Genomic DNA, 70957 nt, shown 5'->3' with positions numbered 1-70957 from the left:
TCCCGTTTTGCCAGCATAATCAGGGCCTTACTTCGAGGCTAGTGCTCACATTGACTTTCACGTTTGGTATAGAGCAGAGCAGGGTGAGGTTCCAAGTAGGAACTGGAAGCACAAGGTTTCTTTCGAGAAAACTCATTTTCTTCTATGTGCCATGCCGGCTGTAAGGAAAAGCACGGTAACAACCGTGCTTTGCAGGTAGCTTCGAGGCCGCATGAATGGAGCTTTCAAAACGGGAAAACAAGCTTTGTGCCTTCAGTCTCCCATTTCCAGGTGGACACGCAGCATAAGTACATGTTGATGCTACCACGTCAAAAGAGATTCACGATCCCCACTGGGGCTTCCCCTGAATCAACTTTGTTCTACGACCGGTTTTCTGCGTGCAGCAAAGTGCCTAAACAGAGGATGCGCGAGGGAGACTTAGAGACCTGTGCCTCTTCAAAAGACCTGCTGTGTTACACCAAGAACGGTGCTTAAATTGTACTTGGAATGCAAGCCCACCACCCCCTTGAGGATGCGTGACTCGAAGTGTAAAACGTGAAACGGGATTAGAAGCAGAGTGTTTTTCTCAATAGAGTTCAGCTAGGGGAATGAGGTTACATCCACTGCATGGAGGACAGTCGAGAAGTGTGGTCGTGAATCCTGTGTGGAGCTGAGGTAATCTGGCTCTGCCAAGGAAGAGTGCAGTGTGTTGCCTTTCTCTAGCCAACACTGGGGTGTTCCAAAAGGCCTACGGGGCTGGAAGTGGCTTAACAGGACTAGAGGTTCCTGGGTCTACTCAATATTCTGGTACTGAAACGGGTGCTGAAGCAAGGTCCCTAGGAGTCTTGAAAGGCTTACTACCGTGAAACTCAAGCAGAACAGTGAGGAAGGCCTCATGGAGCTGCTGCACGCCTCCCCATTGGCAAGGCAAATCAGGGCCTTACTTCGAGGCTAGGGTTCACGTTGGCTTTCACTTTTGGTATAGAGCAGAGCAGCGTGAGCTTCCAAAAAGGAACTGGAAGCACAAGGTTTCTTCCATGAAAACTCAGTTTCTTCTCAGAACCATGTCGGCAGTGACGAAAACCCAGGCAACAACAATGCTTTTCAGGTAGCTTCGAGGCCGCATGAACGGAGCTTTCCTAATGGGAAAACAAGCCTTGTGCCATCAGTCTCTCATTTCTAGGTTGACACGCAGCATACACGCAGGACCAGAGCTTCCTGGCTCTCCGCAGTGTTCTGGTACCGAAACGGGGGCTGAAGCAAGGTCCCTAGGAGTCTTGAAAGGCTTACTACCGTGAAACTAAAGCAGAACAACGATGAAGGCCTCATGGAGCTGCTGCACGCCTCCCGTTTTGCAAGGATAATCAAGGCCTTACTTCGAAGCAAGTCTCACGTTGACTTTCACTTTAGGTATAGAGCAGAGCAGGGTGAGCTTCCAACAAGGAACTGGAAGCACAAGGTTTCTTACGAAAAAACTCATTTTCTTCTCATAACCATGCCGGCAGTGACGAAAACCCCGCCAACAACAATGCTTTTCCGGTAGCTTCGAGGCCGCATGAACGGAGCTTTCCTAATGGGAAAACAAGCCTTGTGCCATCAGTCTCTACTTTCTAGGTAGACACGCAGCATACACGCAGGACCAAAGCTTCCTGGCTCTACGCAGTGTTCTGGTACCGAAACGGTTGCTTAAGCAAAGTCCCTAGGAGTCTTGGAGAGCTTCCTACCGTTCAACTAAAGCAGAACAGCGATGAAGGCCTCATGGAGCTGCTGCACGCCTCCCGTTTTGCCAGCATAATCAGGGCCTTACTTCGAGGCTAGTGCTCACATTGACTTTCACGTTTGGTATAGAGCAGAGCAGGGTGAGGTTCCAAGTAGGAACAGGAAGCACAAGGTTTCTTTCGAGAAAACTCATTTTCTTCTATGTGCCATGCCGGCTGTAAGGAAAAGCACGGTAACAACCGTGCTTTGCAGGTAGCTTCGAGGCCGCATGAATGGAGCTTTCAAAACGGGAAAACAAGCTTTGTGCCTTCAGTCTCCCATTTCCAGGTTGACACGCAGCATAAGTACATGTTGATGCTACCACGTCAAAAGAGATTCACGATCCCCACTGGGGCTTCCCCTGAATCAACTTTGTTCTACGACCGGTTTTCTGCGTGCAGCAAAGTGCCTAAACAGAGGATGCGCGAGGGAGACTTAGAGACCTGTGCCTCTTCAAAAGACCTGCTGTGTTACACCAAGAACGGTGCTTAAATTGTACTTGGAACGCTAGCCGACCACCCCCTTGAGGATGCGTGACTCGAAGTGTAAAACGTGAAATGGGATTAGAAGCAGAGTGTTTTTCTCAATAGAGTTCAGCTAGGGGAATGAGGTTACATCCACTGCATGGAGGACAGTCGAGAAGTGTGGTCGTGAATCCTGTGTGGAGCTGAGGTAATCTGGCTCTGCCAAGGAAGAGTGCAGTGTGTTGCCTTTCTCTAGCCAACACTGGGGTGTTCCAAAAGGCCTACGGGGCTGGAAGTGGCTTAACAGGACTAGAGCTTCCTGTGTCTACTCAATATTCTGGTACTGAAACGGGTGCTGAAGCAAGGTCCCTAGGAGTCTTGAAAGGCTTACTACCGTGAAACTCAAGCAGAACAGTGAGGAAGGCCTCATGGAGCTGCTGCACGCCTCCCCATTGGCAAGGCAAATCAGGGCCTTACTTCGAGGCTAGGGCTCACGTTGGCTTTCACTTTTGGTATAGAGCAGAGCAGGGTGAGCTTCCAAAAAGGAACTGGAAGCACAAGGTTTCTTCCATGAAAACTCAGTTTCTTCTCAGAACCATGTCGGCAGTGACGAAAACCCAGGCAACAACAATGCTTTTCAAGGCGCTTCGAGGCCGCATGAACGGAGCTTTCCTAATGGGAAAACAAGCCTTGTGCCATCAGTCTCTCATTTCTAGGTTGACACGCAGCATACACGCAGGACCAGAGCTTCCTGGCTCTCCGCAGTGTTCTGGTACCGAAACGGGGGCTGAAGCAAGGTCCCTAGGAGTCTTGAAAGGCTTACTACCGTGAAACTAAAGCAGAACAACGATGAAGGCCTCATGGAGCTGCTGCACGCCTCCCGTTTTGCAAGGATAATCAAGGCCTTACTTCGAAGCAAGTCTCACGTTGACTTTCACTTTAGGTATAGAGCAGAGCAGGGTGAGCCTCCTACAAGGAACTGGAAGCACAAGGTTTCTTACGAAAAAACTCAGTTTCTTCTCAGAACCATGCCGGCAGTGACTAAAACCCCGCCAACAACAATGCTTTTCCGGTAGCTTCGAGGCCGCATGAACGGAGCTTTCCTAATGGGAAAACAAGCCTTGTGCCATCAGTCTCTAATTTCTAGGTAGACACGCAGCATACACGCAGGACCAAAGCTTCCTGGCTCTACGCAATGTTCTGGTACCGAAACGGTTGCTTAAGCAAAGTCCCTAGGAGTCTTGGAGAGCTTACTACCGTTCAACTAAAGCAGAACAGCGATGAAGGCCTCATGGAGCTGCTGCACGCCTCCCGTTTTGCCAGCATAATCAGGGCCTTACTTCGAGGCTAGTGCTCACATTGACTTTCACGTTTGGTATAGAGCAGAGCAGGGTGAGGTTCCAAGTAGGAACTGGAAGCACAAGGTTTCTTTCGAGAAAACTCATTTGCTTCTATGTGCCATGCCGGCTGTAAGGAAAAGCACGGTAACAACCGTGCTTTGCAGGTAGCTTCGAGGCCGCATGAATGGAGCTTTCAAAATGGGAAAACAAGCTTTGTGCCTTCAGTCTCCCATTTCCAGGTTGACACGCAGCATAAGTACATGTTGATGCTACCACGTCAAAAGAGATTCACGATCCCCACTGGGGCTTCCCCTGAATCAACTTTGTTCTACGACCGGTTTTCTGCGTGCAGCAAAGTGCCTAAACAGAGGATGCGCGAGGGAGACTTACAGACCTGTGCCTCTTCAAAAGACCTGCTGTGTTACACCAAGAACGGTGCTTAAATTGTACTTGGAATCCAAGCCGACCACCCCCTTGAGGATACGTGACTCGAAGTGTAAAAAGTGAAACGGGATTAGAAGCAGAGTGTTTTTCTCAATAGAGTTCAGCTAGGGGAATGAGGTTACATCCACTGCATGGAGGACAGTCGAGAAGTGTGGTCGTGAATCCTGTGTGGAGCTGAGGTAATCTGGCTCTGCCAAGGAAGAGTGCAGTGTGTTGCCTTTCTCTAGCCAACACTGGGGTGTTCCAAAAGGCCTACGGGGCTGGAAGTGGCTTAACAGGACTAGAGCTTCCTGTGTCTACTCAATATTCTGGTACTGAAACGGGTGCTGAAGCAAGGTCCCTAGGAGTCTTGAAAGGCTTACTACCGTGAAACTCAAGCAGAACAGTGAGGAAGGCCTCATGGAGCTGCTGCACGCCTCCCCATTGGCAAGGCAAATCAGGGCCTTACTTCGAGGCTAGGGCTCACGTTGGCTTTCACTTTTGGTATAGAGCAGAGCAGGGTGAGCTTCCAAAAAGGAACTGGAAGCACAAGGTTTCTTCCATGAAAACTCAGTTTCTTCTCAGAACCATGTCGGCAGTGACGAAAACCCAGGCAACAACAACGCTTTTCAAGGCGCTTCGAGGCCGCATGAACGGAGCTTTCCTAATGGGAAAACAAGCCTTGTGCCATCAGTCTCTCATTTCTAGGTTGACACGCAGCATACACGCAGGACCAGAGCTTCCTGGCTCTCCGCAGTGTTCTGGTACCGAAACGGGGGCTGAAGCAAGGTCCCTAGGAGTCTTGAAAGGCTTACTACCGTGAAACTAAAGCAGAACAACGATGAAGGCCTCATGGAGCTACTGCACGCCTCCCGTTTTGCAAGGATAATCAAGGCCTTACTTCGAAGCAAGTCTCACGTTGACTTTCACTTTAGGTATAGAGCAGAGCAGGGTGAGCTTCCTACAAGGAACTGGAAGCACAAGGTTTCTTACGAAAAAACTCAGTTTCTTCTCAGAACCATGCCGGCAGTGACGAAAACCCCGCCAACAACAATGCTTTTCCGGTAGCTTCGAGGCCGCATGAACGGAGCTTTCCTAATGGGACAACAAGCCTTGTGCCATCAGTCTCTACTTTCTAGGTAGACACGCAGCATACACGCAGGACCAAAGCTTCCTGGCTCTACGCAATGTTCTGGTACCGAAACGGTTGCTTAAGCAAAGTCCCTAGGAGTCTTGGAGAGCTTACTACCGTTCAACTAAAGCAGAACAGCGATGAAGGCCTCATGGAGCTGCTGCACGCCTCCCGTTTTGCCAGCATAATCAGGGCCTTACTTCGAGGCTAGTGCTCACATTGACTTTCACGTTTGGTATAGAGCAGAGCAGGGTGAGGTTCCAAGTAGGAACTGGAAGCACAAGGTTTCTTTCGAGAAAACTCATTTTCTTCTATGTGCCATGCCGGCTGTAAGGAAAAGCACGGTAACAACCGTGCTTTGCAGGTAGCTTCGAGGCCGCATGAATGGAGCTTTCAAAACGGGAAAACAAGCTTTGTGCCTTCAGTCTCCCATTTCCAGGTGGACACGCAGCATAAGTAAATGTTGATGCTACCACGTCAAAAGAGATTCACGATCCCCACTGGGGCTTCCCCTGAATCAACTTTGTTCTACGACCGGTTTTCTGCGTGCAGCAAAGTGCCTAAACAGAGGATGCGCGAGGGAGACTTAGAGACCTGTGCCTCTTCAAAAGACCTGCTGTGTTACACCAAGAACGGTGCTTAAATTGTACTTGGAATGCAAGCCGACCACCCCCTTGAGGATGCGGGACTCGAAGTGTAAAAAGTGAAACGGGATTAGAAGCAGAGTGTTTTTCTCAATAGAGTTCAGCTAGGGGAATGAGGTTACATCCACTGCATGGAGGACAGTCGAGAAGTGTGGTCGTGAATCCTGTGTGGAGCTGAGGTAATCTGGCTCTGCCAAGGAAGAGTGCAGTGTGTTGCCTTTCTCTAGCCAACACTGGGGTGTTCCAAAAGGCCGACGGGGCTGGAAGTGGCTTAACAGGACTAGAGCTTCCTGTGTCTCCTCAATATTCTGGTACTGAAACGGGTGCTGAAGCAAGGTCCCTAGGAGTCTTGAAAGGCTTACTACCGTGAAACTCAAGCAGAACAGTGAGGAAGGCCTCATGGAGCTGCTGCACGCCTCCCCATTGGCAAGGCAAATCAGGGCCTTACTTCGAGGCTAGGGCTCACGTTGGCTTTCACTTTTGGTATAGAGCAGAGCAGGGTGAGCTTCCAAAAAGGAACTGGAAGCACAAGGTTTCTTCCATGAAATCTCAGTTTCTTCTCAGAACCATGTCGGCAGTGACGAAAACCCAGGCAACAACAATGCTTTTCAAGGCGCTTCGAGGCCGCATGAACGGAGCTTTCCTAATGGGAAAACAAGCCTTGTGCCATCAGTCTCTACTTTCTAGGTAGACACGCAGCATACACGCAGGACCAAAGCTTCCTGGCTCTACGCAATGTTCTGGTACCGAAACGGTTGCTTAAGCAAAGTCCCTAGGAGTCTTGGAGAGCTTACTACCGTTCAACTAAAGCAGAACAGCGATGAAGGCCTCATGGAGCTGCTGCACGCCTCCCGTTTTGCCAGCATAATCAGGGCCTTACTTCGAGGCTAGTGCTCACATTGACTTTCACGTTTGGTATAGAGCAGAGCAGGGTGAGGTTCCAAGTAGGAACTGGAAGCACAAGGTTTCTTTCGAGAAAACTCATTTTCTTCTATGTGCCATGCCGGCTGTAAGGAAAAGCACGGTAACAACCGTGCTTTGCAGGTAGCTTCGAGGCCGCATGAATGGAGCTTTCAAAACGGGAAAACAAGCTTTGTGCCTTCAGTCTCCCATTTCCAGGTTGACACGCAGCATAAGTACATGTTGATGCTACCACGTCAAAAGAGATTCACGATCCCCACTGGGGCTTCCCCTGAATCAACTTTGTTCTACGACCGGTTTTCTGCGTGCAGCAAAGTGCCTAAACAGAGGATGCGCGAGGGAGACTTAGAGACCTGTGCCTCTTCAAAAGACCTGCTGTGTTACACCAAGAACTGTGCTTAAATTGTACTTGGAATGCAAGCCGACCACCCCCTTGAGGATGCATGACTCGAAGTGTAAAAAGTGAAACGGGATTAGAAGCAGAGTGTTTTTCTCAATAGAGTTCAGCTAGGGGAATGAGGTTACATCCACTGCATGGAGGACAGTCGAGAAGTGTGGTCGTGAATCCTGTGTGGAGCTGAGGTAATCTGGCTCTGCCAAGGAAGAGTGCAGTGTGTTGCCTTTCTCTAGCCAACACTGGGGTGTTCCAAAAGGCCTACGGGGCTGGAAGTGGCTTAACAGGACTAGAGCTTCCTGTGTCTACTCAATATTCTGGTACTGAAACGGGTGCTGAATCAAGGTCCCTAGGAGTCTTGAAAGGCTTACTACCGTGAAACTCAAGCAGAACAGTGAGGAAGGCCTCATGGAGCTGCTGCACGCCTCCCCATTGGCAAGGCAAATCAGGGCCTTACTTCGAGGCTAGGGCTCACGTTGGCTTTCACTTTTGGTATAGAGCAGAGCAGGGTGAGCTTCCAAAAAGGAACTGGAAGCACAAGGTTTCTTCCATGAAAACTCAGTTTCTTCTCAGAACCATGTCGGCAGTGACGAAAACCCAGGCAACAACAATGCTTTTCAGGTAGCTTCGAGGCCGCATGAACGGAGCTTTCCTAATGGGAAAACAAGCCTTGTGCCATCAGTCTCTCATTTCTAGGTTGACACGCAGCATACACGCAGGACCAGAGCTTCCTGGCTCTCCGCAGTGTTCTGGTACCGAAACGGGGGCTGAAGCAAGGTCCCTAGGAGTCTTGAAAGGCTTACTACCGTGAAACTAAAGCAGAACAACGATGAAGGCCTCATGGAGCTGCTGCACGCCTCCCGTTTTGCAAGGATAATCAAGGCCTTACTTCGAAGCAAGTCTCACGTTGACTTTCACTTTAGGTATAGAGCAGAGCAGGGTGAGCTTCCTACAAGGAACTGGAAGCACAAGGTTTCTTACGAAAAAACTCAGTTTCTTCTCAGAACCATGCCGGCAGTGACGAAAACCCCGCCAACAACAATGCTTTTCCGGTAGCTTCGAGGCCGCATGAACGGAGCTTTCCTAATGGGAAAACAAGCCTTGTGCCATCAGTCTCTAATTTCTAGGTAGACACGCAGCATACACGCAGGACCAAAGCTTCCTGGCTCTACGCAATGTTCTGGTACCGAAACGGTTGCTTAAGCAAAGTCCCTAGGAGTCTTGGAGAGCTTACTACCGTTCAACTAAAGCAGAACAGCGATGAAGGCCTCATGGAGCTGCTGCACGCCTCCCGTTTTGCCAGCATAATCAGGGCCTTACTTCGAGGCTAGTGCTCACATTGACTTTCACGTTTGGTATAGAGCAGAGCAGGGTGAGGTTCCAAGTAGGAACTGGAAGCACAAGGTTTCTTTCGAGAAAACTCATTTTCTTCTATGTGCCATGCCGGCTGTAAGGAAAAGCACGGTAACAACCGTGCTTTGCAGGTAGCTTCGAGGCCGCATGAATGGAGCTTTCAAAACGGGAAAACAAGCTTTGTGCCTTCAGTCTCCCATTTCCAGGTTGACACGCAGCATAAGTACATGTTGATGCTACCACGTCAAAAGAGATTCACGATCCCCACTGGGGCTTCCCCTGAATCAACTTTGTTCTACGACCGGTTTTCTGCGTGCAGCAAAGTGCCTAAACAGAGCATGCGCGAGGGAGACTTAGAGACCTGTGCCTCTTCAAAAGACCTGCTGTGTTACACCAAGAACGGTGCTTAAATTGTACTTGGAATGCAAGCCGACCACCCCCTTGAGGATGCGTGACTCGAAGTGTAAAAAGTGAAACGGGATTAGAAGCAGAGTGTTTTTCTCAATAGAGTTCAGCTAGGGGAATGAGGTTACATCCACTGCATGGAGGACAGTCGAGAAGTGTGGTCGTGAATCCTGTGTGGAGCTGAGGTAATCTGGCTCTGCCAAGGAAGAGTGCAGTGTGTTGCCTTTCTCTAGCCAACACTGGGGTGTTCCAAAAGGCCTACGGGGCTGGAAGTGGCTTAACAGGACTAGAGCTTCCTGTGTCTCCTCAATATTCTGGTACTGAAACGGGTGCTGAAGCAAGGTCCCTAGGAGTCTTGAAAGGCTTACTACCGTGAAACTCAAGCAGAACAGTGAGGAAGGCCTCATGGAGCTGCTGCACGCCTCCCCATTGGCAAGGCAAATCAGGGCCTTACTTCGAGGCTAGGGCTCACGTTGGCTTTCACTTTTGGTATAGAGCAGAGCAGGGTGAGCTTCCAAAAAGGAACTGGAAGCACAAGGTTTCTTCCATGAAAACTCAGTTTCTTCTCAGAACCATGTCGGCAGTGACGAAAACCCAGGCAACAACAATGCTTTTCAGGTAGCTTCGAGGCCGCATGAACGGAGCTTTCCTAATGGGAAAACAAGCCTTGTGCCATCAGTCTCTCATTTCTAGGTTGACACGCAGCATACACGCAGGACCAGAGCTTCCTGGCTCTCCGCAGTGTTCTGGTACCGAAACGGGGGCTGAAGCAAGGTCCCTAGGAGTCTTGAAAGGCTTACTACCGTGAAACTAAAGCAGAACAACGATGAAGGCCTCATGGAGCTGCTGCACGCCTCCCGTTTTGCAAGGATAATCAAGGCCTTACTTCGAAGCAAGTCTCACGTTGACTTTCACTTTAGGTATAGAGCAGAGCAGGGTGAGCTTCCTACAAGGAACTGGAAGCACAAGGTTTCTTACGAAAAAACTCAGTTTCTTCTCAGAACCATGCCGGCAGTGACGAAAACCCCGCCAACAACAATGCTTTTCCGGTAGCTTCGAGGCCGCATGAATGGAGCTTTCCTAATGGGAAAACAAGCCTTGTGCCATCAGTCTCTAATTTCTAGGTAGACACGCAGCATACACGCAGGACCAAAGCTTCCTGGCTCTACGCAATGTTCTGGTACCGAAACGGTTGCTTAAGCAAAGTCCCTAGGAGTCTTGGAGAGCTTACTACCGTTCAACTAAAGCAGAACAGCGATGAAGGCCTCATGGAGCTGCTGCACGCCTCCCGTTTTGCCAGCATAATCAGGGCCTTACTTCGAGGCTAGTGCTCACATTGACTTTCACGTTTGGTATAGAGCAGAGCAGGGTGAGGTTCCAAGTAGGAACTGGAAGCACAAGGTTTCTTTCGAGAAAACTCATTTTCTTCTATGTGCCATGCCGGCTGTAAGGAAAAGCACGGTAACAACCGTGCTTTGCAGGTAGCTTCGAGGCCGCATGAATGGAGCTTTCAAAACGGGAAAACAAGCTTTGTGCCTTCAGTCTCCCATTTCCAGGTTGACACGCAGCATAAGTACATGTTGATGCTACCACGTCAAAAGAGATTCACGATCCCCACTGGGGCTTCCCCTGAATCAACTTTGTTCTACGACCGGTTTTCTGCGTGCAGCAAAGTGCCTAAACAGAGCATGCGCGAGGGAGACTTAGAGACCTGTGCCTCTTCAAAAGACCTGCTGTGTTACACCAAGAACGGTGCTTAAATTGTACTTGGAATGCAAGCCGACCACCCCCTTGAGGATGCGTGACTCGAAGTGTAAAAAGTGAAACGGGATTAGAAGCAGAGTGTTTTTCTCAATAGAGTTCAGCTAGGGGAATGAGGTTACATCCACTGCATGGAGGACAGTCGAGAAGTGTGGTCGTGAATCCTGTGTGGAGCTGAGGTAATCTGGCTCTGCCAAGGAAGAGTGCAGTGTGTTGCCTTTCTCTAGCCAACACTGGGGTGTTCCAAAAGGCCTACGGGGCTGGAAGTTGCTTAACAGGACTAGAGCTTCCTGTGTCTACTCAATATTCTGGTACTGAAACGGGTGCTGAAGCAAGGTCCCTAGGAGTGTTGAAAGGCTTACTACCGTGAAACTCAAGCAGAACAGTGAGGAAGGCCTCATGGAGCTGCTGCACGCCTCCCCATTGGCAAGGCAAATCAGGGCCTTACTTCGAGGCTAGGGCTCACGTTGGCTTTCACTTTTGGTATAGAGCAGAGCAGGGTGAGCTTCCAAAAAGGAACTGGAAGCACAAGGTTTCTTCCATAAAAACTCAGTTTCTTCTCAGAACCATGTCGGCAGTGACGAAAACCCAGGCAACAACAATGCTTTTCAAGGCGCTTCGAGGCCGCATGAACGGAGCTTTCCTAATGGGAAAACAAGCCTTGTGCCATCAGTCTCTCATTTCTAGGTTGACACGCAGCACACACGCAGGACCAGAGCTTCCTGGCTCTCCGCAGTGTTCTGGTACCGAAACGGGGGCTGAAGCAAGGTCCCTAGGAGTCTTGAAAGGCTTACTACCGTGAAACTAAAGCAGAACAACGATGAAGGCCTCATGGAGCTGCTGCACGCCTCCCGTTTTGCAAGGATAATCAAGGCCTTACTTCGAAGCAAGTCTCACGTTGACTTTCACTTTAGGTATAGAGCAGAGCAGGGTGAGCTTCCTACAAGGAACTGGAAGCACAAGGTTTCTTACGAAAAAACTCAGTTTCTTCTCAGAACCATGCCGGCAGTGACGAAAACCCCGCCAACAACAATGCTTTTCCGGTAGCTTCGAGGCCGCATGAACGGAGCTTTCCTAATGGGACAACAAGCCTTGTGCCATCAGTGTCTACTTTCTAGATAGACACGCAGCATACACGCAGGACCAAAGCTTCCTGGCTCTACGCAGTGTTCTGGTACCCAAACGGTTGCTTAAGCAAAGTCCCAAGGAGTCTTGGAGAGCTTACTACCGTTCAACTAAAGCAGAACAGCGATGAAGGCCTCATGGAGCTGCTGCACGCCTCCCGTTTTGCCAGCATAATCAGGGCCTTACTTCGAGGCTAGTGCTCACATTGACTTTCACGTTTGGTATAGAGCAGAGCAGGGTGAGGTTCCAAGTAGGAACAGGAAGCACAAGGTTTCTTTCGAGAAAACTCATTTTCTTCTATGTGCCATGCCGGCTGTAAGGAAAAGCACGGTAACAACCGTGCTTTGCAGGTAGCTTCGAGGCCGCATGAATGGAGCTTTCAAAACGGGAAAACAAGCTTTGTGCCTTCAGTCTCCCATTTCCAGGTTGACACGCAGCATAAGTACATGTTGATGCTACCACGTCAAAAGAGATTCACGATCCCCACTGGGGCTTCCCCTGAATCAACTTTGTTCTACGACCGGTTTTCTGCGTGCAGCAAAGTGCCTAAACAGAGGATGCGCGAGGGAGACTTAGAGACCTGTGCCTCTTCAAAAGACCTGCTGTGTTACACCAAGAACGGTGCTTAAATTGTACTTGGAATGCAAGCCGACCACCCCCTTGAGGATGCGTGACTCGAAGTGTAAAACGTGAAACGGGATTAGAAGCAGAGTGTTTTTCTCAATAGAGTTCAGCTAGGGGAATGAGGTTACATCCACTGCATGGAGGACAGTCGAGAAGTGTGGTCGTGAATCCTGTGTGGAGCTGAGGTAATCTGGCTCTGCCAAGGAAGAGTGCAGTGTGTTGCCTTTCTCTAGCCAACACTGGGGTGTTCCAAAAGGCCTACGGGGCTGGAAGTGGCTTAACAGGACTAGAGCTTCCTGTGTCTACTCAATATTCTGGTACGGAAACGGGTGCTGAAGCAAGGTCCCTAGGAGTCTTGAAAGGCTTACTACCGTGAAACTCAAGCAGAACAGTGAGGAAGGCCTCATGGAGCTGCTGCACGCCTCCCCATTGGCAAGGCAAATCAGGGCCTTACTTCGAGGCTAGGGCTCACGTTGGCTTTCACTTTTGGTATAGAGCAGAGCAGGGTGAGCTTCCAAAAAGGAACTGGAAGCACAAGGTTTCTTCCATGAAACTCAGTTTCTTCTCAGAACCATGTCGGCAGTGACGAAAACCCAGGCAACAACAATGCTTTTCAGGTAGCTTCGAGGCCGCATGAACGGAGCTTTCCTAATGGGAAAACAAGCCTTGTGCCATCAGTCTCTCATTTCTAGGTTGACACGCAGCATACACGCAGGACCAGAGCTTCCTGGCTCTCCGCAGTGTTCTGGTACCGAAACGGGGGCTGAAGCAAGGTCCCTAGGAGTCTTGAAAGGCTTACTACCGTGAAACTAAAGCAGAACAACGATGAAGGCCTCATGGAGCTGCTGCACGCCTCCCGTTTTGCAAGGATAATCAAGGCCTTACTTCGAAGCAAGTCTCACGTTGACTTTCACTTTAGGTATAGAGCAGAGCAGGGTGAGCTTCCAACAAGGAACTGGAAGCACAAGGTTTCTTACGAAAAAACTCAGTTTCTTCTCAGAACCATGCCGGCAGTGACGAAAACCCCGCCAACAACAATGCTCTTCCAGTAGCTTCGAGGCCGCATGAACGGACCTTTCCTAATGGGACAACAAGCCTTGTGCCATCAGTCTCTACTTTCTAGGTAGACACGCAGCATACACGCAGGACCAAAGCTTCCTGGCTCTACGCAGTGTTCTGGTACCGAAACGGTTGCTTAAGCAAAGTCCCTAGGAGTCTTGGAGAGCTTACTACCGTTCAACTAAAGCAGAACAGCGATGAAGGCCTCATGGAGCTGCTGCACGCCTCCCGTTTTGCCAGCATAATCAGGGCCTTACTTCGAGGCTAGTGCTCACATTGACTTTCACGTTTGGTATAGAGCAGAGCAGGGTGAGGTTCCAAGTAGGAACAGGAAGCACAAGGTTTCTTTCGAGAAAACTCATTTTCTTCTATGTGCCATGCCGGCTGTAAGGAAAAGCACGGTAACAACCGTGCTTTGCAGGTAGCTTCGAGGCCGCATGAATGGAGCTTTCAAAACGGGAAAACAAGCTTTGTGCCTTCAGTCTCCCATTTCCAGGTTGACACGCAGCATAAGTACATGTTGATGCTACCACGTCAAAAGAGATTCACGATCCCCACTGGGGCTTCCCCTGAATCAACTTTGTTCTACGACCGGTTTTCTGCGTGCAGCAAAGTGCCTAAACAGAGCATGCGCGAGGGAGACTTAGAGACCTGTGCCTCTTCAAAAGACCTGCTGTGTTACACCAAGAACGGTGCTTAAATTGTACTTGGAATGCAAGCCGACCACCCCCTTGAGGATGCGTGACTCGAAGTGTAAAAGTGAAACGGGATTAGAAGCAGAGTGTTTTTCTCAATAGAGTTCAGCTAGGGGAATGAGGTTACATCCACTGCATGGAGGACAGTCGAGAAGTGTGGTCGTGAATCCTGTGTGGAGCTGAGGTAATCTGGCTCTGCCAAGGAAGAGTGCAGTGTGTTGCCTTTCTCTAGCCAACACTGGGGTGTTCCAAAAGGCCTACGGGGCTGGAAGTTGCTTAACAGGACTAGAGCTTCCTGTGTCTACTCAATATTCTGGTACGGAAATGGGTGCTGAAGCAAGGTCCCTAGGAGTCTTGAAAGGCTAACTACCGTTCAACTAAAGCAGAACAGCGATGAAGGCCTCATGGAGCTGCTGCACGCCTCCCGTTTTGCCAGCATAATCAGGGCCTTACTTCGAGGCTAGTGCTCACATTGACTTTCACGTTTGGTATAGAGCAGAGCAGGGTGAGGTTCCAAGTTGAAACAGGAAGCACAAGGTTTCTTTCGAGAAAACTCATTTTCTTCTATGTGCCATGCCGGCTGTAAGGAAAAGCACGGTAACAACCGTGCTTTGCAGGTAGCTTCGAGGCCGCATGAATGGAGCTTTCAAAACGGGAAAACAAGCTTTGTGCCTTCAGTCTCCCATTTCCAGGTTGACACGCAGCATAAGTACATGTTGATGCTACCACGTCAAAAGAGATTCACGATCCCCACTGGGGCTTCCCCTGAATCAACTTTGTTCTACGACCGGTTTTCTGCGTGCAGCAAAGTGCCTAAACAGAGGATGCGCGAGGGAGACTTAGAGACCTGTGCCTCTTCAAAAGACCTGCTGTGTTACACCAAGAACGGTGCTTAAATTGTACTTGGAATGCAAGCCGACCACCCCCTTGAGGATGCGTGACTCGAAGTGTAAAAAGTGAAACGGGATTAGAAGCAGAGTGTTTTTCTCAATAGAGTTCAGCTAGGGGAATGAGGTTACATCCACTGCATGGAGGACAGTCGAGAAGTGTGGTCGTGAATCCTGTGTGGAGCTGAGGTAATCTGGCTCTGCCAAGGAAGAGTGCAGTGTGTTGCCTTTCTCTAGCCAACACTGGGGTGTTCCAAAAGGCCTACGGGGCTGGAAGTTGCTTAACAGGACTAGAGCTTCCTGTGTCTACTCAATATTCTGGTACTGAAACGGGTGCTGAAGCAAGGTCCCTAGGAGTGTTGAAAGGCTTACTACCGTGAAACTCAAGCAGAACAGTGAGGAAGGCCTCATGGAGCTGCTGCACGCCTCCCCATTGGCAAGGCAAATCAGGGCCTTACTTCGAGGCTAGGGCTCACGTTGGCTTTCACTTTTGGTATAGAGCAGAGCAGGGTGAGCTTCCAAAAAGGAACTGGAAGCACAAGGTTTCTTCCATAAAAACTCAGTTTCTTCTCAGAACCATGTCGGCAGTGACGAAAACCCAGGCAACAACAATGCTTTTCAAGGCGCTTCGAGGCCGCATGAACGGAGCTTTCCTAATGGGAAAACAAGCCTTGTGCCATCAGTCTCTCATTTCTAGGTTGACACGCAGCACACACGCAGGACCAGAGCTTCCTGGCTCTCCGCAGTGTTCTGGTACCGAAACGGGGGCTGAAGCAAGGTCCCTAGGAGTCTTGAAAGGCTTACTACCGTGAAACTAAAGCAGAACAACGATGAAGGCCTCATGGAGCTGCTGCACGCCTCCCGTTTTGCAAGGATAATCAAGGCCTTACTTCGAAGCAAGTCTCACGTTGACTTTCACTTTAGGTATAGAGCAGAGCAGGGTGAGCTTCCTACAAGGAACTGGAAGCACAAGGTTTCTTACGAAAAAACTCAGTTTCTTCTCAGAACCATGCCGGCAGTGACGAAAACCCCGCCAACAACAATGCTTTTCCGGTAGCTTCGAGGCCGCATGAACGGAGCTTTCCTAATGGGACAACAAGCCTTGTGCCATCAGTGTCTACTTTCTAGATAGACACGCAGCATACACGCAGGACCAAAGCTTCCTGGCTCTACGCAGTGTTCTGGTACCCAAACGGTTGCTTAAGCAAAGTCCCAAGGAGTCTTGGAGAGCTTACTACCGTTCAACTAAAGCAGAACAGCGATGAAGGCCTCATGGAGCTGCTGCACGCCTCCCGTTTTGCCAGCATAATCAGGGCCTTACTTCGAGGCTAGTGCTCACATTGACTTTCACGTTTGGTATAGAGCAGAGCAGGGTGAGGTTCCAAGTAGGAACAGGAAGCACAAGGTTTCTTTCGAGAAAACTCATTTTCTTCTATGTGCCATGCCGGCTGTAAGGAAAAGCACGGTAACAACCGTGCTTTGCAGGTAGCTTCGAGGCCGCATGAATGGAGCTTTCAAAACGGGAAAACAAGCTTTGTGCCTTCAGTCTCCCATTTCCAGGTTGACACGCAGCATAAGTACATGTTGATGCTACCACGTCAAAAGAGATTCACGATCCCCACTGGGGCTTCCCCTGAATCAACTTTGTTCTACGACCGGTTTTCTGCGTGCAGCAAAGTGCCTAAACAGAGGATGCGCGAGGGAGACTTAGAGACCTGTGCCTCTTCAAAAGACCTGCTGTGTTACACCAAGAACGGTGCTTAAATTGTACTTGGAATGCAAGCCGACCACCCCCTTGAGGATGCGTGACTCGAAGTGTAAAACGTGAAACGGGATTAGAAGCAGAGTGTTTTTCTCAATAGAGTTCAGCTAGGGGAATGAGGTTACATCCACTGCATGGAGGACAGTCGAGAAGTGTGGTCGTGAATCCTGTGTGGAGCTGAGGTAATCTGGCTCTGCCAAGGAAGAGTGCAGTGTGTTGCCTTTCTCTAGCCAACACTGGGGTGTTCCAAAAGGCCTACGGGGCTGGAAGTGGCTTAACAGGACTAGAGCTTCCTGTGTCTACTCAATATTCTGGTACGGAAACGGGTGCTGAAGCAAGGTCCCTAGGAGTCTTGAAAGGCTTACTACCGTGAAACTCAAGCAGAACAGTGAGGAAGGCCTCATGGAGCTGCTGCACGCCTCCCCATTGGCAAGGCAAATCAGGGCCTTACTTCGAGGCTAGGGCTCACGTTGGCTTTCACTTTTGGTATAGAGCAGAGCAGGGTGAGCTTCCAAAAAGGAACTGGAAGCACAAGGTTTCTTCCATGAAACTCAGTTTCTTCTCAGAACCATGTCGGCAGTGACGAAAACCCAGGCAACAACAATGCTTTTCAGGTAGCTTCGAGGCCGCATGAACGGAGCTTTCCTAATGGGAAAACAAGCCTTGTGCCATCAGTCTCTCATTTCTAGGTTGACACGCAGCATACACGCAGGACCAGAGCTTCCTGGCTCTCCGCAGTGTTCTGGTACCGAAACGGGGGCTGAAGCAAGGTCCCTAGGAGTCTTGAAAGGCTTACTACCGTGAAACTAAAGCAGAACAACGATGAAGGCCTCATGGAGCTGCTGCACGCCTCCCGTTTTGCAAGGATAATCAAGGCCTTACTTCGAAGCAAGTCTCACGTTGACTTTCACTTTAGGTATAGAGCAGAGCAGGGTGAGCTTCCAACAAGGAACTGGAAGCACAAGGTTTCTTACGAAAAAACTCAGTTTCTTCTCAGAACCATGCCGGCAGTGACGAAAACCCCGCCAACAACAATGCTCTTCCAGTAGCTTCGAGGCCGCATGAACGGACCTTTCCTAATGGGACAACAAGCCTTGTGCCATCAGTCTCTACTTTCTAGGTAGACACGCAGCATACACGCAGGACCAAAGCTTCCTGGCTCTACGCAGTGTTCTGGTACCGAAACGGTTGCTTAAGCAAAGTCCCTAGGAGTCTTGGAGAGCTTACTACCGTTCAACTAAAGCAGAACAGCGATGAAGGCCTCATGGAGCTGCTGCACGCCTCCCGTTTTGCCAGCATAATCAGGGCCTTACTTCGAGGCTAGTGCTCACATTGACTTTCACGTTTGGTATAGAGCAGAGCAGGGTGAGGTTCCAAGTAGGAACAGGAAGCACAAGGTTTCTTTCGAGAAAACTCATTTTCTTCTATGTGCCATGCCGGCTGTAAGGAAAAGCACGGTAACAACCGTGCTTTGCAGGTAGCTTCGAGGCCGCATGAATGGAGCTTTCAAAACGGGAAAACAAGCTTTGTGCCTTCAGTCTCCCATTTCCAGGTTGACACGCAGCATAAGTACATGTTGATGCTACCACGTCAAAAGAGATTCACGATCCCCACTGGGGCTTCCCCTGAATCAACTTTGTTCTACGACCGGTTTTCTGCGTGCAGCAAAGTGCCTAAACAGAGGATGCGCGAGGGAGACTTAGAGACCTGTGCCTCTTCAAAAGACCTGCTGTGTTACACCAAGAACGGTGCTTAAATTGTACTTGGAATGCAAGCCGACCACCCCCTTGAGGATGCGTGACTCGAAGTGTAAAACGTGAAACGGGATTAGAAGCAGAGTGTTTTTCTCAATAGAGTTCAGCTAGGGGAATGAGGTTACATCCACTGCATGGAGGACAGTCGAGAAGTGTGGTCGTGAATCCTGTGGGGAGCTGAGGTAATCTGGCTCTGCCAAGGAAGAGTGCAGTGTGTTGCCTTTCTCTAGCCAACACTGGGGTGTTCCAAAAGGCCTACGGGGCTGGAAGTGGCTTAACAGGACTAGAGCTTCCTGTGTCTCCTCAATATTCTGGTACTGAAACGGGTGCTGAAGCAAGGTCCCTAGGAGTCTTGAAAGGCTTACTACCGTGAAACTCAAGCAGAACAGTGAGGAAGGCCTCATGGAGCTGCTGCACGCCTCCCCATTGGCAAGGCAAATCAGGGCCTTACTTCGAGGCTAGGGCTCACGTTGGCTTTCACTTTTGGTATAGAGCAGAGCAGGGTGAGCTTCCAAAAAGGAACTGGAAGCACAAGGTTTCTTCCATGAAAACTCAGTTTCTTCTCAGAACCATGTCGGCAGTGACGAAAACCCAGGCAACAACAATGCTTTTCAGGTAGCTTCGAGGCCGCATGAACGGAGCTTTCCTAATGGGAAAACAAGCCTTGTGCCATCAGTCTCTCATTTCTAGGTTGACACGCAGCATACACGCAGGACCAGAGCTTCCTGGCTCTCCGCAGTGTTCTGGTACCGAAACGGGGGCTGAAGCAAGGTCCCTAGGAGTCTTGAAAGGCTTACTACCGTGAAACTAAAGCAGAACAACGATGAAGGCCTCATGGAGCTGCTGCACGCCTCCCGTTTTGCAAGGATAATCAAGGCCTTACTTCGAAGCAAGTCTCACGTTGACTTTCACTTTAGGTATAGAGCAGAGCAGGGTGAGCTTCCTACAAGGAACTGGAAGCACAAGGTTTCTTACGAAAAAACTCAGTTTCTTCTCAGAACCATGCCGGCAGTGACGAAAACCCCGCCAACAACAATGCTTTTCCGGTAGCTTCGAGGCCGCATGAATGGAGCTTTCCTAATGGGAAAACAAGCCTTGTGCCATCAGTCTCTAATTTCTAGGTAGACACGCAGCATACACGCAGGACCAAAGCTTCCTGGCTCTACGCAATGTTCTGGTACCGAAACGGTTGCTTAAGCAAAGTCCCTAGGAGTCTTGGAGAGCTTACTACCGTTCAACTAAAGCAGAACAGCGATGAAGGCCTCATGGAGCTGCTGCACGCCTCCCGTTTTGCCAGCATAATCAGGGCCTTACTTCGAGGCTAGTGCTCACATTGACTTTCACGTTTGGTATAGAGCAGAGCAGGGTGAGGTTCCAAGTAGGAACTGGAAGCACAAGGTTTCTTTCGAGAAAACTCATTTTCTTCTATGTGCCATGCCGGCTGTAAGGAAAAGCACGGTAACAACCGTGCTTTGCAGGTAGCTTCGAGGCCGCATGAATGGAGCTTTCAAAACGGGAAAACAAGCTTTGTGCCTTCAGTCTCCCATTTCCAGGTTGACACGCAGCATAAGTACATGTTGATGCTACCACGTCAAAAGAGATTCACGATCCCCACTGGGGCTTCCCCTGAATCAACTTTGTTCTACGACCGGTTTTCTGCGTGCAGCAAAGTGCCTAAACAGAGCATGCGCGAGGGAGACTTACAGACCTGTGCCTCTTCAAAAGACCTGCTGTGTTACACCAAGAACGGTGCTTAAATTGTACTTGGAATGCAAGCCGACCACCCCCTTGAGGATGCGTGACTCGAAGTGTAAAAGTGAAACGGGATTAGAAGCAGAGTGTTTTTCTCAATAGAGTTCAGCTAGGGGAATGAGGTTACATCCACTGCATGGAGGACAGTCGAGAAGTGTGGTCGTGAATCCTGTGTGGAGCTGAGGTAATCTGGCTCTGCCAAGGAAGAGTGCAGTGTGTTGCCTTTCTCTAGCCAACACTGGGGTGTTCCAAAAGGCCTACGGGGCTGGAAGTTGCTTAACAGGACTAGAGCTTCCTGTGTCTACTCAATATTCTGGTACGGAAATGGGTGCTGAAGCAAGGTCCCTAGGAGTCTTGAAAGGCTAACTACCGTTCAACTAAAGCAGAACAGCGATGAAGGCCTCATGGAGCTGCTGCACGCCTCCCGTTTTGCCAGCATAATCAGGGCCTTACTTCGAGGCTAGTGCTCACATTGACTTTCACGTTTGGTATAGAGCAGAGCAGGGTGAGGTTCCAAGTTGAAACAGGAAGCACAAGGTTTCTTTCGAGAAAACTCATTTTCTTCTATGTGCCATGCCGGCTGTAAGGAAAAGCACGGTAACAACCGTGCTTTGCAGGTAGCTTCGAGGCCGCATGAATGGAGCTTTCAAAACGGGAAAACAAGCTTTGTGCCTTCAGTCTCCCATTTCCAGGTTGACACGCAGCATAAGTACATGTTGATGCTACCACGTCAAAAGAGATTCACGATCCCCACTGGGGCTTCCCCTGAATCAACTTTGTTCTACGACCGGTTTTCTGCGTGCAGCAAAGTGCCTAAACAGAGGATGCGCGAGGGAGACTTAGAGACCTGTGCCTCTTCAAAAGACCTGCTGTGTTACACCAAGAACGGTGCTTAAATTGTACTTGGAATGCAAGCCGACCACCCCCTTGAGGATGCGTGACTCGAAGTGTAAAAAGTGAAACGGGATTAGAAGCAGAGTGTTTTTCTCAATAGAGTTCAGCTAGGGGAATGAGGTTACATCCACTGCATGGAGGACAGTCGAGAAGTGTGGTCGTGAATCCTGTGTGGAGCTGAGGTAATCTGGCTCTGCCAAGGAAGAGTGCAGTGTGTTGCCTTTCTCTAGCCAACACTGGGGTGTTCCAAAAGGCCTACGGGGCTGGAAGTTGCTTAACAGGACTAGAGCTTCCTGTGTCTACTCAATATTCTGGTACTGAAACGGGTGCTGAAGCAAGGTCCCTAGGAGTGTTGAAAGGCTTACTACCGTGAAACTCAAGCAGAACAGTGAGGAAGGCCTCATGGAGCTGCTGCACGCCTCCCCATTGGCAAGGCAAATCAGGGCCTTACTTCGAGGCTAGGGCTCACGTTGGCTTTCACTTTTGGTATAGAGCAGAGCAGGGTGAGCTTCCAAAAAGGAACTGGAAGCACAAGGTTTCTTCCATAAAAACTCAGTTTCTTCTCAGAACCATGTCGGCAGTGACGAAAACCCAGGCAACAACAATGCTTTTCAAGGCGCTTCGAGGCCGCATGAACGGAGCTTTCCTAATGGGAAAACAAGCCTTGTGCCATCAGTCTCTCATTTCTAGGTTGACACGCAGCATACACGCAGGACCAGAGCTTCCTGGCTCTCCGCAGTGTTCTGGTACCGAAACGGGGGCTGAAGCAAGGTCCCTAGGAGTCTTGAAAGGCTTACTACCGTGAAACTAAAGCAGAACAACGATGAAGGCCTCATGGAGCTGCTGCACGCCTCCCGTTTTGCAAGGATAATCAAGGCCTTACTTCGAAGCAAGTCTCACGTTGACTTTCACTTTAGGTATAGAGCAGAGCAGGGTGAGCTTCCTACAAGGAACTGGAAGCACAAGGTTTCTTACGAAAAAACTCAGTTTCTTCTCAGAACCATGCCGGCAGTGACGAAAACCCCGCCAACAACAATGCTTTTCCGGTAGCTTCGAGGCCGCATGAACGGAGCTTTCCTAATGGGACAACAAGCCTTGTGCCATCAGTGTCTACTTTCTAGATAGACACGCAGCATACACGCAGGACCAAAGCTTCCTGGCTCTACGCAGTGTTCTGGTACCCAAACGGTTGCTTAAGCAAAGTCCCAAGGAGTCTTGGAGAGCTTACTACCGTTCAACTAAAGCAGAACAGCGATGAAGGCCTCATGGAGCTGCTGCACGCCTCCCGTTTTGCCAGCATAATCAGGGCCTTACTTCGAGGCTAGTGCTCACATTGACTTTCACGTTTGGTATAGAGCAGAGCAGGGTGAGGTTCCAAGTAGGAACAGGAAGCACAAGGTTTCTTTCGAGAAAACTCATTTTCTTCTATGTGCCATGCCGGCTGTAAGGAAAAGCACGGTAACAACCGTGCTTTGCAGGTAGCTTCGAGGCCGCATGAATGGAGCTTTCAAAACGGGAAAACAAGCTTTGTGCCTTCAGTCTCCCATTTCCAGGTTGACACGCAGCATAAGTACATGTTGATGCTACCACGTCAAAAGAGATTCACGATCCCCACTGGGGCTTCCCCTGAATCAACTTTGTTCTACGACCGGTTTTCTGCGTGCAGCAAAGTGCCTAAACAGAGGATGCGCGAGGGAGACTTAGAGACCTGTGCCTCTTCAAAAGACCTGCTGTGTTACACCAAGAACGGTGCTTAAATTGTACTTGGAATGCAAGCCGACCACCCCCTTGAGGATGCGTGACTCGAAGTGTAAAACGTGAAACGGGATTAGAAGCAGAGTGTTTTTCTCAATAGAGTTCAGCTAGGGGAATGAGGTTACATCCACTGCATGGAGGACAGTCGAGAAGTGTGGTCGTGAATCCTGTGTGGAGCTGAGGTAATCTGGCTCTGCCAAGGAAGAGTGCAGTGTGTTGCCTTTCTCTAGCCAACACTGGGGTGTTCCAAAAGGCCTACGGGGCTGGAAGTGGCTTAACAGGACTAGAGCTTCCTGTGTCTACTCAATATTCTGGTACGGAAACGGGTGCTGAAGCAAGGTCCCTAGGAGTCTTGAAAGGCTTACTACCGTGAAACTCAAGCAGAACAGTGAGGAAGGCCTCATGGAGCTGCTGCACGCCTCCCCATTGGCAAGGCAAATCAGGGCCTTACTTCGAGGCTAGGGCTCACGTTGGCTTTCACTTTTGGTATAGAGCAGAGCAGGGTGAGCTTCCAAAAAGGAACTGGAAGCACAAGGTTTCTTCCATGAAACTCAGTTTCTTCTCAGAACCATGTCGGCAGTGACGAAAACCCAGGCAACAACAATGCTTTTCAGGTAGCTTCGAGGCCGCATGAACGGAGCTTTCCTAATGGGAAAACAAGCCTTGTGCCATCAGTCTCTCATTTCTAGGTTGACACGCAGCATACACGCAGGACCAGAGCTTCCTGGCTCTCCGCAGTGTTCTGGTACCGAAACGGGGGCTGAAGCAAGGTCCCTAGGAGTCTTGAAAGGCTTACTACCGTGAAACTAAAGCAGAACAACGATGAAGGCCTCATGGAGCTGCTGCACGCCTCCCGTTTTGCAAGGATAATCAAGGCCTTACTTCGAAGCAAGTCTCACGTTGACTTTCACTTTAGGTATAGAGCAGAGCAGGGTGAGCTTCCAACAAGGAACTGGAAGCACAAGGTTTCTTACGAAAAAACTCAGTTTCTTCTCAGAACCATGCCGGCAGTGACGAAAACCCCGCCAACAACAATGCTCTTCCAGTAGCTTCGAGGCCGCATGAACGGACCTTTCCTAATGGGACAACAAGCCTTGTGCCATCAGTCTCTACTTTCTAGGTAGACACGCAGCATACACGCAGGACCAAAGCTTCCTGGCTCTACGCAGTGTTCTGGTACCGAAACGGTTGCTTAAGCAAAGTCCCTAGGAGTCTTGGAGAGCTTACTACCGTTCAACTAAAGCAGAACAGCGATGAAGGCCTCATGGAGCTGCTGCACGCCTCCCGTTTTGCCAGCATAATCAGGGCCTTACTTCGAGGCTAGTGCTCACATTGACTTTCACGTTTGGTATAGAGCAGAGCAGGGTGAGGTTCCAAGTAGGAACAGGAAGCACAAGGTTTCTTTCGAGAAAACTCATTTTCTTCTATGTGCCATGCCGGCTGTAAGGAAAAGCACGGTAACAACCGTGCTTTGCAGGTAGCTTCGAGGCCGCATGAATGGAGCTTTCAAAACGGGAAAACAAGCTTTGTGCCTTCAGTCTCCCATTTCCAGGTTGACACGCAGCATAAGTACATGTTGATGCTACCACGTCAAAAGAGATTCACGATCCCCACTGGGGCTTCCCCTGAATCAACTTTGTTCTACGACCGGTTTTCTGCGTGCAGCAAAGTGCCTAAACAGAGGATGCGCGAGGGAGACTTAGAGACCTGTGCCTCTTCAAAAGACCTGCTGTGTTACACCAAGAACGGTGCTTAAATTGTACTTGGAATGCAAGCCGACCACCCCCTTGAGGATGCGTGACTCGAAGTGTAAAACGTGAAACGGGATTAGAAGCAGAGTGTTTTTCTCAATAGAGTTCAGCTAGGGGAATGAGGTTACATCCACTGCATGGAGGACAGTCGAGAAGTGTGGTCGTGAATCCTGTGGGGAGCTGAGGTAATCTGGCTCTGCCAAGGAAGAGTGCAGTGTGTTGCCTTTCTCTAGCCAACACTGGGGTGTTCCAAAAGGCCTACGGGGCTGGAAGTTGCTTAACAGGACTAGAGCTTCCTGTGTCTCCTCAATATTCTGGTACGGAAACGGGTGCTGAAGCAAGGTCCCTAGGAGTCTTGAAAGGCTTACTACCGTGAAACTCAAGCAGAACAGTGAGGAAGGCCTCATGGAGCTGCTGCACGCCTCCCCATTGGCAAGGTAAATCAGGGCCTTACTTCGAGGCTAGGGCTCACGTTGGCTTTCACTTTTGGTATAGAGCAGAGCAGGGTGAGCTTCCAAAAAGGAACTGGAAGCACAAGGTTTCTTCCATGAAAACTCAGTTTCTTCTCAGAACCATGTCGGCAGTGACGAAAACCCAGGCAACAACAATGCTTTTCAGGTAGCTTCGAGGCCGCATGAACGGAGCTTTCCTAATGGGAAAAAAAGCCTTGTGCCATCAGTCTCTCACTTCTAGGTTGACACGCAGCATACACGCAGGACCAGAGCTTCCTGGCTCTCCGCAGTGTTCTGGTACCGAAACGGGGGCTGAAGCAAGGTCCCTAGGAGTCTTGAAAGGCTTACTGCCGTGAAACTAAAGCAGAACAACGATGAAGGCCTCATGGAGCTGCTGCACGCCTCCCGTTTTGCAAGGATAATCAAGGCCTTACTTCGAAGCAAGTCTCACATTGACTTTCACTTTAGGTATAGAGCAGAGCAGGGTGAGCTTCCAACAAGGAACTGGAAGCACAAGGTTTCTTACGAAAAAACTCAGTTTCTTCTCAGAACCATGCCGGCAGTGACGAAAACCCCGCCAAAAACAATGCTTTTCCGGTAGCTTCGAGGCCGCATGAACGGAGCTTTCCTAATGGGACAACAAGCCTTGTGCCATCAGTCTCTAATTTCTAGGTAGACACGCAGCATACACGCAGGACCAAAGCTTCCTGGCTCTACGCAGTGTTCTGGTACCGAAACGGTTGCTTAAGCAAAGTCCCTAGGAGTCTTGGAGAGCTTACTACCGTTCAACTAAAAAAGAACAGCGATGAAGGCCTCATGGAGCTGCTGCACGCCTCCCGTTTTGCCAGCATAATCAGGGCCTTACTTCGAGGCTAGTGCTCACATTGACTTTCACGTTTGGTATAGAGCAGAGCAGGGTGAGGTTCCAAGTAGGAACAGGAAGCACAAGGTTTCTTTCGAGAAAACTCATTTTCTTCTATGTGCCATGCCGGCTGTAAGGAAAAGCACGGTAACAACCGTGCTTTGCAGGTAGCTTCGAGGCCGCATGAATGGAGCTTTCAAAACGGGAAAACAAGCTTTGTGCCTTCAGTCTCCCATTTCCAGGTTGACACGCAGCATAAGTACATGTTGGTGCTACCACGTCAAAAGAGATTCACGATCCCCACTGGGGCTTCCCCTGAATCAACTTTGTTCTACGACCGGTTTTCTGCGTGCAGCAAAGTGCCTAAACAGAGGATGCGCGAGGGAGACTTAGAGACCTGTGCCTCTTCAAAAGACCTGCTGTGTTACACCAAGAACGGTGCTTAAATTGTACTTGGAATGCAAGCCGACCACCCCCTTGAGGATGCGTGACTCGAAGTGTAAAAAGTGAAACGGGATTAGAAGCAGAGTGTTTTTCTCAATAGAGTTCAGCTAGGGGAATGAGGTTACATCCACTGCATGGAGGACAGTCGAGAAGTGTGGTCGTGAATCCTGTGTGGAGCTGAGGTAATCTGGCTCTGCCAAGGAAGAGTGCAGTGTGTTGCCTTTCTCTAGCCAACACTGGGGTGTTCCAAAAGGCCTACGGGGCTGGAAGTGGCTTAACAGGACTAGAGCTTCCTGTGTCTACTCAATATTCTGGTACGGAAACGGGTGCTGAAGCAAGGTCCCTAGGAGTCTTGAAAGGCTTACTACCGTGAAACTCAAGCAGAACAGTGAGGAAGGCCTCATGGAGCTGCTGCACGCCTCCGCATTGGCAAGGCAAATCAGGGCCTTACTTCGAGGCTAGGGCTCACGTTGGCTTTCACTTTTGGTATAGAGCAGAGCAGGGTGAGCTTCCAAAAAGGAACTGGAAGCACAAGGTTTCTTCCATGAAAACTCAGTTTCTTCTCAGAACCATGTCGGCAGTGACGAAAACCCAGGCAACAACAATGCTTTTCAAGGCGCTTCGAGGCCGCATGAACGGAGCTTTCCTAATGGGAAAACAAGCCTTGTGCCATCAGTCTCTCATTTCTAGGTTGACACGCAGCATACACGCAGGACCAGAGCTTCCTGGCTCTCCGCAGTGTTCTGGTACCGAAACGGGTGCTGAAGCATGGTCCCTAGGAGTCTTGAAAGGCTTACTACCGTGAAACTAAAGCAGAACAACGATGAAGGCCTCATGGAGCTGCTGCACGCCTCCCGTTTTGCAAGGATAATCAAGGCCTTACTTCGAAGCAAGTCTCACGTTGACTTTCACTTTAGGTATAGAGCAGAGCAGGGTGAGCTTCCTACAACGAACTGGAAGCACAAGGTTTCTTACGAAAAAACTCAGTTTCTTCTCAGAACCATGCCGGCAGTGACGAAAACCCCGCCAACAACAATGCTTTTCCGGTAGCTTCGAGGCCGCATGAACGGAGCTTTCCTAATGGGACAACAAGCCTTGTGCCATCAGTCTCTACTTTCTAGGTAGACACGCAGCATACACTCAGGACCAAAGCTTCCTGGCTCTACGCAGTGTTCTGGTACCGAAACGGTTGCTTAAGCAACGTCCCTAGGAGTCTTGGAGAGCTTACTACCGTTCAACTGAAGCAGAACAGCAATGAAGGCCTCATGGAGCTGCTGCACGCCTCCCGTTTTACCAGCATAATCAGGGCCTTACTTCGAGGCTAGTGCTCACATTGACTTTCACGTTTGGCATAGAGCAGAGCAGGGTGAGGTTCCAAGTAGGAACTGGAAGCACAAGGTTTCTTTTGAGAAAACTCATTTTCTTCTATGTGCCATGCCGGCTGTAAGGAAAAGCACGGTAACAACCGTGCTTTGCAGGTAGCTTCGAGGCCGCATGAATGGAGCTTTCAAAACGGGAAAACAAGCTTTGTGCCTTCAGTCTCCCATTTCCAGGTGGACACGCAGCATAAGTACATGTTGATGCTACCACGTCAAAAGAGATTCACGATCCCCACTGGGGCTTCCCCTGAATCAACTTTGTTCTACGACCGGTTTTCTGCGTGCAGCAAAGTGCCTAAACAGAGGATGCGCGAGGGAGACTTAGAGACCTGTGCCTCTTCAAAAGACCTGCTGTGTTACACCAAGAACGGTGCTTAAATTGTACTTGGAATGCAAGCCGACCACCCCCTTGAGGATGCGTGACTCGAAGTGTAAAACGTGAAAAGGGATTAGAAGCAGAGTGTTTTTCTCAATAGAGTTCAGCTAGGGGAATGAGGTTACATCCACTGCATGGAGGACAGTCGAGAAGTGTGGTCGTGAATCCTGTGTGGAGCTGAGGTAATCTGGCTCTGCCAAGGAAGAGTGCAGTGTGTTGCCTTTCTCTAGCCAACACTGGGGTGTTCCAAAAGGCCTACGGGGCTGGAAGTGGCTTAACAGGACTAGAGCTTCCTGTGTCTACTCAATATTCTGGTACTGAAACGGGTGCTGAAGCAAGGTCCCTAGGAGTCTTGAAAGGCTTACTACCGTGAAACTCAAGCAGAACAGTGAGGAAGGCCTCATGGAGCTGCTGCACGCCTCCCCATTGGCAAGGCAAATCAGGGCCTTACTTCGAGGCTAGGGCTCACGTTGGCTTTCACTTTTGGTATAGAGCAGAGCAGGGTGAGCTTCCAAAATGGAACTGGAAGCACAAGGTTTCTTCCATGAAAACTCAGGTTCTTCTCAGAACCATGTCGGCAGTGACGAAAACCCAGGCAACAACAATGCTTTTCAAGGCGCTTCGAGGCCGCATGAACGGAGCTTTCCTAATGGGAAAACAAGCCTTGTGCCATCAGTCTCTCATTTCTAGGTTGACACGCAGCATACACGCAGGACCAGAGCTTCCTGGCTCTCCGCAGTGTTCTGGTACCGAAACGGGTGCTTAAGCAAAGTCCCTAGGAGTCTTGGAGAGCTTACTACCGTTCAACTAAAGCAGAACAGCGATGAAGGCCTCATGGAGCTGCTGCACGCCTCCCGTTTTGCAAGGATAATCAAGGCCTTACTTCGAAGCAAGTCTCACGTTGACTTTCACTTTAGGTATAGAGCAGAGCAGGGTGAGCTTCCAACAAGGAACTGGAAGCACAAGGTTTCTTACGAAAAAACTCAGTTTCTTCTCAGAACCATGCCGGCAGTGACTAAAACCCCGCCAACAACAATGCTTTTCCGGTAGCTTCGAGGCCGCATGAACGGAGCTTTCCTTATGTGAAAACAAGCCTTGTGCCATCAGTCTCTAATTTCTAGGTAGACACGCAGCATACACGCAGGACCAAAGCTTCCTGGCTCTACGCAATGTTCTGGTACCGAAACGGTTGCTTAAGCAAAGTCCCTAGGAGTCTTGGAGAGCTTACTACCGTTCAACTAAAGCAGAACAGCGATGAAGGCCTCATGGAGCTGCTGCACGCCTCCCGTTTTGCCAGGATAATCAGGGCCTTACTTCGAGGCTAGTGCTCACATTGACTTTCACGTTTGGTATAGAGCAGAGCAGGGTGAGGTTCCAAGTAGGAACTGGAAGCACAAGGTTTCTTTCGAGAAAACTCATTTTCTTCTATGTGCCATGCCGGCTGTAAGGAAAAGCACGGTAACAACCGTGCTTTTCAGGTAGCTTCGAGGCCGCATGAATGGAGCTTTCAAAACGGGAAAACAAGCTTTGTGCCTTCAGTCTCCCATTTCCAGGTTGACACGCAGCATAAGTACATGTTGATGCTACCACGTCAAAAGAGATTCACGATCCCCACTGGGGCTTCCCCTGAATCAACTTTGTTCTACGACCGGTTTTCTGCGTGCAGCAAAGTGCCTAAACAGAGGATGCGCGAGGGAGACTTAGAGACCTGTGCCTCTTCAAAAGTCCTGCTGTGTTACACCAAGAACGGTGCTTAAATTGTACTTGGAATGCAAGCCGACCACCCCCTTGAGGATGCGTGACTCGAAGTGTAAAAAGTGAAACGGGATTAGAAGCAGAGTGTTTTTCTCAATAGAGTTCAGCTAGGGGAATGAGGTTACATCCACTGCATGGAGGACAGTCGAGAAGTGTGGTCGTGAATCCTGTGTGGAGCTGAGGTAATCTGGCTCTGCCAAGGAAGAGTGCAGTGTGTTGCCTTTCTCTAGCCAACACTGGGGTGTTCCAAAAGGCCTACGGGGCTGGAAGTGGCTTAACAGGACTAGAGCTTCCTGTGTCTACTCAATATTCTGGTACGGAAACGGGTGCTGAAGCAAGGTCCCTAGGAGTCTTGAAAGGCTTACTACCGTGAAACTCAAGCAGAACAGTGAGGAAGGCCTCATGGAGCTGCTGCACGCCTCCCCATTGGCAAGGCAAATCAGGGCCTTACTTCGAGGCTAGGGCTCACGTTGGCTTTCACTTTTGGTATAGAGCAGAGCAGGGTGAGCTTCCAAAAAGGAACTGGAAGCACAAGGTTTCTTCCATGAAAACTCAGTTTCTTCTCAGAACCATGTCGGCAGTGACGGAAACCCAGGCAACAACAATACTTTTCAGGTAGCTTCGAGGCCGCATGAACGGAGCTTTCCTAATGGGAAAACAAGCCTTGTGCCATCAGTCTCTCATTTCTAGGTTGACACGCAGCATACACGCAGGACCAGAGCTTCCTGGCTCTCCGCAGTGTCCTGGTACCGAAACGGGTGCTGAAGCATGGTCCCTAGGAGTCTTGAAAGGCTTACTACCGTGAAACTAAAGCAGAACAACGATGAAGGCCTCATGGAGCTGCTGCACGCCTCCCGTTTTACCAGCATAATCAGGGCCTTACTTCGAGGCTAGTGCTCACATTGACTTTCACGTTTGGCATAGAGCAGAGCAGGGTGAGGTTCCAAGTAGGAACTGGAAGCACAAGGTTTCTTTCGAGAAAACTCATTTTCTTCTATGTGCCATGCCGGCTGTAAGGAAAAGCACGGTAACAACCGTGCTTTGCAGGTAGCTTCGAGGCCGCATGAATGGAGCTTTCAAAACGGGAAAACAAGCTTTGTGCCTTCAGTCTCCCATTTCCAGGTTGACACGCAGCATAAGTACATGTTGATGCTACGACGTCAAAAGAGATTCACAATCCCCACTGGGGCTTCCCCTGAATCAACTTTGTTCTACGACCGGTTTTCTGCGTGCAGCAAAGTGCCTAAACAGAGGATGCGCGAGGGAGACTTAGAGACCTGTGCCTCTTCAAAAGACCTGCTGTGTTACACCAAGAACGGTGCTTAAATTGTACTTGGAATGCAAGCCGACCACCCCCTTGAGGATGCGTGACTCGAAGTGTAAAACGTGAAACGGGATTAGAAGCAGAGTGTTTTTCTCAATAGAGTTCAGCTAGGGGAATGAGGTTACATCCACTGCATGGAGGACAGTCGAGAAGTGTGGTCGTGAATCCTGTGTGGAGCTGAGGTAATCTGGCTCTGCCAAGGAAGAGTGCAGTGTGTTGCCTTTCTCTAGCCAACACTGGGGTGTTCCAAAAGGCCTACGGGGCTGGAAGTGGCTTAACAGGACTAGAGCTTCCTGTGTCTACTCAATATTCTGGTACTGAAACGGGTGCTGAAGCAAGGTCCCTAGGAGTCTTGAAAGGCTTACTACCGTGAAACTCAAGCAGAACAGTGAGGAAGGCCTCATGGAGCTGCTGCACGCCTCCCCATTGGCAAGGCAAATCAGGGCCTTACTTCGAGGCTAGGGCTCACGTTGTCTTTCACTTTTGGTATAGAGCAGAGCAGGGTGAGCTTCCAAAATGGAACTGGAAGCACAAGGTTTCTTCCATGAAAACTCAGGTTCTTCTCAGAACCATGTCGGCAGTGACGAAAACCCAGGCAACAACAATGCTTTTCAAGGCGCTTCGAGGCCGCATGAACGGAGCTTTCCTAATGGGAAAACAAGCCTTGTGCCATCAGTCTCTCATTTCTAGGTTGACACGCAGCATACACGCAGGACCAGAGCTTCCTGGCTCTCCGCAGTGTTCTGGTACCGAAACGGGTGCTTAAGCAAAGTCCCTAGGAGTCTTGGAGAGCTTACTACCGTTCAACTAAAGCAGAACAGCGATGAAGGCCTCATGGAGCTGCTGCACGCCTCCCGTTTTGCAAGGATAATCAAGGCCTTACTTCGAAGCAAGTCTCACGTTGACTTTCACTTTAGGTATAGAGCAGAGCAGGGTGAGCTTCCAACAAGGAACTGGAAGCACAAGGTTTCTTACGAAAAAACTCAGTTTCTTCTCAGAACCATGCCGGCAGTGACTAAAACCCCGCCAACAACAATGCTTTTCCGGTAGCTTCGAGGCCGCATGAACGGAGCTTTCCTAATGGGAAAACAAGCCTTGTGCCATCAGTCTCTAATTTCTAGGTAGACACGCAGCATACACGCAGGACCAAAGCTTCCTGGCTCTACGCAATGTTCTGGTACCGAAACGGTTGCTTAAGCAAAGTCCCTAGGAGTCTTGGAGAGCTTACTACCGTTCAACTAAAGCAGAACAGCGATGAAGGCCTCATGGAGCTGCTGCACGCCTCCCGTTTTGCCAGCATAATCAGGGCCTTACTTCGAGGCTAGTGCTCACATTGACTTTCACGTTTGGTATAGAGCAGAGCAGGGTGAGGTTCCAAGTAGGAACAGGAAGCACAAGGTTTCTTTTGAGAAAACTCATTTTCTTCTATGTGCCATGCCGGCTGTAAGGAAAAGCACGGTAACAACCGTGCTTTTCAGGTAGCTTCGAGGCCGCATGAATGGAGCTTTCAAAACGGGAAAACAAGCTTTGTGCCTTCAGTCTCCCATTTCCAGGTTGACACGCAGCATAAGTACATGTTGACGCTACCACGTCAAAAGAGATTCACGATCCCCACTGGGGCTTCCCCTGAATCAACTTTGTTCTACGACCGGTTTTCTGCGTGCAGCAAAGTGCCTAAACAGAGGATGCGCGAGGGAGACTTAGAGACCTGTGCCTCTTCAAAAGACCTGCTGTGTTACACCAAGAACGGTGCTTAAATTGTACTTGGAATGCAAGCCGACCACCCCCTTGAGGATGCGTGACTCGAAGTGTAAAACGTGAAACGGGATTAGAAGCAGAGTGTTTTTCTCAATAGAGTTCAGCTAGGGGAATGAGGTTACATCCACTGCATGGAGGACAGTCGAGAAGTGTGGTCGTGAATCCTGTGTGGAGCTGAGGTAATCTGGCTCTGCCAAGGAAGAGTGCAGTGTGTTGCCTTTCTCTAGCCAACACTGGGGTGTTCCAAAAGGCCTACGGGGCTGGAAGTGGCTTAACAGGACTAGAGCTTCCTGTGTCTACTCAATATTCTGGTACGGAAACGGGTGCTGAAGCAAGGTCCCTAGGAGTGTTGAAAGGCTTACTACCGTGAAACTCAAGCAGAACAGTGAGGAAGGCCTCATGGAGCTGCTGCACGCCTCCCCATTGGCAAGGCAAATCAGGGCCTTACTTCGAGGCTAGGGCTCACGTTGGCTTTCACTTTTGGTATAGAGCAGAGCAGGGTGAGCTTCCAAAAAGGAACTGGAAGCACAAGGTTTCTTCCATGAAAACTCAGTTTCTTCTCAGAACCATGTCGGCAGTGACGAAAACCCAGGCAACAACAATGCTTTTCAAGGCGCTTCAAGGCCGCATGAACGGAGATTTCCTAATGGGAAAACAAGCCTTGTGCCATCAGTCTCTCATTTCTAGGTTGACACGCAGCATACACGCAGGACCAGAGCTTCCTGGCTCTCCGCAGTGTTCTGGTACCGAAACGGGGGCTGAAGCAAGGTCCCTAGGAGTCTTGAAAGGCTTACTACCGTGAAACTAAAGCAGAACAACGATGAAGGCCTCATGGAGCTGCTGCACGCCTCCCGTTTTGCAAGGATAATCAAGGCCTTACTTCGAAGCAAGTCTCACGTTGACTTTCACTTTAGGTATAGAGCAGAGCAGGGTGAGCTTCCAACAAGGAACTGGAAGCACAAGGTTTCTTACGAAAAAACTCAGTTTCTTCTCAGAACCATGCCGGCAGTGACTAAAACCCCGCCAACAACAATGCTTTTCCGGTAGCTTCGAGGCCGCATGAACGGAGCTTTCCTAATGGGAAAACAAGCCTTGTGCCATCAGTCTCTAATTTCTAGGTAGACACGCAGCATACACGCAGGACCAAAGCTTCCTGGCTCTACGCAATGTTCTGGTACCGAAACGGTTGCTTAAGCAAAGTCCCTAGGAGTCTTGGAGAGCTTACTACCGTTCAACTAAAGCAGAACAGCGATGAAGGCCTCATGGAGCTGCTGCACGCCTCCCGTTTTGCCAGCATAATCAGGGCCTTACTTCGAGGCTAGTGCTCACATTGACTTTCACGTTTGATATAGAGCAGAGCAGGGTGAGGTTCCAAGTAGGAACAGGAAGCACAAGGTTTCTTTTGAGAAAACTCATTTTCTTCTATGTGCCATGCCGGCTGTAAGGAAAAGCACGGTAACAACCGTGCTTTTCAGGTAGCTTCGAGGCCGCATGAATGGAGCTTTCAAAACGGGAAAACAAGCTTTGTGCCTTCAGTCTCCCATTTCCAGGTTGACACGCAGCATAAGTACATGTTGATGCTACCACGTCAAAAGAGATTCACGATCCCCACTGGGGCTTCCCCTGGATCAACTTTGTTCTACGACCGGTTTTCTGCGTGCAGCAAAGTGCCTAAACAGAGGATGCGCGAGGGAGACTTAGAGACCTGTGCCTCTTCAAAAGACCTGCTGTGTTACACCAAGAACGGTGCTTAAATTGTACATGGAATGCAAGCCGACCACCCCCTTGAGGATGCGTGACTCGAAGTGTAAAACGTGAAACGGGATTAGAAGCAGAGTGTTTTTCTCAATAGAGTTCAGCTAGGGGAATGAGGTTACATCCACTGCATGGAGGACAGTCGAGAAGTGTGGTCGTGAATCCTGTGTGGAGCTGAGGTAATCTGGCTCTGCCAAGGAAGAGTGCAGTGTGTTGCCTTTCTCTAGCCAACACTGGGGTGTTCCAAAAGGCCTACGGGGCTGGAAGTGGCTTAACAGGACTAGAGCTTCCTGTGTCTACTCAATATTCTGGTACGGAAACGGGTGCTGAAGCAAGGTCCCTAGGAGTCTTGAAAGGCTTACTACCGTGAAACTCAAGCAGAACAGTGAGGAAGGCCTCATGGAGCTGCTGCACGCCTCCCCATTGGCAAGGCAAATCAGGGCCTTACTTCGAGGCTAGGGCTCACGTTGGCTTTCACTTTTGGTATAGAGCAGAGCAGGGTGAGCTTCCAAAAAGGAACTGGAAGCACAAGGTTTCTTCCATGAAATCTCAGTTTCTTCTCAGAACCATGTCGGCAGTGACGAAAACCCAGGCAACAACAATGCTTTTCAAGGCGCTTCGAGGCCGCATGAACGGAGCTTTCCTAATGGGAAAACAAGCCTTGTGCCATCAGTGTCTCATTTCTAGGTTGACACGCAGCATACACGCAGGACCAGAGCTTCCTGGCTCTCCGCAGTGTTCTGGTACCGAAACGGGGGCTGAAGCAAGGTCCCTAGGAGTCTTGAAAGGCTTACTACCGTGAAACTAAAGCAGAATAACGATGAAGGCCTCATGGAGCTGCTGCACGCCTCCCGTTTTGCAAGGATAATCAAGGCCTTACTTCGAAGCAAGTCTCACGTTGACTTTCACTTTAGGTATAGAGCAGAGCAGGGTGAGCTTCCTACAAGGAACTGGAAGCACAAGGTTTCTTACGAAAAAACTCAGTTTCTTCTCAGAACCATGCCGGCAGTGACTAAAACCCCGCCAACAACAATGCTTTTCCGGTAGCTTCGAGGCCGCATGAACGGAGCTTTCCTAATGGGACAACAAGCCTTGTGCCATCAGTCTCTACTTTCTAGGTAGACACGCAGCATACACGCAGGAACAAAGCTTCCTGGCTCTACGCAGTGTTCTGGTACCGAAACGGTTGCTTAAGCAAAGTCCCTAGGAGTCTTGGAGAGCTTACTACCGTTCAACTAAAGCAGAACAGCGATGAAGGCCTCATGGAGCTGCTGCACGCCTCCCGTTTTGCCAGCATAATCAGGGCCTTACTTCGAGGCTAGTGCTCACATTGACTTTCACGTTTGGTATAGAGCAGAGCAGGGTGAGGTTCCAAGTAGGAACAGGAAACACAAGGTTTCTTTTGAGAAAACTCATTTTGTTCTATGTGCCATGCCGGCTGTAAGGAAAAGCACGGTAACAACCGTGCTTTTCAGGTAGCTTCGAGGCCGCATGAATGGAGCTTTCAAAACGGGAAAACAAGCTTTGTGCCTTCAGTCTCCCATTTCCAGGTTGACACGCAGCATAAGTACATGTTGATGCTACCACGTCAAAAGAGATTCACGATCCCCACTGGGGCTTCCCCTGAATCAACTTTGTTCTACGACCGGTTTTCTGCGTGCAGCAAAGTGCCTAAACAGAGGATGCGCGAGGGAGACTTAGAGACCTCTGCCTCTTCAAAAGACCTGCTGTGTTACACCAAGAACGGTGCTTAAATTGTACTTGGAATGCAAGCCGACCACCCCCTTGAGGATGCGTGACTCGAAGTGTAAAACGTGAAACGGGATTAGAAGCAGAGTGTTTTTCTCAATAGAGTTCAGCTAGGGGAATGAGGTTACATCCACTGCATGGAGGACAGTCGAGAAGTGTGGTCGTGAATCCTGTGTGGAGCTGAGGTAATCTGGCTCTGCCAAGGAAGAGTGCAGTGTGTTGCCTTTCTCTAGCCAACACTGGGGTGTTCCAAAAGGCCTACGGGGCTGGAAGTGGCTTAACAGGACTAGAGCTTCCTGTGTCTACTCAATATTCTGGTACGGAAACGGGTGCTGAAGCAAGGTCCCTAGGAGTCTTGAAAGGCTTACTACCGTGAAACTCAAGCAGAACAGTGAGGAAGGCCTCATGGAGCTGCTGCACGCCTCCCCATTGGCAAGGCAAATCAGGGCCTTACTTCGAGGCTAGGGCTCACGTTGGCTTTCACTTTTGGTATAGAGCAGAGCAGGGTGAGCTTCCAAAAAGGAACTGGAAGCACAAGGTTTCTTCCATGAAAACTCAGTTTCTTCTCAGAACCATGTCGGCAGTGACGAAAACCCAGGCAACAACAATGCTTTTCAAGGCGCTTCGAGGCCGCATGAACGGAGATTTCCTAATGGGAAAACAAGCCTTGTGCCATCAGTCTCTCATTTCTAGGTTGACACGCAGCATACACGCAGGACCAGAGCTTCCTGGCTCTCCGCAGTGTTCTGGTACCGAAACGGGGGCTGAAGCAAGGTCCCTAGGAGTCTTGAAAGGCTTACTACTGTGAAACTAAAGCAGAACAACGATGAAGGCCTCATGGAGCTGCTGCACGCCTCCCGTTTTGCAAGGATAATCAAGGCCTTACTTCGAAGCAAGTCTCACGTTGACTTTCACTTTAGGTATAGAGCAGAGCAGGGTGAGCTTCCTACAAGGAACTGGAAGCACAAGGTTTCTTACGAAAACACTCAGTTTCTTCTCAGAACCATGCCGGCAGTGACGAAAACCCCGCCAACAACAATGCTTTTCCGGTAGCTTCGAGGCCGCATGAACGGAGCTTTCCTAATGGGAAAACAAGCCTTGTGCCATCAGTCTCTAATTTCTAGGTAGACACGCAGCATACACGCAGGACCAAAGCTTCCTGGCTCTACGCAATGTTCTGGTACCGAAACGGTTGCTTAAGCAAAGTCCCTAGGAGTCTTGGAGAGCTTACTACCGTTCAACTAAAGCAGAACAGCGATGAAGGCCTCATGGAGCTGCTGCACGCCTCCCGTTTTGCCAGCATAATCAGGGCCTTACTTCGAGGCTAGTGCTCACATTGACTTTCACGTTTGATATAGAGCAGAGCAGGGTGAGGTTCCAAGTAGGAACAGGAAGCACAAGGTTTCTTTTGAGAAAACTCATTTTCTTCTATGTGCCATGCCGGCTGTAAGGAAAAGCACGGTAACAACCGTGCTTTTCAGGTAGCTTCGAGGCCGCATGAATGGAGCTTTCAAAACGGGAAAACAAGCTTTGTGCCTTCAGTCTCCCATTTCCAGGTTGACACGCAGCATAAGTACATGTTGATGCTACCACGTCAAAAGAGATTCACGATCCCCACTGGGGCTTCCCCTGGATCAACTTTGTTCTACGACCGGTTTTCTGCGTGCAGCAAAGTGCCTAAACAGAGGATGCGCGAGGGAGACTTAGAGACCTGTGCCTCTTCAAAAGACCTGCTGTGTTACACCAAGAACGGTGCTTAAATTGTACATGGAATGCAAGCCGACCACCCCCTTGAGGATGCGTGACTCGAAGTGTAAAACGTGAAACGGGATTAGAAGCAGAGTGTTTTTCTCAATAGAGTTCAGCTAGGGGAATGAGGTTACATCCACTGCATGGAGGACAGTCGAGAAGTGTGGTCGTGAATCCTGTGTGGAGCTGAGGTAATCTGGCTCTGCCAAGGAAGAGTGCAGTGTGTTGCCTTTCTCTAGCCAACACTGGGGTGTTCCAAAAGGCCTACGGGGCTGGAAGTGGCTTAACAGGACTAGAGCTTCCTGTGTCTACTCAATATTCTGGTACGGAAACGGGTGCTGAAGCAAGGTCCCTAGGAGTCTTGAAAGGCTTACTACCGTGAAACTCAAGCAGAACAGTGAGGAAGGCCTCATGGAGCTGCTGCACGCCTCCCCATTGGCAAGGCAAATCAGGGCCTTACTTCGAGGCTAGGGCTCACGTTGGCTTTCACTTTTGGTATAGAGCAGAGCAGGGTGAGCTTCCAAAAAGGAACTGGAAGCACAAGGTTTCTTCCATGAAAACTCAGTTTCTTCTCAGAACCATGTCGGCAGTGACGAAAACCCAGGCAACAACAATGCTTTTCAAGGCGCTTCGAGGCCGCATGAACGGAGATTTCCTAATGGGAAAACAAGCCTTGTGCCATCAGTCTCTCATTTCTAGGTTGACACGCAGCATACACGCAGGACCAGAGCTTCCTGGCTCTCCGCAGTGTTCTGGTACCGAAACGGGGGCTGAAGCAAGGTCCCTAGGAGTCTTGAAAGGCTTACTACTGTGAAACTAAAGCAGAACAACGATGAAGGCCTCATGGAGCTGCTGCACGCCTCCCGTTTTGCAAGGATAATCAAGGCCTTACTTCGAAGCAAGTCTCACGTTGACTTTCACTTTAGGTATAGAGCAGAGCAGGGTGAGCTTCCTACAAGGAACTGGAAGCACAAGGTTTCTTACGAAAACACTCAGTTTCTTCTCAGAACCATGCCGGCAGTGACGAAAACCCCGCCAACAACAATGCTTTTCCGGTAGCTTCGAGGTCGCATGAACGGAGCTTTCCTAATGGGAAAACAAGCCTTGTGCCATCAGTCTCTACTTTCTAGGTAGACACGCAGCATACACGCAGGACCAAAGCTTCCTGGCTCTACGCAGTGTTCTGGTACCGAAACGGTTGCTTAAGCAAAGTCCCTAGGAGTCTTGGAGAGCTTACTACCGTTCAACTAAAGCAGAAGAGCGATGAAGGCCTCATGGAGCTGCTGCACGCCTCCCGTTTTGCCAGCATAATCAGGGCCTTACTTCGAGGCTAGTGCTCACATTGACTTTCACGTTTGGTATAGAGCAGAGCAGGGTGAGGTTCCAAGTAGGAACTGGAAGCACAAGGTTTCTTTCGAGAAAACTCATTTGCTTCTATGTGCCATGCCGGCTGTAAGGAAAAGCACGGTAACAACCGTGCTTTGCAGGTAGCTTCGAGGCCGCATGAATGGAGCTTTCAAAACGGGAAAACAAGCTTTGTGCCTTCAGTCTCCCATTTCCAGGTTGACACGCAGCATAAGTACATGTTGATGCTACCACGTCAAAAGAGATTCACGATCCCCACTGGGGCTTCCCCTGGATCAACTTTGTTCTACGACCGGTTTTCTGCGTGCAGCAAAGTGCCTAAACAGAGGATGCGCGAGGGAGACTTAGAGACCTGTGCCTCTTCAAAAGACCTGCTGTGTTACACCAAGAACGGTGCTTAAATTGTACTTGGAATGCAAGCCGACCACCCCCTTGAGGATGCGTGACTCGAAGTGTAAAACGTGAAACGGGATTAGAAGCAGAGTGTTTTTCTCAATAGAGTTCAGCTAGGGGAATGAGGTTACATCCACTGCATGGAGGACAGTCGAGAAGTGTGGTCGTGAATCCTGTGTGGAGCTGAGGTAATCTGGCTCTGCCAAGGAAGAGTGCAGTGTGTTGCCTTTCTCTAGCCAACACTGGGGTGTTCCAAAAGGCCTACGGGGCTGGAAGTGGCTTAACAGGACTAGAGCTTCCTGTGTCTACTCAATATTCTGGTACGGAAACGGGTGCTGAAGCAAGGTCCCTAGGAGTCTTGAAAGGCTTACTACCGTGAAACTCAAGCAGAACAGTGAGGAAGGCCTCATGGAGCTGCTGCACGCCTCCCCAATGGCAAGGCAAATCAGGGCCTTACTTCGAGGCTAGGGCTCACGTTGGCTTTCACTTTTGGTATAGAGCAGAGCAGGGTGAGCTTCCAAAAAGGAACTGGAAGCACAAGGTTTCTTCCATGAAAACTCAGTTTCTTCTCAGAACCATGTCGGCAGTGACGAAAACCCAGGCAACAACAATGCTTTTCAAGGCGCTTCGAGGCCGCATGAACGGAGCTTTCCTAATGGGAAAACAAGCCTTGTGCCATCAGTGTCTCATTTCTAGGTTGACACGCAGCATACACGCAGGACCAGAGCTTCCTGGCTCTCCGCAGTGTTCTGGTACCGAAACGGGGGTGAAGCAAGGTCCCTAGGAGTCTAGAAAGGCTTACTACCGTGAAACTAAAGCAGAACAACGATGAAGGCCTCATGGAGCTGCTGCACGCCTCCCGTTTTGCAAGGATAATCAAGGCCTTACTTCGAAGCAAGTCTCACGTTGACTTTCACTTTAGGTATAGAGCAGAGCAGGGTGAGCTTCCTACAAGGAACTGGAAGCACAAGGTTTCTTACGAAAAAACTCAGTTTCTTCTCAGAACCATGCCGGCAGTGACGAAAACCCTGCCAACAACAATGCTTTTCCGTTAGCTTCAAGGCCGCATGAACGGAGCTTTCCTAATGGGACAACAAGCCTTGTGCCATCAGTCTCTACTTTCTAGGTAGACACGCAGCATACACGCAGGACCAAAGCTTCCTGGCTCTACGCAGTGTTCTGGTACCGAAACGGTTGCTTAAGCAAAGTCCCTAGGAGTCTTGGAGAGCTTACTACCGTTCAACTAAAGCAGAACAGCGATGAAGGCCTCATGGAGCTGCTGCACGCCTCCCGTTTTGCCAGCATAATCAGGGCCTTACTTCGAGGCTAGTGCTCACATTGACTTTCACGTTTGGTATAGAGCAGAGCAGGGTGAGGTTCCAAGTAGGAACTGGAAGCACAAGGTTTCTTTCGAGAAAACTCATTTTCTTCTATGTGCCATGCCGGCTGTAAGGAAAAGCACGGTAACAACCGTGCTTTGCAGGTAGCTTCGAGGCCGCATGAATGGAGCTTTCAAAACGGGAAAACAAGCTTTGTGCCTTCAGTCTCCCATTTCCAGGTTGACACGCAGCATAAGTACATGTTGATGCTACCACGTCAAAAGAGATTCACGATCCCCACTGGGGCTTCCCCTGAATCAACTTTGTTCTACGACCGGTTTTCTGCGTGCAGCAAAGTGCCTAAACAGAGGATGCGCGAGGGAGACTTAGAGACCTGTGCCTCTTCAAAAGACCTGCTGTGTTACACCAAGAACGGTGCTTAAATTGTACTTGGAATGCAAGCCGACCACCCCCTTGAGGATGCGTGACTCGAAGTGTAAAACATGAAACGGGATTAGAAGCAGAGTGTTTTTCTCAATAGAGTTCAGCTAGGGGAATGAGGTTACATCCACTGCATGGAGGACAGTCGAGAAGTGTGGTCGTGAATCCTGTGTGGAGCTGAGGTAATCTGGCTCTGCCAAGGAAGAGTGCAGTGTGTTGCCTTTCTCTAGCCAACACTGGGGTGTTCCAAAAGGCCTACGGGGCTGGAAGTGGCTTAACAGGACTAGAGCTTCCTGTGTCTCCTCAATATTCTGGTACGGAAACGGGTGCTGAAGCAAGGTCCCTAGGAGTCTTGAAAGGCTTACTACCGTGAAACTCAAGCAGAACAGTGAGGAAGGCCTCATGGAGCTGCTGCACGCCTCCCCATTGGCAAGGCACATCAGGGCCTTACTTCGAGGCTAGGGCTCACGTTGGCTTTCACTTTTGGTATAGAGCAGAGCAGGGTGAGCTTCCAAAAAGGAACTGGAAGCACAAGGTTTCTTCCATGAAAACTCAGTTTCTTCTCAGAACCATGTCGGCAGTCACGAAAACCCAGGCAACAACAATGCTTTTCAAGGCGCTTCGAGGCCGCATGAACGGAGCTTTCCTAATGGGAAAACAAGCCTTGTGCCATCAGTGTCTCATTTCTAGGTTGACACGCAGCATACACGCAGGACCAGAGCTTCCTGGCTCTCCGCAGTGTTCTGGTACCGAAACGGGGGCTGAAGCAAGGTCCCTAGGAGTCTTGAAAGGCTTACTACCGTGAAACTAAAGCAGAACAACGATGAAGGCCTCATGGAGCTGCTGCACGCCTCCCGTTTTGCAAGGATAATCAAGGCCTTACTTCGAAGCAAGTCTCACGTTGACTTTCACTTTAGGTATAGAGCAGAGCAGGGTGAGCTTCCTACAAGGAACTGGAAGCACAAGGTTTCTTACGAAAAAACTCAGTTTCTTCTCAGAACCATGCCGGCAGTGACGAAAACCCCGCCAACAACAATGCTTTTCCGGTAGCTTCGAGGCCGCATGAACGGAGCTTTCCTAATGGGACAACAAGCCTTGTGCCATCAGTGTCTACTTTCTAGATAGACACGCAGCATACACGCAGGACCAAAGCTTCCTGGCTCTACGCAGTGTTCTGGTACCGAAACGGTTGCTTAAGCAAAGTCCCTAGGAGTCTTGGAGAGCTGACTACCGTTCAACTAAAGCAGAACAGCGATGAAGGCCTCATGGAGCTGCTGCACGCCTCCCGTTTTGCCAGCATAATCAGGGCCTTACTTCGAGGCTAGTGCTCACATTGACTTTCACGTTTGGTATAGAGCAGAGCAGGGTGAGGTTCCAAGTAGGAACAGGAAGCACAAGGTTTCTTTCGAGAAAACTCATTTTCTTCTATGTGCCATGCCGGCTGTAAGGAAAAGCACGGTAACAACCGTGCTTTGCAGGTAGCTTCGAGGCCGCATGAATGGAGCTTTCAAAACGGGAAAACAAGCTTTGTGCCTTCAGTCTCCCATTTCCAGGTTGACACGCAGCATAAGTACATGTTGATGCTACCACGTCAAAAGAGATTCACGATCCCCACTGGGGCTTCCCCTGAATCAACTTTGTTCTACGACCGGTTTTCTGCGTGCAGCAAAGTGCCTAAACAGAGGATGCGCGAGGGAGACTTAGAGACCTGTGCCTCTTCAAAAGACCTGCTGTGTTACACCAAGAACGGTGCTTAAATTGTACTTGGAATGCAAGCCGACCACCCCCTTGAGGATGCGTGACTCGAAGTGTAAAACGTGAAACGGGATTAGAAGCAGAGTGTTTTTCTCAATAGAGTTCAGCTAGGGGAATGAGGTTACATCCACTGCATGGAGGACAGTCGAGAAGTGTGGTCGTGAATCCTGTGTGGAGCTGAGGTAATCTGGCTCTGCCAAGGAAGAGTGCAGTGTGTTGCCTTTCTCTAGCCAACACTGGGGTTTTCCAAAAGGCCTACGGGCCTGGAAGTGGCTTAACAGGACTAGAGCTTCCTGTGTCTACTCAATATTCTGGTACTGAAACGGGTGCTGAAGCAAGGTCCCTAGGAGTCTTGAAAGGCTTACTACCGTGAAACTCAAGCAGAACAGTGAGGAAGGCCTCATGGAGCTGCTGCACGCCTCCCCATTGGCAAGGCAAATCAGGGCCTTACTTCGAGGCTAGGGCTCACGTTGGCTTTCACTTTTGGTATAGAGCAGAGCAGGGTGAGCTTCCAAAAAGGAACTGGAAGCACAAGGTTTCTTCCATGAAAACTCAGTTTCTTCTCAGAACCATGTCGGCAGTGACGAAAACCCAGGCAACAACAATGCTTTTCAGGTAGCTTCGAGGCCGCATGAACGGAGCTTTCCTAATGGGAAAACAAGCCTTGTGCCATCAGTCTCTCATTTCTAGGTTGACACGCAGCATACACGCAGGACCAGAGCTTCCTGGCTCTCCGCAGTGTTCTGGTACCGAAACGGGGGCTGAAGCAAGGTCCCTAGGAGTCTTGAAAGGCTTACTACCCTGAAACTAAAGCAGAACAACGATGAAGGCCTCATGGAGCTGCTGCACGCCTCCCGTTTTGCAAGGATAATCAAGGCCTTACTTCGAAGCAAGTCTCACGTTGACTTTCACTTTAGGTATAGAGCAGAGCAGGGTGAGCTTCCTACAAGGAACTGGAAGCACAAGGTTTCTTACGAAAAAACTCAGTTTCTTCTCAGAACCATGCCGGCAGTGACGAAAACCCCGCCAACAACAATGCTTTTCCGGTAGCTTCGAGGCCGCATGAACGGACCTTTCCTAATGGGACAACAAGCCTTGTGCCATCAGTCTCTACTTTCTAGGTAGACACGCAGCATACACGCAGGACCAAAGCTTCCTGGCTCTACGCAGTGTTCTGGTACCGAAACGGTTGCTTAAGCAAAGTCCCTAGGAGTCTTGGAGAGCTTACTACCGTTCAACTAAAGCAGAACAGCGATGAAGGCCTCATGGAGCTGCTGCACGCCTCCCGTTTTGCCAGCATAATCAGGGCCTTACTTCGAGGCTAGTGCTCACATTGACTTTCACGTTTGGTATAGAGCAGAGCAGGGTGAGGTTCCAAGTAGGAACAGGAAACACAAGGTTTCTTTTGAGAAAACTCATTTTGTTCTATGTGCCATGCCGGCTGTAAGGAAAAGCACGGTAACAACCGTGCTTTTCAGGTAGCTTCGAGGCCGCATGAATGGAGCTTTCAAAACGGGAAAACAAGCTTTGTGCCTTCAGTCTCCCATTTCCAGGTTGACACGCAGCATAAGTACATGTTGATGCTACCACGTCAAAAGAGATTCACGATCCCCACTGGGGCTTCCCCTGAATCAACTTTGTTCTACGACCGGTTTTCTGCGTGCAGCAAAGTGCCTAAACAGAGGATGCGCGAGGGAGACTTAGAGACCTCTGCCTCTTCAAAAGACCTGCTGTGTTACACCAAGAACGGTGCTTAAATTGTACTTGGAATGCAAGCCGACCACCCCCTTGAGGATGCGTGACTCGAAGTGTAAAACGTGAAACGGGATTAGAAGCAGAGTGTTTTTCTCAATAGAGTTCAGCTAGGGGAATGAGGTTACATCCACTGCATGGAGGACAGTCGAGAAGTGTGGTCGTGAATCCTGTGTGGAGCTGAGGTAATCTGGCTCTGCCAAGGAAGAGTGCAGTGTGTTGCCTTTCTCTAGCCAACACTGGGGTGTTCCAAAAGGCCTACGGGGCTGGAAGTGGCTTAACAGGACTAGAGCTTCCTGTGTCTACTCAATATTCTGGTACGGAAACGGGTGCTGAAGCAAGGTCCCTAGGAGTCTTGAAAGGCTTACTACCGTGAAACTCAAGCAGAACAGTGAGGAAGGCCTCATGGAGCTGCTGCACGCCTCCCCATTGGCAAGGCAAATCAGGGCCTTACTTCGAGGCTAGGGCTCACGTTGGCTTTCACTTTTGGTATAGAGCAGAGCAGGGTGAGCTTCCAAAAAGGAACTGGAAGCACAAGGTTTCTTCCATGAAAACTCAGTTTCTTCTCAGAACCATGTCGGCAGTGACGAAAACCCAGGCAACAACAATGCTTTTCAAGGCGCTTCGAGGCCGCATGAACGGAGATTTCCTAATGGGAAAACAAGCCTTGTGCCATCAGTCTCTCATTTCTAGGTTGACACGCAGCATACACGCAGGACCAGAGCTTCCTGGCTCTCCGCAGTGTTCTGGTACCGAAACGGGGGCTGAAGCAAGGTCCCTAGGAGTCTTGAAAGGCTTACTACTGTGAAACTAAAGCAGAACAACGATGAAGGCCTCATGGAGCTGCTGCACGCCTCCCGTTTTGCAAGGATAATCAAGGCCTTACTTCGAAGCAAGTCTCACGTTGACTTTCACTTTAGGTATAGAGCAGAGCAGGGTGAGCTTCCTACAAGGAACTGGAAGCACAAGGTTTCTTACGAAAACACTCAGTTTCTTCTCAGAACCATGCCGGCAGTGACGAAAACCCCGCCAACAACAATGCTTTTCCGGTAGCTTCGAGGTCGCATGAACGGAGCTTTCCTAATGGGAAAACAAGCCTTGTGCCATCAGTCTCTACTTTCTAGGTAGACACGCAGCATACACGCAGGACCAAAGCTTCCTGGCTCTACGCAGTGTTCTGGTACCGAAACGGTTGCTTAAGCAAAGTCCCTAGGAGTCTTGGAGAGCTTACTACCGTTCAACTAAAGCAGAAGAGCGATGAAGGCCTCATGGAGCTGCTGCACGCCTCCCGTTTTGCCAGCATAATCAGGGCCTTACTTCGAGGCTAGTGCTCACATTGACTTTCACGTTTGGTATAGAGCAGAGCAGGGTGAGGTTCCAAGTAGGAACTGGAAGCACAAGGTTTCTTTCGAGAAAACTCATTTGCTTCTATGTGCCATGCCGGCTGTAAGGAAAAGCACGGTAACAACCGTGCTTTGCAGGTAGCTTCGAGGCCGCATGAATGGAGCTTTCAAAACGGGAAAACAAGCTTTGTGCCTTCAGTCTCCCATTTCCAGGTTGACACGCAGCATAAGTACATGTTGATGCTACCACGTCAAAAGAGATTCACGATCCCCACTGGGGCTTCCCCTGGATCAACTTTGTTCTACGACCGGTTTTCTGCGTGCAGCAAAGTGCCTAAACAGAGGATGCGCGAGGGAGACTTAGAGACCTGTGCCTCTTCAAAAGACCTGCTGTGTTACACCAAGAACGGTGCTTAAATTGTACTTGGAATGCAAGCCGACCACCCCCTTGAGGATGCGTGACTCGAAGTGTAAAACGTGAAACGGGATTAGAAGCAGAGTGTTTTTCTCAATAGAGTTCAGCTAGGGGAATGAGGTTACATCCACTGCATGGAGGACAGTCGAGAAGTGTGGTCGTGAATCCTGTGTGGAGCTGAGGTAATCTGGCTCTGCCAAGGAAGAGTGCAGTGTGTTGCCTTTCTCTAGCCAACACTGGGGTGTTCCAAAAGGCCTACGGGGCTGGAAGTGGCTTAACAGGACTAGAGCTTCCTGTGTCTACTCAATATTCTGGTACGGAAACGGGTGCTGAAGCAAGGTCCCTAGGAGTCTTGAAAGGCTTACTACCGTGAAACTCAAGCAGAACAGTGAGGAAGGCCTCATGGAGCTGCTGCACGCCTCCCCAATGGCAAGGCAAATCAGGGCCTTACTTCGAGGCTAGGGCTCACGTTGGCTTTCACTTTTGGTATAGAGCAGAGCAGGGTGAGCTTCCAAAAAGGAACTGGAAGCACAAGGTTTCTTCCATGAAAACTCAGTTTCTTCTCAGAACCATGTCGGCAGTGACGAAAACCCAGGCAACAACAATGCTTTTCAAGGCGCTTCGAGGCCGCATGAACGGAGCTTTCCTAATGGGAAAACAAGCCTTGTGCCATCAGTGTCTCATTTCTAGGTTGACACGCAGCATACACGCAGGACCAGAGCTTCCTGGCTCTCCGCAGTGTTCTGGTACCGAAACGGGGGTGAAGCAAGGTCCCTAGGAGTCTAGAAAGGCTTACTACCGTGAAACTAAAGCAGAACAACGATGAAGGCCTCATGGAGCTGCTGCACGCCTCCCGTTTTGCAAGGATAATCAAGGCCTTACTTCGAAGCAAGTCTCACGTTGACTTTCACTTTAGGTATAGAGCAGAGCAGGGTGAGCTTCCTACAAGGAACTGGAAGCACAAGGTTTCTTACGAAAAAACTCAGTTTCTTCTCAGAACCATGCCGGCAGTGACGAAAACCCTGCCAACAACAATGCTTTTCCGTTAGCTTCAAGGCCGCATGAACGGAGCTTTCCTAATGGGACAACAAGCCTTGTGCCATCAGTCTCTACTTTCTAGGTAGACACGCAGCATACACGCAGGACCAAAGCTTCCTGGCTCTACGCAGTGTTCTGGTACCGAAACGGTTGCTTAAGCAAAGTCCCTAGGAGTCTTGGAGAGCTTACTACCGTTCAACTAAAGCAGAACAGCGATGAAGGCCTCATGGAGCTGCTGCACGCCTCCCGTTTTGCCAGCATAATCAGGGCCTTACTTCGAGGCTAGTGCTCACATTGACTTTCACGTTTGGTATAGAGCAGAGCAGGGTGAGGTTCCAAGTAGGAACTGGAAGCACAAGGTTTCTTTCGAGAAAACTCATTTTCTTCTATGTGCCATGCCGGCTGTAAGGAAAAGCACGGTAACAACCGTGCTTTGCAGGTAGCTTCGAGGCCGCATGAATGGAGCTTTCAAAACGGGAAAACAAGCTTTGTGCCTTCAGTCTCCCATTTCCAGGTTGACACGCAGCATAAGTACATGTTGATGCTACCACGTCAAAAGAGATTCACGATCCCCACTGGGGCTTCCCCTGAATCAACTTTGTTCTACGACCGGTTTTCTGCGTGCAGCAAAGTGCCTAAACAGAGGATGCGCGAGGGAGACTTAGAGACCTGTGCCTCTTCAAAAGACCTGCTGTGTTACACCAAGAACGGTGCTTAAATTGTACTTGGAATGCAAGCCGACCACCCCCTTGAGGATGCGTGACTCGAAGTGTAAAACATGAAACGGGATTAGAAGCAGAGTGTTTTTCTCAATAGAGTTCAGCTAGGGGAATGAGGTTACATCCACTGCATGGAGGACAGTCGAGAAGTGTGGTCGTGAATCCTGTGTGGAGCTGAGGTAATCTGGCTCTGCCAAGGAAGAGTGCAGTGTGTTGCCTTTCTCTAGCCAACACTGGGGTGTTCCAAAAGGCCTACGGGGCTGGAAGTGGCTTAACAGGACTAGAGCTTCCTGTGTCTCCTCAATATTCTGGTACGGAAACGGGTGCTGAAGCAAGGTCCCTAGGAGTCTTGAAAGGCTTACTACCGTGAAACTCAAGCAGAACAGTGAGGAAGGCCTCATGGAGCTGCTGCACGCCTCCCCATTGGCAAGGCACATCAGGGCCTTACTTCGAGGCTAGGGCTCACGTTGGCTTTCACTTTTGGTATAGAGCAGAGCAGGGTGAGCTTCCAAAAAGGAACTGGAAGCACAAGGTTTCTTCCATGAAAACTCAGTTTCTTCTCAGAACCATGTCGGCAGTCACGAAAACCCAGGCAACAACAATGCTTTTCAAGGCGCTTCGAGGCCGCATGAACGGAGCTTTCCTAATGGGAAAACAAGCCTTGTGCCATCAGTGTCTCATTTCTAGGTTGACACGCAGCATACACGCAGGACCAGAGCTTCCTGGCTCTCCGCAGTGTTCTGGTACCGAAACGGGGGCTGAAGCAAGGTCCCTAGGAGTCTTGAAAGGCTTACTACCGTGAAACTAAAGCAGAACAACGATGAAGGCCTCATGGAGCTGCTGCACGCCTCCCGTTTTGCAAGGATAATCAAGGCCTTACTTCGAAGCAAGTCTCACGTTGACTTTCACTTTAGGTATAGAGCAGAGCAGGGTGAGCTTCCTACAAGGAACTGGAAGCACAAGGTTTCTTACGAAAAAACTCAGTTTCTTCTCAGAACCATGCCGGCAGTGACGAAAACCCCGCCAACAACAATGCTTTTCCGGTAGCTTCGAGGCCGCATGAACGGAGCTTTCCTAATGGGACAACAAGCCTTGTGCCATCAGTGTCTACTTTCTAGATAGACACGCAGCATACACGCAGGACCAAAGCTTCCTGGCTCTACGCAGTGTTCTGGTACCGAAACGGTTGCTTAAGCAAAGTCCCTAGGAGTCTTGGAGAGCTGACTACCGTTCAACTAAAGCAGAACAGCGATGAAGGCCTCATGGAGCTGCTGCACGCCTCCCGTTTTGCCAGCATAATCAGGGCCTTACTTCGAGGCTAGTGCTCACATTGACTTTCACGTTTGGTATAGAGCAGAGCAGGGTGAGGTTCCAAGTAGGAACAGGAAGCACAAGGTTTCTTTCGAGAAAACTCATTTTCTTCTATGTGCCATGCCGGCTGTAAGGAAAAGCACGGTAACAACCGTGCTTTGCAGGTAGCTTCGAGGCCGCATGAATGGAGCTTTCAAAACGGGAAAACAAGCTTTGTGCCTTCAGTCTCCCATTTCCAGGTTGACACGCAGCATAAGTACATGTTGATGCTACCACGTCAAAAGAGATTCACGATCCCCACTGGGGCTTCCCCTGAATCAACTTTGTTCTACGACCGGTTTTCTGCGTGCAGCAAAGTGCCTAAACAGAGGATGCGCGAGGGAGACTTAGAGACCTGTGCCTCTTCAAAAGACCTGCTGTGTTACACCAAGAACGGTGCTTAAATTGTACTTGGAATGCAAGCCGACCACCCCCTTGAGGATGCGTGACTCGAAGTGTAAAACGTGAAACGGGATTAGAAGCAGAGTGTTTTTCTCAATAGAGTTCAGCTAGGGGAATGAGGTTACATCCACTGCATGGAGGACAGTCGAGAAGTGTGGTCGTGAATCCTGTGTGGAGCTGAGGTAATCTGGCTCTGCCAAGGAAGAGTGCAGTGTGTTGCCTTTCTCTAGCCAACACTGGGGTTTTCCAAAAGGCCTACGGGCCTGGAAGTGGCTTAACAGGACTAGAGCTTCCTGTGTCTACTCAATATTCTGGTACTGAAACGGGTGCTGAAGCAAGGTCCCTAGGAGTCTTGAAAGGCTTACTACCGTGAAACTCAAGCAGAACAGTGAGGAAGGCCTCATGGAGCTGCTGCACGCCTCCCCATTGGCAAGGCAAATCAGGGCCTTACTTCGAGGCTAGGGCTCACGTTGGCTTTCACTTTTGGTATAGAGCAGAGCAGGGTGAGCTTCCAAAAAGGAACTGGAAGCACAAGGTTTCTTCCATGAAAACTCAGTTTCTTCTCAGAACCATGTCGGCAGTGACGAAAACCCAGGCAACAACAATGCTTTTCAGGTAGCTTCGAGGCCGCATGAACGGAGCTTTCCTAATGGGAAAACAAGCCTTGTGCCATCAGTCTCTCATTTCTAGGTTGACACGCAGCATACACGCAGGACCAGAGCTTCCTGGCTCTCCGCAGTGTTCTGGTACCGAAACGGGGGCTGAAGCAAGGTCCCTAGGAGTCTTGAAAGGCTTACTACCCTGAAACTAAAGCAGAACAACGATGAAGGCCTCATGGAGCTGCTGCACGCCTCCCGTTTTGCAAGGATAATCAAGGCCTTACTTCGAAGCAAGTCTCACGTTGACTTTCACTTTAGGTATAGAGCAGAGCAGGGTGAGCTTCCTACAAGGAACTGGAAGCACAAGGTTTCTTACGAAAAAACTCAGTTTCTTCTCAGAACCATGCCGGCAGTGACGAAAACCCCGCCAACAACAATGCTTTTCCGGTAGCTTCGAGGCCGCATGAACGGACCTTTCCTAATGGGACAACAAGCCTTGTGCCATCAGTCTCTACTTTCTAGGTAGACACGCAGCATACACGCAGGACCAAAGCTTCCTGGCTCTACGCAGTGTTCTGGTACCGAAACGGTTGCTTAAGCAAAGTCCCTAGGAGTCTTGGAGAGCTTACTACCGTTCAACTAAAGCAGAAGAGCGATGAAGGCCTCATGGAGCTGCTGCACGCCTCCCGTTTTGCCAGCATAATCAGGGCCTTACTTCGAGGCTAGTGCTCACATTGACTTTCACGTTTGGTATAGAGCAGAGCAGGGTGAGGTTCCAAGTAGGAACAGGAAGCACAAGGTTTCTTTCGAGAAAACTCATTTTCTTCTATGTGCCATGCCGGCTGTAAGGAAAAGCACGGTAACAACCGTGCTTTGCAGGTAGCTTCGAGGCCGCATGAATGGAGCTTTCAAAACGGGAAAACAAGCTTTGTGCCTTCAGTCTCCCATTTCCAGGTTGACACGCAGCATAAGTACATGTTGATGCTACCACGTCAAAAGAGATTCACGATCCCCACTGGGGCTTCCCCTGAATCAACTTTGTTCTACGACCGGTTTTCTGCGTGCAGCAAAGTGCCTAAACAGAGGATGCGCGAGGGAGACTTAGAGACCTGTGCCTCTTCAAAAGACCTGCTGTGTTACACCAAGAACGGTGCTTAAATTGTACTTGGAATGCAAGCCGACCACCCCCTTGAGGATGCGTGACTCGAAGTGTAAAAAGTGAAACGGGATTAGAAGCAGAGTGTTTTTCTCAATAGAGTTCAGCTAGGGGAATGAGGTTACATCCACTGCATGGAGGACAGTCGAGAAGTGTGGTCGTGAATCCTGTGTGGAGCTGAGGTAATCTGGCTCTGCCAAGGAAGAGTGCAGTGTGTTGCCTTTCTCTAGCCAACACTGGGGTGTTCCAAAAGGCCTACGGGGCTGGAAGTGGCTTAACAGGACTAGAGCTTCCTGTGTCTCCTCAATATTCTGGTACGGAAACGGGTGCTGAAGCAAGGTCCCTAGGAGTCTTGAAAGGCTTACTACCGTGAAACTCAAGCAGAACAGTGAGGAAGGCCTCATGGAGCTGCTGCACGCCTCCCCATTGGCAAGGCACATCAGGGCCTTACTTCGAGGCTAGGGTTCACGTTGGCTTTCACTTTTGGTATAGAGCAGAGCAGGGTGAGCTTCCAACAAGGAACTGGAAGCACAAGGTTTCTTCCATGAAAACTCAGTTTCTTCTCAGAACCATGTCAGCAGTGACGAAAACCCAGGCAACAACAATGCTTTTCAAGGCGCTTCGAGGCCGCATGAACGGAGCTTTCCTAATGGGAAAACAAGCCTTGTGCCATCAGTGTCTCATTTCTAGGTTGACACGCAGCATACACGCAGGACCAGAGCTTCCTGGCTCTCCGCAGTGTTCTGGTACCGAAACGGGTGCTGAAGCAAGGTCCCTAGGAGTCTAGAAAGGCTTACTACCGTGAAACTAAAGCAGAACAACGATGAAGGCCTCATGGAGCTGCTGCACGCCTCCCGTTTTGCAAGGATAATCAAGGCCTTACTTCGAAGAAAGTCTCACGTTGACTTTCACTTTAGGTATAGAGCAGAGCAGGGTGAGCCTCCTACAAGGAACTGGAAGCACAAGGTTTCTTACGAAAAAACTCAGTTTCTTCTCAGAACCATGCCGGCAGTGAAGAAAACCCCGCCAACAACAATGCTTTTCCGTTAGCTTCAAGGCCGCATGAACGGAGCTTTCCTAATGGGACAACAAGCCTTGTGCCATCAGTCTCTACTTTCTAGGTAGACACGCAGCATACACGCAGGACCAAAGCTTCCTGGCTCTACGCAGTGTTCTGGTACCGAAACGGTTGCTTAAGCAAAGTCCCTAGGAGTCTTGGAGAGCTTACTACCGTTCAACTAAAGCAGAACAGCGATGAAGGCCTCATGGAGCTGCTGCACGCCTCCCGTTTTGCCAGCATAATCAGGGCCTTACTTCGAGGCTAGTGCTCACATTGACTTTCACGTTTGGTATAGAGCAGAGCAGGGTGAGGTTCCAAGTAGGAACTGGAAGCACAAGGTTTCTTTCGAGAAAACTCATTTTCTTCTATGTGCCATGCCGGCTGTAAGGAAAAGCACGGTAACAACCGTGCTTTGCAGGTAGCTTCGAGGCCGCATGAATGGAGCTTTCAAAACGGGAAAACAAGCTTTGTGCCATCAGTCTCCCATTTCCAGGTTGACACGCAGCATAAGTACATGTTGATGCCACCACGTCAAAAGAGATTCACGATCCCCACTGGGGCTTTCCCTGAATCAACTTTTTTCTACGATCGGTTTTCTGCGTGCAGCAACGTGCCTAAACAAAGGATGCGCGAGGGAGACTTAGAGATCTGTGCCTCTTCAAAAGACCTGCTGTGTTACACCAAGAACGGTGCTTAAATTGTACTTGGAATGCAAGCCGACCACCCCCCTGAGGATGCGTGACTCGAAGTGTAAAACATGAAACGGGATTAGAAGCAGAGTGTTTTTCTCAATAGAGTTCAGCTAGGGGAATGAGGTTACATCCACTGCATGGAGGACAGTCGAGAAGTGTGGTCGTGAATCCTGTGTGGAGCTGAGGTAATCTGGCTCTGCCAAGGAAGAGTGCAGTGTGTTGCCTTTCTCTAGCCAACACTGGGGTGTTCCAAAAGGCCTACGGGGCTGGAAGTTGCTTAACAGGACTAGAGCTTCCTGTGTCTACTCAATATTCTGGTACGGAAATGGGTGCTGAAGCAAGGTCCCTAGGAGTCTTGAAAGGCTTACTACCGTGAAACTCAAGCAGAACAGTGAGGAAGGCCTCATGGAGCTGCTGCACGCCTCCCGTTTTGCCAGCATAATCAGCGCCTTACTTCGAGGCTAGTGCTCACATTGACTTTCACGTTTGGTATAGAGCAGAGCAGGGTGAGGTTCCAAGTAGGAACAGGAAGCACAAGGTTTCTTTCGAGAAAACTCATTTTCTTCTATGTGCCATGCCGGCTGTAAGGAAAAGCACGGTAACAACCGTGCTTTGCAGGTAGCTTCGAGGCCGCATGAATGGAGCTTTCAAAACGGGAAAACAAGCTTTGTGCCTTCAGTCTCCCATTTCCAGGTTGACACGCAGCATAAGTACATGTTGATTCTACCACGTCAAAAGAGATTCACGATCCCCACTGGGGCTTCCCCTGAATCAACTTTGCTCTACGACCGGTTTTCTGCGTGCAGCAAAGTGCCTAAACAGAGGATGCGCGAGGGAGACTTAGAGACCTGTGCCTCTTCAAAAGACCTGCTGTGTTACACCAAGAACGGTGCTTAAATTGTACTTGGAATGCAAGCCGACCACCCCCTTGAGGATGCGTGACTCGAAGTGTAAAAAGTGAAACGGGATTAGAAGCAGAGTGTTTTTCTCAATAGAGTTCAGCTAGGGGAATGAGGTTACATCCACTGCATGGAGGACAGTCGAGAAGTGTGGTCGTGAATCCTGTGTGGAGCTGAGGTAATCTGGCTCTGCCAAGGAAGAGTGCAGTGTGTTGCCTTTCTCTAGCCAACACTGGGGTGTTCCAAAAGGCCTACGGGGCTGGAAGTGGCTTAACAGGACTAGAGCTTCCTGTGTCTCCTCAATATTCTGGTACGGAAACGGGTGCTGAAGCAAGGTCCCTAGGAGTCTTGAAAGGCTTACTACCGTGAAACTCAAGCAGAACAGTGAGGAAGGCCTCATGGAGCTGCTGCACGCCTCCCCATTGGCAAGGCAAATCAGGGCCTTACTTCGAGGCTAGGGCTCACGTTGGCTTTCACTTTTGGTATAGAGCAGAGCAGGGTGAGCTTCCAAAAAGGAACTGGAAGCACAAGGTTTCTTCCATGAAAACTCAGTTTCTTCTCAGAACCATGTCGGCAGTGACGAAAACCCAGGCAACAACAATGCTTTTCAAGGCGCTTCGAGGCCGCATGAACGGAGCTTTCCTAATGGGAAAACAAGCCTTGTGCCATCAGTCTCTCATTTCTAGGTTGACACGCAGCATACACGCAGGACCAGAGCTTCCTGGCTCTCCGCAGTGTTCTGGTACCGAAACGGGTGCTGAAGCAAGGTCCCTAGGAGTCTAGAAAGGCTTACTACCGTGAAACTAAAGCAGAACAACGATGAAGGCCTCATGGAGCTGCTGCACGCCTCCCGTTTTGCAAGGATAATCAAGGCCTTACTTCGAAGCAAGTCTCACGTTGACTTTCACTTTAGGTATAGAGCAGAGCAGGGTGAGCTTCCTGCAAGGAACTGGAAGCACAAGGTTTCTTACGGAAAAACTCAGTTTCTTCTCAGAACCATGCCGGCAGTGACGAAAACCCCGCCAACAACAATGCTTTTCCGGTAGCTTCGAGGCCGCATGAACGGAGCTTTCCTAATGGGACAACAAGCCTTGTGCCATCAGTCTCTACTTTCTAGGTAGACACGCAGCATACACGCAGGACCAAAGCTTCCTGGCTCTACGCAGTGTTCTGGTACCGAAACGGTTGCTTAAGCAAAGTCCCTAGGAGTCTTGGAGAGCTTACTACCGTTCAACTAAAGCAGAAGAGCGATGAAGGCCTCATGGAGCTGCTGCACGCCTCCCGTTTTGCCAGCATAATCAGGGCCTTACTTCGAGGCTAGTGCTCACATTGACTTTCACGTTTGGTATAGAGCAGAGCAGGGTGAGGTTCCAAGTAGGAACTGGAAGCACAAGGTTTCTTTCGAGAAAACTCATTTTCTTCTATGTGCCATGCCGGCTGTAAGGAAAAGCACGGTAACAACCGTGCTTTGCAGGTAGCTTCGAGGCCGCATGAATGGAGCTTTCAAAACGGGAAAACAAGCTTTGTGCCTTCAGTCTCCCATTTCCAGGTTGACATGCAGCATAAGTACATGTTGATGCTACCACGTCAAAAGAGATTCACGATCCCCACTGGGGCTTCCCCTGAATCAACTTTGTTCTACGACCGGTTTTCTGCGTGCAGCAAAGTGCCTAAACAGAGGATGCGCGAGGGAGACTTAGAGACCTGTGCCTCTTCAAAAGACCTGCTGTGTTACACCAAGAACGGTGCTTAAATTGTACTTGGAATGCAAGCCGACCACCCCCTTGAGGATGCGTGACTCGAAGTGTAAAACGTGAAACGGGATTAGAAGCAGAGTGTTTTTCTCAATAGAGTTCAGCTAGGGGAATGAGGTTACATCCACTGCATGGAGGACAGTCGAGAAGTGTGGTCGTGAATCCTGTGTGGAGCTGAGGTAATCTGGCTCTGCCAAGGAAGAGTGCAGTGTGTTGCCTTTCTCTAGCCAACACTGGGGTGTTCCAAAAGGCCTACGGGGCTGGAAGTGGCTTAACAGGACTAGAGCTTCCTGTGTCTACTCAATATTCTGGTACTGAAACGGGTGCTGAAGCAAGGTCCCTAGGAGTGTTGAATGGCTTACTACCGTGAAACTCAAGCAGAACAGTGAGGAAGGCCTCATGGAGCTGCTGCACGCCTCCCCATTGGCAAGGCAAATCAGGGCCTTCCTTCGAGGCTAGGGCTCACGTTGGCTTTCACTTTTGGTATAGAGCAGAGCAGGGTGAGCTTCCAAAAAGGAACTGGAAGCACAAGGTTTCTTCCATGAAAACTCAGTTTCTTCTCAGAACCATGTCGGCAGTCACGAAAACCCAGGCAACAACAATGCTTTTCAAGGCGCTTCGAGGCCGCATGAACGGAGCTTTCCTAATGGGAAAACAAGCCTTGTGCCATCAGTGTCTCATTTCTAGGTTGACACGCAGCATACACGCAGGACCAGAGCTTCCTGGCTCTCCGCAGTGTTCTGGTACCGAAACGGGGGCTGAAGCAAGGTCCCTAGGAGTCTTGAAAGGCTTACTACCGTGAAACTAAAGCAGAACAACGATGAAGGCCTCATGGAGCTGCTGCACGCCTCCCGTTTTGCAAGGATAATCAAGGCCTTACTTCGAAGCAAGTCTCACGTTGACTTTCACTTTAGGTATAGAGCAGAGCAGGGTGAGCTTCCTACAAGGAACTGGAAGCACAAGGTTTCTTACGAAAAAACTCAGTTTCTTCTCAGAACCATGCCGGCAGTGACGAAAACCCCGCCAACAACAATGCTTTTCCGTTAGCTTCGAGGCCGCATGAACGGAGCTTTCCTAATGGGACAACAAGCTTTGTGCCATCAGTGTCTACTTTCTAGATAGACACGCAGCATACACGCAGGACCAAAGCTTCCTGGCTCTACGCAGTGTTCTGGTACCGAAACGGTTGCTTAAGCAAAGTCCCTAGGAGTCTTGGAGAGCTTACTACCGTTCAACTAAAGCAGAAGAGCGATGAAGGCCTCATGGAGCTGCTGCACGCCTCCCGTTTTGCCAGCATAATCAGGGCCTTACTTCGAGGCTAGTGCTCACATTGACTTTCACGTTTGGTATAGAGCAGAGCAGGGTGAGGTTCCAAGTAGGAACAGGAAGCACAAGGTTTCTTTCGAGAAAACTCATTTTCTTCTATGTGCCATGCCGGCTGTAAGGAAAAGCACGGTAAAAACCGTGCTTTGCAGGTAGCTTCGAGGCCGCATGAATGGAGCTTTCAAAACGGGAAAACAAGCTTTGTGCCTTCAGTCTCCCATTTCCAGGTTGACACGCAGCATAAGTACATGTTGATGCTACCACGTCAAAAGAGATTCACGATCCCCACTGGGGCTTCCCCTGAATCAACTTTGTTCTACGACCGGTTTTCTGCGTGCAGCAAAGTGCCTAAACAGAGGATGCGCGAGGGAGACTTAGAGACCTGTGCCTCTTCAAAAGACCTGCTGTGTTACACCAAGAACGGTGCTTAAATTGTACTTGGAATGCAAGCCGACCACCCCCTTGAGGATGCGTGACTCGAAGTGTAAAACGTGAAACGGGATTAGAAGCAGAGTGTTTTTCTCAATAGAGTTCAGCTAGGGGAATGAGGTTACATCCACTGCATGGAGGACAGTCGAGAAGTGTGGTCGTGAATCCTGTGTGGAGCTGAGGTAATCTGGCTCTGCCAAGGAAGAGTGCAGTGTGTTGCCTTTCTCTAGCCAACACTGGGGTGTTCCAAAAGGCCTACGGGGCTGGAAGTGGCTTAACAGGACTAGAGCTTCCTGTGTCTACTCAATATTCTGGTACGGAAATGGGTGCTGAAGCAAGGTCCCTAGGAGTCTTGAAAGGCTTACTACCGTGAAACTCAAGCAGAACAGTGAGGAAGGCCTCATGGAGCTGCTGCACGCCTCCCGTTTTGCCAGCATAATCAGGGCCTTACTTCGAGGCTAGTGCTCACATTGACTTTCACGTTTGGTATAGAGCAGAGCAGGGTGAGGTTCCAAGTAGGAACAGGAAGCACAAGGTTTCTTTCGAGAAAACTCATTTTCTTCTATGTGCCATGCCGGCTGTAAGGAAAAGCACGGTAACAACCGTGCTTTGCAGGTAGCTTCGAGGCCGCATGAATGGAGCTTTCAAAACGGGAAAACAAGCTTTGTGCCTTCAGTCTCCCATTTCCAGGTTGACACGCAGCATAAGTACATGTTGATTCTACCACGTCAAAAGAGATTCACGATCCCCACTGGGGCTTCCCCTGAATCAACTTTGCTCTACGACCGGTTTTCTGCGTGCAGCAAAGTGCCTAAACAGAGGATGCGCGAGGGAGACTTAGAGACCTGTGCCTCTTCAAAAGACCTGCTGTGTTACACCAAGAACGGTGCTTAAATTGTACTTGGAATGCAAGCCGACCACCCCCTTGAGGATGCGTGACTCGAAGTGTAAAAAGTGAAACGGGATTAGAAGCAGAGTGTTTTTCTCAATAGAGTTCAGCTAGGGGAATGAGGTTACATCCACTGCATGGAGGACAGTCGAGAAGTGTGGTCGTGAATCCTGTGTGGAGCTGAGGTAATCTGGCTCTGCCAAGGAAGAGTGCAGTGTGTTGCCTTTCTCTAGCCAACACTGGGGTGTTCCAAAAGGCCTACGGGGCTGGAAGTGGCTTAACAGGACTAGAGCTTCCTGTGTCTCCTCAATATTCTGGTACGGAAACGGGTGCTGAAGCAAGGTCCCTAGGAGTCTTGAAAGGCTTACTACCGTGAAACTCAAGCAGAACAGTGAGGAAGGCCTCATGGAGCTGCTGCACGCCTCCCCATTGGCAAGGCAAATCAGGGCCTTACTTCGAGGCTAGGGCTCACGTTGGCTTTCACTTTTGGTATAGAGCAGAGCAGGGTGAGCTTCCAAAAAGGAACTGGAAGCACAAGGTTTCTTCCATGAAAACTCAGTTTCTTCTCAGAACCATGTCGGCAGTGACGAAAACCCAGGCAACAACAATGCTTTTCAAGGCGCTTCGAGGCCGCATGAACGGAGCTTTCCTAATGGGAAAACAAGCCTTGTGCCATCAGTGTCTCATTTCTAGGTTGACACGCAGCATACACGCAGGACCAGAGCTTCCTGGCTCTCCGCAGTGTTCTGGTACCGAAACGGGTGCTGAAGCAAGGTCCCTAGGAGTCTAGAAAGGCTTACTACCGTGAAACTAAAGCAGAACAACGATGAAGGCCTCATGGAGCTGCTGCACGCCTCCCGTTTTGCAAGGATAATCAAGGCCTTACTTCGAAGCAAGTCTCACGTTGACTTTCACTTTAGGTATAGAGCAGAGCAGGGTGAGCTTCCTGCAAGGAACTGGAAGCACAAGGTTTCTTACGAAAAAACTCAGTTTCTTCTCAGAACCATGCCGGCAGTGACGAAAACCCCGCCAACAACAATGCTTTTCCGGTAGCTTCGAGGCCGCATGAACGGAGCTTTCCTAATGCGAAAACAAGCCTTGTGCCATCAGTCTCTACTTTCTAGGTAGACACGCAGCATACACGCAGGACCAAAGCTTCCTGGCTCTACGCAGTGTTCTGGTACCGAAACGGTTGCTTAAGCAAAGTCCCTAGGAGTCTTGGAGAGCTTACTACCGTTCAACTAAAGCAGAACAGCGATGAAGGCCTCATGGAGCTGCTGCACGCCTCCCGTTTTGCCAGCATAATCAGGGCCTTACTTCGAGGCTAGTGCTCACATTGACTTTCACGTTTGGTATAGAGCAGAGCAGGGTGAGGTTCCAAGTAGGAACTGGAAGCACAAGGTTTCTTTCGAGAAAACTCATTTTCTTCTATGTGCCATGCCGGCTGTAAGGAAAAGCACGGTAACAACCGTGCTTTTCAGGTAGCTTCGAGGCCGCATGAATGGAGCTTTCAAAACGGGAAAACAAGCTTTGTGCCTTCAGTCTCCCATTTCCAGGTTGACATGCAGCATAAGTACATGTTGATGCTACCACGTCAAAAGAGATTCACGATCCCCACTGGGGCTTCCCCTGAATCAACTTTGTTCTACGACCGGTTTTCTGCGTGCAGCAAAGTGCCTAAACAGAGGATGCGCGAGGGAGACTTAGAGACCTGTGCCTCTTCAAAAGACCTGCTGTGTTACACCAAGAACGGTGCTTAAATTGTACTTGGAATGCAAGCCGACCACCCCCTTGAGGATGCGTGACTCGAAGTGTAAAACGTGAAACGGGATTAGAAGCAGAGTGTTTTTCTCAATAGAGTTCAGCTAGGGGAATGAGGTTACATCCACTGCATGGAGGACAGTCGAGAAGTGTGGTCGTGAATCCTGTGTGGAGCTGAGGTAATCTGGCTCTGCCAAGGAAGAGTGCAGTGTGTTGCCTTTCTCTAGCCAACACTGGGGTGTTCCAAAAGGCCTACGGGGCTGGAAGTGGCTTAACAGGACTAGAGCTTCCTGTGTCTACTCAATATTCTGGTACTGAAACGGGTGCTGAAGCAAGGTCCCTAGGAGTGTTGAAAGGCTTACTACTGTGAAACTCAAGCAGAACAGTGAGGAAGGCCTCATGGAGCTGCTGCACGCCTCCCCATTGGCAAGGCAAATCAGGGCCTTCCTTCGAGGCTAGGGCTCACGTTGGCTTTCACTTTTGGTATAGAGCAGAGCAGGGTGAGCTTCCAAAAAGGAACTGGAAGCACAAGGTTTCTTCCATGAAAACTCAGTTTCTTCTCAGAACCATGTCGGCAGTGACGAAAACCCAGGCAACAACAATGCTTTTCAAGGCGCTTCGAGGCCGCATGAACGGAGCTTTCCTAATGGGAAAACAAGCCTTGTGCCATCAGTCTCTCATTTCTAGGTTGACACGCAGCATACACGCAGGACCAGAGCTTCCTGGCTCTCCGCAGTGTTCTGGTACCGAAACGGGGGCTGAAGCAAGGTCCCTAGGAGTCTAGAAAGGCTTACTACCGTGAAACTAAAGCAGAACAACGATGAAGGCCTCATGGAGCTGCTGCACGCCTCCCGTTTTGCAAGGATAATCAAGGCCTTACTTCGAAGCAAGTCTCACGTTGACTTTCACTTTAGGTATAGAGCAGAGCAGGGTGAGCTTCCTGCAAGGAACTGGAAGCACAAGGTTTCTTACGAAAAAACTCAGTTTCTTCTCAGAACCATGCCGGCAGTGACGAAAACCCCGCCAACAACAATGCTTTTCCGGTAGCTTCGAGGCCGCATGAACGGAGCTTTCCTAATGGGACAACAAGCCTTGTGCCATCAGTCTCTACTTTCTAGGTAGACACGCAGCATACACGCAGGACCAAAGCTTCCTGGCTCTACGCAGTGTTCTGGTACCGAAACGGTTGCTTAAGCAAAGTCCCTAGGATTCTTGGAGAGCTTACTACCGTTCAACTAAAGCAGAACAGCGATGAAGGCCTCATGGAGCTGCTGCACGCCTCCCGTTTTGCCAGCATAATCAGGGCCTTACTTCGAGGCTAGTGCTCACATTGACTTTCACGTTTGGTATAGAGCAGAGCAGGGTGAGGTTCCAAGTAGGAACTGGAAGCACAAGGTTTCTTTCGAGAAAACTCATTTTCTTCTATGTGCCATGCCGGCTGTAAGGAAAAGCACGGTAACAACCGTGCTTTTCAGGTAGCTTCGAGGCCGCATGAATGGAGCTTTCAAAACGGGAAAACAAGCTTTGTGCCTTCAGTCTCCCATTTCCAGGTTGACATGCAGCATAAGTACATGTTGATGCTACCACGTCAAAAGAGATTCACGATCCCCACTGGGGCTTCCCCTGAATCAACTTTGTTCTACGACCGGTTTTCTGCGTGCAGCAAAGTGCCTAAACAGAGGATGCGCGAGGGAGACTTAGAGACCTGTGCCTCTTCAAAAGACCTGCTGTGTTACACCAAGAACGGTGCTTAAATTGTACTTGGAATGCAAGCCGACCACCCCCTTGAGGATGCGTGACTCGAAGTGTAAAACGTGAAACGGGATTAGAAGCAGAGTGTTTTTCTCAATAGAGTTCAGCTAGGGGAATGAGGTTACATCCACTGCATGGAGGACAGTCGAGAAGTGTGGTCGTGAATCCTGTGTGGAGCTGAGGTAATCTGGCTCTGCCAAGGAAGAGTGCAGTGTGTTGCCTTTCTCTAGCCAACACTGGGGTGTTCCAAAAGGCCTACGGGGCTGGAAGTGGCTTAACAGGACTAGAGCTTCCTGTGTCTACTCAATATTCTGGTACTGAAACGGGTGCTGAAGCAAGGTCCCTAGGAGTGTTGAAAGGCTTACTACTGTGAAACTCAAGCAGAACAGTGAGGAAGGCCTCATGGAGCTGCTGCACGCCTCCCCATTGGCAAGGCAAATCAGGGCCTTACTTCGAGGCTAGGGCTCACGTTGGCTTTCACTTTTGGTATAGAGCAGAGCAGGGTGAGCTTCCAAAAAGGAACTGGAAGCACAAGGTTTCTTCCATGAAAACTCAGTTTCTTCTCAGAACCATGTCGGCAGTCACGAAAACCCAGGCAACAACAATGCTTTTCAAGGCGCTTCGAGGCCGCATGAACGGAGCTTTCCTAATGGGAAAACAAGCCTTGTGCCATCAGTGTCTCATTTCTAGGTTGACACGCAGCATACACGCAGGACCAGAGCTTCCTGGCTCTCCGCAGTGTTCTGGTACCGAAACGGGGGCTGAAGCAAGGTCCCTAGGAGTCTTGAAAGGCTTACTACCGTGAAACTAAAGCAGAACAACGATGAAGGCCTCATGGAGCTGCTGCACGCCTCCCGTTTTGCAAGGATAATCAAGGCCTTACTTCGAAGCAAGTCTCACGTTGACTTTCACTTTAGGTATAGAGCAGAGCAGGGTGAGCTTCCTACAAGGAACTGGAAGCACAAGGTTTCTTACGAAAAAACTCAGTTTCTTCTCAGAACCATGCCGGCAGTGACGAAAACCCCGCCAACAACAATGCTTTTCCGGTAGCTTCGAGGCCGCATGAACGGAGCTTTCCTAATGGGACAACAAGCTTTGTGCCATCAGTGTCTACTTTCTAGATAGACACGCAGCATACACGCAGGACCAAAGCTTCCTGGCTCTACGCAGTGTTCTGGTACCGAAACGGTTGCTTAAGCAAAGTCCCTAGGAGTCTTGGAGAGCTTACTACCGTTCAACTAAAGCAGAACAGCGATGAGGGCCTCATGGAGCTGCTGCACGCCTCCCGTTTTGCCAGCATAATCAGGGCCTTACTTCGAGGCTAGTGCTCACATTGACTTTCACGTTTGGTATAGAGCAGAGCAGGGTGAGGTTCCAAGTAGGAACAGGAAGCACAAGGTTTCTTTCGAGAAAACTCATTTTCTTCTATGTGCCATGCCGGCTGTAAGGAAAAGCACGGTAACAACCGTGCTTTGCAGGTAGCTTCGAGGCCGCATGAATGGAGCTTTCAAAACGGGAAAACAAGCTTTGTGCCTTCAGTCTCCCATTTCCAGGTTGACAGGCAGCATAAGTACATGTTGATGCTACCACGTCAAAAGAGATTCACGATCCCCACTGGGGCTTCCCCTGAATCAACTTTGTTCTACGACCGGTTTTCTGCGTGCAGCAAAGTGCCTAAACAGAGGATGCGCGAGGGAGACTTAGAGACCTGTGCCTCTTCAAAAGACCTGCTGTGTTACACCAAGAACGGTGCTTAAATTGTACTTGGAATGCAAGCCGACCACCCCCTTGAGGATGCGTGACTCGAAGTGTAAAACGTGAAACGGGATTAGAAGCAGAGTGTTTTTCTCAATAGAGTTCAGCTAGGAGAATGAGGTTACATCCACTGCATGGAGGACAGTCGAGAAGTGTGGTCGTGAATCCTGTGTGGAGCTGAGGTAATCTGGCTCTGCCAAGGAAGAGTGCAGTGTGTTGCCTTTCTCTAGCCAACACTGGGGTGTTCCAAAAGGCCAACGGGGCTGGAAGTGGCTTAACAGGACTAGAGCTTCCTGTGTCTACTCAATATTCTGGTACGGAAACGGGTGCTGAAGCAAGGTCCCTAGGAGTGTTGAAAGGCTTACTACTGTGAAACTCAAGCAGAACAGTGAGGAAGGCCTCATGGAGCTGCTGCACGCCTCCCCATTGGCAAGGCAAATCAGGGCCTTCCTTCGAGGCTAGGGCTCACGTTGGCTTTCACTTTTGGTATAGAGCAGAGCAGGGTGAGCTTCCAAAAAGGAACTGGAAGCACAAGGTTTCTTCCATGAAAACTCAGTTTCTTCTCAGAACCATGTCGGCAGTCACGAAAACCCAGGCAACAACAATGCTTTTCAAGGCGCTTCGAGGCCGCATGAACGGAGCTTTCCTAATGGGAAAACAAGCCTTGTGCCATCAGTGTCTCATTTCTAGGTTGACACGCAGCATACACGCAGGACCAGAGCTTCCTGGCTCTCCGCAGTGTTCTGGTACCGAAACGGGGGCTGAAGCAAGGTCCCTAGGAGTCTTGAAAGGCTTACTACCGTGAAACTAAAGCAGAACAACGATGAAGGCCTCATGGAGCTGCTGCACGCCTCCCGTTTTGCAAGGATAATCAAGGCCTTACTTCGAAGCAAGTCTCACGTTGACTTTCACTTTAGGTATAGAGCAGAGCAGGGTGAGCTTCCTACAAGGAACTGGAAGCACAAGGTTTCTTACGAAAAAACTCAGTTTCTTCTCAGAACCATGCCGGCAGTGACGAAAACCCCGCCAACAACAATGCTTTTCCGGTAGCTTCGAGGCCGCATGAACGGAGCTTTCCTAATGGGACAACAAGCTTTGTGCCATCAGTGTCTACTTTCTAGATAGACACGCAGCATACACGCAGGACCAAAGCTTCCTGGCTCTACGCAGTGTTCTGGTACCGAAACGGTTGCTTAAGCAAAGTCCCTAGGAGTCTTGGAGAGCTTACTACCGTTCAACTAAAGCAGAACAGCGATGAGGGCCTCATGGAGCTGCTGCACGCCTCCCGTTTTGCCAGCATAATCAGGGCCTTACTTCGAGGCTAGTGCTCACATTGACTTTCACGTTTGGTATAGAGCAGAGCAGGGTGAGGTTCCAAGTAGGAACAGGAAGCACAAGGTTTCTTTCGAGAAAACTCATTTTCTTCTATGTGCCATGCCGGCTGTAAGGAAAAGCACGGTAACAACCGTGCTTTGCAGGTAGCTTCGAGGCCGCATGAATGGAGCTTTCAAAACGGGAAAACAAGCTTTGTGCCTTCAGTCTCCCATTTCCAGGTTGACACGCAGCATAAGTACATGTTGATGCTAGCACGTCAAAAGAGATTCAAGATCCCCACTGGGGCTTCCCCTGAATCAACTTTGTTCTACGACCGGTTTTCTGCGTGCAGCAAAGTGCCTAAACAGAGGATGCGCGAGGGAGACTTAGAGACCTGTGCCTCTTCAAAAGACCTGCTGTGTTACACCAAGAACGGTGCTTAAATTGTACTTGGAATGCAAGCCGACCACCCCCTTGAGGATGCGTGACTCGAAGTGTAAAACGTGAAACGGGATTAGAAGCAGAGTGTTTTTCTCAATAGAGTTCAGCTAGGAGAATGAGGTTACATCCACTGCATGGAGGACAGTCGAGAAGTGTGGTCGTGAATCCTGTGTGGAGCTGAGGTAATCTGGCTCTGCCAAGGAAGAGTGCAGTGTGTTGCCTTTCTCTAGCCAACACTGGGGTGTTCCAAAAGGCCTACGGGGCTGGAAGTGGCTTAACAGGACTAGAGCTTCCTGTGTCTACTCAATATTCTGGTACGGAAACGGGTGCTGAAGCAAGGTCCCTAGGAGTCTTGAAAGGCTTACTACCGTGAAACTCAAGCAGAACAGTGAGGAAGGCCTCATGGAGCTGCTGCACGCCTCCCCATTGGCAAGGCAAATCAGGGCCTTACTTCGAGGCTAGGGCTCACGTTGGCTTTCACTTTTGGTATAGAGCAGAGCAGGGTGAGCTTCCAAAAAGGAACTGGAAGCACAAGGTTTCTTCCATGAAAACTCAGTTTCTTCTCAGAACCATGTCGGCAGTGACGAAAACCCAGGCAACAACAATGCTTTTCAAGGCGCTTCGAGGCCGCATGAACGGAGCTTTCCTAATGGGAAAACAAGCCTTGTGCCATCAGTCTCTCATTTCTAGGTTGACACGCAGCATACACGCAGGACCAGAGCTTCCTGGCTCTCCGCAGTGTTCTGGTACCGAAACGGGGGCTGAAGCAAGGTCCCTAGGAGTCTTGAAAGGCTTACTACCGTGAAACTAAAGCAGAACAACGATGAAGGCCTCATGGAGCTGCTGCACGCCTCCCGTTTTGCAAGGATAATCAAGGCCTTACTTCGAAGCAAGTCTCACGTTGACTTTCACTTTAGGTATAGAGCAGAGCAGGGTGAGCTTCCTACAAGGAACTGGAAGCACAAGGTTTCTTACGAAAAAACTCAGTTTCTTCTCAGAACCATGCCGGCAGTGACGAAAACCCCGCCAACAACAATGCTTTTCCGGTAGCTTCGAGGCCGCATGAACGGACCTTTCCTAATGGGACAACAAGCCTTGTGCCATCAGTCTCTACTTTCTAGGTAGACACGCAGCATACACGCAGGACCAAAGCTTCCTGGCTCTACGCAGTGTTCTGGTACCGAAACGGTTGCTTAAGCAAAGTCCCTAGGAGTCTTGGAGAGCTTACTACCGTTCAACTAAAGCAGAACAGCGATGAAGGCCTCATGGAGCTGCTGCACGCCTCCCGTTTTGCCAGCATAATCAGGGCCTTACTTCGAGGCTAGTGCTCACATTGACTTTCACGTTTGGTATAGAGCCGAGCAGGGTGAGGTTCCAAGTAGGAACAGGAAGCACAAGGTTGCTTTCGAGAAAACTCATTTTCTTCTATGTGCCATGCCGGCTGTAAGGAAAAGCACGGTAACAACCGTGCTTTGCAGGTAGCTTCGAGGCCGCATGAATGGAGCTTTCAAAACGGGAAAACAAGCTTTGTGCCTTCAGTCTCCCATTTCCAGGTTGACACGCAGCATAAGTACATGTTGATGCTACCACGTCAAAAGAGATTCACGATCCCCACTGGGGCTTCCCCTGAATCAACTTTGTTCTACGACCGGTTTTCTGCGTGCAGCAAAGTGCCTAAACAGAGGATGCGCGAGGGAGACTTAGAGACCTGTGCCTCTTCAAAAGACCTGCTGTGTTACACCAAGAACGGTGCTTAAATTGTACTTGGAATGCAAGCCGACCACCCCCTTGAGGATGCGTGACTCGAAGTGTAAAACGTGAAACGGGATTAGAAGCAGAGTGTTTTTCTCAATAGAGTTCAGCTAGGGGAATGAGGTTACATCCACTGCATGGAGGACAGTCGAGAAGTGTGGTCGTGAATCCTGTGTGGAGCTGAGGTAATCTGGCTCTGCCAAGGAAGAGTGCAGTGTGTTGCCTTTCTCTAGCCAACACTGGGGTGTTCCAAAAGGCCTACGGGGCTGGAAGTGGCTTAACAGGACTAGAGCTTCCTGTGTCTACTCAATATTCTGGTACGGAAACGGGTGCTGAAGCAAGGTCCCTAGGAGTGTTGAAAGGCTTACTACCGTGAAACTCAAGCAGAACAGTGAGGAAGGCCTCATGGAGCTGCTGCACGCCTCCCCATTGGCAAGGCAAATCAGGGCCTTCCTTCGAGGCTAGGGCTCACGTTGGCTTTCACTTTTGGTATAGAGCAGAGCAGGGTGAGCTTCCAAAAAGGAACTGGAAGCACAAGGTTTCTTCCATGAAAACTCAGTTTCTTCTCAGAACCATGTCGGCAGTCACGAAAACCCAGGCAACAACAATGCTTTTCAAGGCGCTTCGAGGCCGCATGAACGGAGCTTTCCTAATGGGAAAACAAGCCTTGTGCCATCAGTGTCTCATTTCTAGGTTGACACGCAGCATACACGCAGGACCAGAGCTTCCTGGCTCTCCGCAGTGTTCTGGTACCGAAACGGGGGCTGAAGCAAGGTCCCTAGGAGTCTTGAAAGGCTTACTACCGTGAAACTAAAGCAGAACAACGATGAAGGCCTCATGGAGCTGCTGCACGCCTCCCGTTTTGCAAGGATAATCAAGGCCTTACTTCGAAGCAAGTCTCACGTTGACTTTCACTTTAGGTATAGAGCAGAGCAGGGTGAGCTTCCTACAAGGAACTGGAAGCACAAGGTTTCTTACGAAAAAACTCAGTTTGTTCTCAGAACCATGCCGGCAGTGACGAAAACCCCGCCAACAACAATGCTTTTCCGGTAGCTTCGAGGCCGCATGAACGGAGCTTTCCTAATGGGACAACAAGCTTTGTGCCATCAGTGTCTACTTTCTAGATAGACACGCAGCATACACGCAGGACCAAAGCTTCCTGGCTCTACGCAGTGTTCTGGTACCGAAACGGTTGCTTAAGCAAAGTCCCTAGGAGTCTTGGAGAGCTTACTACCGTTCAACTAAAGCAGAACAGCGATGAGGGCCTCATGGAGCTGCTGCACGCCTCCCGTTTTGCCAGCATAATCAGGGCCTTACTTCGAGGCTAGTGCTCACATTGACTTTCACGTTTGGTATAGAGCAGAGCAGGGTGAGGTTCCAAGTAGGAACAGGAAGCACAAGGTTTCTTTCGAGAAAACTCATTTTCTTCTATGTGCCATGCCGGCTGTAAGGAAAAGCACGGTAACAACCGTGCTTTGCAGGTAGCTTCGAGGCCGCATGAATGGAGCTTTCAAAACGGGAAAACAAGCTTTGTGCCTTCAGTCTCCCATTTCCAGGTTGACACGCAGCATAAGTACATGTTGATGCTAGCACGTCAAAAGAGATTCAAGATCCCCACTGGGGCTTCCCCTGAATCAACTTTGTTCTACGACCGGTTTTCTGCGTGCAGCAAAGTGCCTAAACAGAGGATGCGCGAGGGAGACTTAGAGACCTGTGCCTCTTCAAAAGACCTGCTGTGTTACACCAAGAACGGTGCTTAAATTGTACTTGGAATGCAAGCCGACCACCCCCTTGAGGATGCGTGACTCGAAGTGTAAAACGTGAAACGGGATTAGAAGCAGAGTGTTTTTCTCAATAGAGTTCAGCTAGGAGAATGAGGTTACATCCACTGCATGGAGGACAGTCGAGAAGTGTGGTCGTGAATCCTGTGTGGAGCTGAGGTAATCTGGCTCTGCCAAGGAAGAGTGCAGTGTGTTGCCTTTCTCTAGCCAACACTGGGGTGTTCCAAAAGGCCTACGGGGCTGGAAGTGGCTTAACAGGACTAGAGCTTCCTGTGTCTACTCAATATTCTGGTACGGAAACGGGTGCTGAAGCAAGGTCCCTAGGAGTCTTGAAAGGCTTACTACCGTGAAACTCAAGCAGAACAGTGAGGAAGGCCTCATGGAGCTGCTGCACGCCTCCCCATTGGCAAGGCAAATCAGGGCCTTACTTCGAGGCTAGGGCTCACGTTGGCTTTCACTTTTGGTATAGAGCAGAGCAGGGTGAGCTTCCAAAAAGGAACTGGAAGCACAAGGTTTCTTCCATGAAAACTCAGTTTCTTCTCAGAACCATGTCGGCAGTGACGAAAACCCAGGCAACAACAATGCTTTTCAAGGCGCTTCGAGGCCGCATGAACGGAGCTTTCCTAATGGGAAAACAAGCCTTGTGCCATCAGTCTCTCATTTCTAGGTTGACACGCAGCATACACGCAGGACCAGAGCTTCCTGGCTCTCCGCAGTGTTCTGGTACCGAAACGGGGGCTGAAGCAAGGTCCCTAGGAGTCTTGAAAGGCTTACTACCGTGAAACTAAAGCAGAACAACGATGAAGGCCTCATGGAGCTGCTGCACGCCTCCCGTTTTGCAAGGATAATCAAGGCCTTACTTCGAAGCAAGTCTCACGTTGACTTTCACTTTAGGTATAGAGCAGAGCAGGGTGAGCTTCCTACAAGGAACTGGAAGCACAAGGTTTCTTACGAAAAAACTCAGTTTCTTCTCAGAACCATGCCGGCAGTGACGAAAACCCCGCCAACAACAATGCTTTTCCGGTAGCTTCGAGGCCGCATGAACGGACCTTTCCTAATGGGACAACAAGCCT

Source organism: Eubalaena glacialis, chromosome 16 (assembly GCF_028564815.1).
Source record: "Eubalaena glacialis isolate mEubGla1 chromosome 16, mEubGla1.1.hap2.+ XY, whole genome shotgun sequence".
In the NCBI taxonomy this organism is placed as follows: Eukaryota; Metazoa; Chordata; class Mammalia; order Artiodactyla; family Balaenidae; genus Eubalaena; species Eubalaena glacialis.
The sequence above is the reverse complement of the archived record's forward strand: the minus strand, read 5'-3'. Positions refer to the sequence as shown.